Consider the following 67,475-nt stretch of genomic DNA (forward strand, 5'->3'; position numbering starts at 1 on the left):
TCCTTTGACTTCCAGTGCCCTGCATAAGTATGATCCATGCCATTCATGGTTCATCCATCTCCTTATCTTTAACATCGTTCAATTACTTTCGTTTCCTATCATTTTTCATCTGGTGTTCGACATTCGTGATCTTTTTATTACTTCCAGTTGCTGATATTCTTCATTGTATCTCATTCTTTTTTATTCTTTCCCCTGATTTGTTACTTATTTCAAGTGAAACAATAATATCTATATTTCTATTTCCATAACAATGAAATGAACATTCATGAAAGTAGCATGGCATATGTGCATTTGGTGGAATGAAATTATTGTTGTCGACATTGCTACTAATCACAAATTCACAATGGTGATAGAGGCAAAAGGAGGACCATATGTGTATTTTTAATTTCTCTAATACTAATAATCCATTTTTTAATTAATTCTGAATTAAAAGTAAAATCGATCAAACGAATATAGTATATAAAAAGTTTGTGTACTATGAAATATAAAAAATTCAATTTCATTGTCAAACTAAATACACTACCAGGTTCCTACAACAAAACAATTGCTAGAAGGGCCTAAGGCCACATGGGTTGAAGTATGTCCAAATTGGTGGGCCTTGAGCCCGTTATTTTGTTTATGCCTTGCTCAGCCTACCGCGAGTTGTGGTTTTATGATGGGCTCATGGCCCATGGCTTCGCAGGGATCAAGTAAAATAACCACTGTTGGTAGGTTGTGGAGAAAGTGAGAGGAAAAAAAAATGGCAGGAAGATTGAGCAACGTCGCGTCGCGGATCATGGGCGGAAACGGCATCGTTTCGCGCTCCGTCGCCTCCTCTCTTCGCCTCCGTTCTGGCATGGGCCTCCCTGTGGGCAAACACATCGTGCCGGACAAGCCCGTAAGTTCAGTCACTTTATAGTTTTTCGGATTTATTTCTCGATTATCATTGGAACAATTTATCCAAAACCCTAAAAAAGTAACATTTTCACTTCTTTTTGACGCTTCAGCTTCCTGTAAATGACGAGCTAATTTGGGACAATGGAACTTCATTTCCAGAACCTTGTATAGATCGAATCGCCGATACTGTCGGAAAGGTAAGAAATTTATCGAATTTTGAGGTCCGTTATATGATTATCGTTGTGGAATTTTGCTTTATTTGATGAGATTGAGGTTCTTTTGTTTTTCCCTTGTTTATTCTTATGTGTCATTTCATTTTGTTTATTTCGTTTTTTGAGAACAGTATGAGGCATTGGCTTGGATGTGTGGAGGTTTGAGCTTCTTTGCATCGTTGGGATTATTAGCTTGGTGGAATGACAAAGCCTCTAAGATTCCATTCGTGAGTTCAAAATCTCTGACTTGATTATTTGATTTTGCCTTCATTTATGGTTTTCTTTCTAGTTCTTTCATTTCTTTATGTGATATTAATGTATTGCTTTGGTGATGTTTTTGGATATGTTTTGAATTGGAAAAAAGTACCATGGTTGTCTGCTTAGAATTGAATGTCATGCTCAAATGAGTGGTGATCCTGGATAGGGGACCATTTCTGAATTATATTAACTATCCACTTCTGAATGAATGATAATTTCTTAGTAGAGGACACTAGCCTGTTTTCAACAATCTTTAGAGTTGAGAGTAAGAATTTCATACAGGCTCATGTCTTTGGTTTTTCTTTTCTTTCTTCTCTATTTAACCTTGGGAATGTAATCAGAATTTTCATTTTCCTGAACATGATGAATTGTTGTTTTTTTTTTTTCCTTTGGAAGGGAACATGTTGAATTGTTGATATGGGCCCTTGCCCTGGATCTGCTTAATTCTTCTGCATGCTGCAGTTTTATGTTCATCTGTCTTCCCTATAGTCTGTAATAACATGCTTCCTGATTTTTCCTTGCAAAAATTGTTTCTCCTGAGTGTCAATTTTCTTTTAAAATCCTTTGTCTAAGGTAGTCTTGTGCTTCTTTTTACTGAATGTATCTTCTGTGCTCTGGAGGCAGAAGTTTTCTATTGATTGGATTATTCTGTCTCATTTTGACGATTGGTTTTCTTCTACAGTATTATTAATCATATCTCATGTTCAGTTAGCAAAGTTGCAAAAATGTTTTGGGGTTTGCAAGAAGCCCTTGTAGGACAGCTTCCTTTCATCCCTGTACTAGAATGATGAAAAAGCACTGCAACGTCACATGCATAGATACCTAAAGTGGATTCTTCAAAATCTCTATTTGTGGATAGGATAAGGGTTTTTAGCACAATGGGGTAAAACTGTTAAATATGAGCCTTCTGGAGAGGTATTCAGTATTACATTGCTCTCATCCGACTGGCAAGACATGGGAAACCACTGTGTACTTTTTCAATTAGATCTTTTGTTTCCATAATATTCTAAATTATGTTCTTCTTGAGAGATGGTAGTGAGAAATTAAAACAATAATTTTGCTACTAGCAGTCTCATGCCTGCGTGTGGTTTGGTGATCTCTGTTTTGGAAGATTTCTTTTGCTTTTTATATCGTATAGCTTTTAATTTCTTTTTTCACTGATTCATCAATAAACATTTCATATAGTGAGTCATTAGTAGCTAGAGGGAAGTAGATGTGACCTACATTTCATGAATTTGGTGTAAAAATGTTGTTGCTTGCACGATTTTAGTTTGTTATGCCATTAAGGTTATTTTGCTCGCTGGTTAGACTATTTGAACTTTTCATGCTCTGATTGATGTCATTTCTCTTCTGTTAACCAGACACCAAAAGTATATCCATATGACAACTTGCGGGTGGAGCTGGGTGGAGAACCATAGGTAGATCCTTGTACGAGCATAATACAGTTATTGTTGTTTCACATATGTCCTTGTTTGTTCATTTGTGTACTTTTGGAACTCAGAAACAGTTAAATAATGGATTGCGTTGGTTTCTTGCCCAAACGAACATTTTGAACAAATAGCCTAATGTGGTTTGGCGCAGAACTCGTTGAAGATCTTATTATAAGAATGCATTGCCTCCTTTCCTTTTTTCAGTTTGGTGTTGAATTTCGGCAGAATCACAAATTGATGTGTGATTACAGTGTTACATAATATGATATTGAAAATCATCCTTGTTTTTGTTTTAATAAGCTTAAAAATCATCCTGTTATCTATGCTTAAATGGGACAGAAAGTATAGCTTTTTGTACATTTTATGTTACAGAATGAATGGCAAAGAATTACGTGAGAGGAATGGGTAAAAAAGAGAGTAAGCCGAACTTGAAATTTGTTTAGGAGAAGAGCTTTATGCAGCTGATTTGAACTTTAACCTTGATAATTTGTCATTTCAATAACTACGTATTCCAAAGCCGTTTCTGAATAGGTAAAACTGTTGAATGATTGGGGAGCATGGGGCCTGCTCTGTTTCTGAGATATATGCCTCATGCAATTGCTTTTGGTTGGGGTCCCCATCTGGTTGGTTCAGAGAACGTAGCATCGGTAAGACGGTTACCGAGTGGCTGATAGGCGCACTTGCTCCGACACTGTTCTTCTATGGTGAAAAGAAATGTCTCATTTGATAGGGATGGACACAGGTTCACAGCCCAAGTTTATCAACATCGGCATATGTTCACCACTCAAGTTTATCAACATTGACGATTCCCTAGTTTTGCAATCAATGTATGAGTGTAGTTGGCCTGCTGGATCATTCTCGTCCTAATTATTACCCTGTGGAAAGGTCATCTCGAAATCAATTATGCATCAGATTCTTAATCTTACCCTCTTAGTTTCGAGCGTTAGTTTCATAAAGATGGTAAAAGACTATTAGAAAATAGAGTCTGGAACAGATATCCCTGGTTTGATAATGTTTAGAACTATAGTACTGCATCCACTTAAAAATTGGGAGGAAATATCTTGACGTTGCACCGTTAATTATGGGAATTCGAGTTGTTGAGTTATATTTCCAACAATCGTTGCGTTGTGTTCCTTTCAAACCCATGCCTGTCAATTTTTTTCCTGAAACACGGGTCTTGGCACCAACTCATGGCCTTATTTTTTATTCTTAAAGTTGATAAAATTGTGTTGTCATTTTTACGTTAGATGATTGGTGTAGGGTTAGATATTTATAGTTCTTCAAATAACTTAATATAGAATTTGGAGAGTGCGCGCGGTCGTGGTCTGCATCAACGAAGTTCAATGTGAACGGTTCGGGTGTTAGCAAACCAGTTTTGGCAGGAATGGGGTTGGTGCAATGCCAATGGTCTAATCAAAGGTTTGTTCTCGAAGTGCAACTCCGGTTGTTGCAATTCATTTTCGAAGCAATCAATTTCTAAGTCAGCCCGAGGGTGGTCATCAAAAAGATTCCTCTACTGCTATATGGTTTCTTGGGTAAATGACTCCAAGGGAGAATTGTTTTAACATGTTCTTACTCGCTTACTAAAAATGAAAAATCATGTAAAGAAAAAGGGTTTTTTATTCAATTTTTAATATAATTTGTCTATTAATTAGGTTAAGGAATATTGGGAGGGATTGTGGGAGTGGAGTGTGGCCTATTTCTTGAATTATCATATCCATGCTAAACATTGGTGGAAGGAGTAAGGGGTGATTCTTTAATTCTCCCTACAAATACAGCTCAAGTCTTTTTTGGCACTTGACAGCAAACGTGAGAATGAGATCTTTCCACAGATATCACTCCGTATATTCCAAATTTCTCAACGCCAACAGGGTCAATGTTTTTGAAAGAAATCTTCTTTTCTCGTTTCCACTCTCTTTTAAGTCCCCAGTCAGTCTTGTGTTTTACCATTTCTGGATTGGTTTTCTGTACAAAGTCGCTTGTCTGTGGTTTGAAAGCTTTGGCACAACAGGAATTCTGCTTTTATGTTGCCTTGAGGTCTTTGTTAGTTGTTAGTAATGGGACGATTCCTATGCAGTGAGTCGCCTTCCCTACGGCAATTCATTGCTGTTTATAAAACTGAGATTATTAATAAACAAAATCCCCGAAGAGGGAAACAGGACAAAAGGTTCGTACTACTATACATTTTATCCCTTTATCCTGGATTTGAAGGAAATTTCATTTCACGGGCTTCAGTTGGACATTTCCAGAAAAAAAAAAATCCTTGAAGGAAAGTAAAGGAAATTAAAAAAAAAAAAACCCATAGTCATTTCAACCTTCATGAACAGTCGCTATAGAACTAAAGAATCAAGTCATTATTACGCCCCATGTGCTTCCCAGGCCAATTACAAAACAAAGTGCCAAACCTTTTCCCTCCTAAATCTGCAAACATCCACTCCCACCGGTCAACAAAGTGTCAAACCATTTCCCTCCTAAATCTGCAAACATCCACTCCCACCGGTCCAGTTTTCCAGTTCACTTGAAAGCTAGGAGACAGAAGCAGCTCATCAGCGTTCACATGTCTGGCGGTCGATTTGAACCTGTCCTATTCATTCTTGATTGCACAATTATTTCCCTTACCTTTGTTAAACTCTGATGGTAATAATGGGCTAGATATAATTAGCAAAGCTATATACGGTGATGAACATTAAAATCACAATGGCATTGGTGTGTAGCCAGAAATCTCAGTCACGAGATCTTCTCTGCGGTGGTTGTGAGTCAATAGCCGCCAATTATTTGGTGGAAACCGCACGTGATTTCTAGCACTAATACTTACAAGCTCATAGAAGCTTCGAGCTTGTCAACTTAAGTATAATGTTTTTTGTATCTAGATGATTATATATTATGATTATTAAACTCTATACGCCTCTCAATTACTATAATAATCTGCATCTATCACTTCTTCATGTTCATGAACTGACAAAATTGTAACTGAAATCTATGTGTTCTGTAAGAGATCATTTTGACCTTAGTTTTATCTATTATAGGAGTATTACTATGCATTCTGTTTGTTAGTCTTTTGACGCAAGAGAAATTGTTGATAAATCAATCTATTCATCTGTTTCACCCTAAAGAAACAAAGTAAAAATAAGGCATCTACAAAGTACAATCCTTCAGCTCGATCCATCTCAAATCTCTTCCTATTGTTATTGTCCATACCTCTTTTGCACAAATTATGCTCTTAGAACCATATGAAAACAAGAATATTTTGGATTTATAGCAATAAGATATCTTTCTTTCTATCTTTATCATTATTAGTGAAGGAGAATAATTGACAACTTAGATTGCAGACAAATACATATTGCAACAGTTTTTGAGGCTTATCCCTGTATGTTGTGCTCGCTGCCAGGTTGTATCCCCTACATTCCAACCCAACGTGCCCACGTGGGTTTCAACCACAATGTTTGACCGTAAGAAGTACTTCCTTTCAAATTCCCTGGCTACCTTCTCCTATAAAAACGCCAGCCCGCGTAACCTTTTTCATCGCTTACATTCTCTATAAAACAGAGTATAGTCTATACCAAAAACTATACATAATTAGCATTTAAGCACTTAGTGTCTCTTAGATATGGCTTCAAAGACTATAGCATCAACTGCCCTTCTTCTCTCCCTCAACATTCTCTTCTTCACTTTGGTCAGCTCCACCTATGTGCCTTGCCCACCAACACCAAAGAGCCCCGAGCCTCCTCACAAGACCCCACCCTCACCCAAGCCCGCCTCTTGCCCTAAGGATACTCTAAAACTTGGTGTTTGTGCTGACTTGTTGAATTTGATGCACGCTGTTGTTGGTAACCCAGCAAAGACCCCATGCTGCTCTCTCCTTGCGGGTTTGGCTGATGCAGAAGCTACTGTTTGCCTCTGCACTACCATCAAGGCCAGCGTCTTGGGCGCTAACCTTAATATTCCCGTTTCATTGTCCTTGCTGCTCAATTACTGTGGAAAAAACATCCCTGCTGGCTACCAGTGCGCTTAAACTCCTCCTGCTTACTTTTAATCACTCTTTTGTATTAGTAATGTTTGGTCATTTTAATAATCTTTTCATGGTATGTTTGGACTTTTGCTAGTATGTTTATGGGCGTGTACTCATTCACTAAGTGTTACTACCATATTTATTTTAAGGAAGGCAGGCTTCTCACCTTCTAGTCCTTAATATGTACCTTATTGTAGTGAAACAAGAATGTATGTATCATATCATTCTGTCTAATAAAATGAAAAATTTATCCAAAGAAACCGCATTATATATGATCGTATACAAGGCCGGCCCTAAAGTGAAGCCATCCAAGCAAGGGCTTTAGGTCCCCAATTTGAGGAGGCCCCAATTTTAAAAAAAATTTATAATTTTATAATAATTATAATATAATTAATTATATTAAAAAAATATAAAAATAAAAAATAATTCATCAAATTATTTGTTCTTTTATTTTGTTAATTATATGTCTAATAAATCTCAATTTTCTATTACTTCTTTATTTCTAGAATACTATTAATTTTTAACTATATTCTCTTATTTTCAATAAATTAATAGTTACATATATTTAATCATTTTCAACAGCTATTTTTTTTCTCACTTATTTCTCTTATTTTCAATCAACATATTTAATGATTTTCAACAGTCATTTTTTTCTTATATATAAAATTAATTATTTTTTTCAATGTATAATATATACTTTTGAAATCTTCTCATTTGCTCCTTCTTCCTTTAACTTTAATTTTTCTCTCAAAAATACACAAGAAGTCTATTCTTTTATTGTTTTCATAAAGCTGTGAGCCTCATTTGCGATTTGCAATAAGCATTCAACAATTAGGTACTATTGTTTTAATCTTTACAAATTTTTTTATTTTAATTTAGATTTATATTATATTGTTAAATTATTTTTATTTTATGTAATAGTTGATTTATTTGAATTAAAAATTTTGATTGTTGATTTTATATTAGTCATTTAAAAAATATAAGATAATTATAATAATTAAATATTTTTAAAATAATATTAACAATTCCAGTAAGTGTTGCTTTAGAAGAAAAAAGTTTTTAAAAACTAAAATTAATAAAATCTTATTTAAGATCAACAATGTCTCAAGAAATATTAAATTGATTGACTATATTATCAATTGAAAAAAAAAATATTAAAAGAACTTGATTATAAAAATTTAATTAAAAATTTTACATTTTAAAAAGATAAAAGAATACAATTTTAATAATTTTTATTAATTTTAATAAAAAAATCACATTTGAATATTTCACTTAAACCTTTAAAGTAATCGAACCGCACCTCATCGTATAGCTCAGGAATGTTGCTTTCTCTGCTTTCCGTTTTCCTCTAAGATCCCTTTTCCACGACTATTGGAAAAATATGTTTTGTCCACCGCCACCTCTGAACCATTGCCATGACATGTGTTGATTAAGTACGAGAGTTTGGACTGAGAATTTTGGCTCCTAAAGAAAAGTTCGACAAGAAATAAATTAACCTATAGGAACTGAACTCTCTTGTGAGATGAGCTGCTACTTTTACTTTTCACTACATTGCAGCCTTCTAATAGGCAAAAGCTTCTGAAATCATTGTTTGAGTTCACTTAATATTACGGACATAGCGCAAAGTACTAGCAGCATGGCGCCAACAGCTATCACCTTGCAATTCAGAATAGTGACAGCACAAGTAGTAATTATAGTGTCGCTTCGTCTGTTTCATGCCGGGAGTACTTCATAGCCGAGAATATAGAGAGTGGGAGAGATTATATCCCAAAAAAAAAACCCTTGAACTATATAAGAAAAAGTTAATTTTGATTTTTATGTTTTTATTACTTTTAATTAAATTTTTATATTTTTATTTTACATTATATAAAATTTTATTATTCATTATTAATTAATTATTTTTAATTAAAACAACAATTATCAATTTAATAATACGTATGAATGATATGACATATGGAACACATTTCTACCGATATCAACCTTTGTTGGCTATATTATAATTATATTTTCCCAGAAGTTGTATGCCCATTTTTTGTCCGCATCATCCTTCAATTATTGTTCCATTTTTGTCAAGCCTAGTTGAAACGGAGTGGGGGTCCACAGAATCTTGGGTCCAAACCGATATCTATGGGCCGGGTTGTAACACGAAGCCAAGGATAAAGCACGAAACTGCTTCATATTCATAACAAACAGTTGGTCAGAAAATTCAAACCTGAAAGACGTAATTTTGCTTGCGGTGGTGGTGACTGGAAAGAAGGAATTGTCGCTAGTAGAACGCAATGAGAAGAGACAAAAGTGCTCCTGTTTCGAGATGTGGCGTTTTACTTTGCCGACGAGATCCTCAAGCAACTTGTAGAAAGAGAGAAAAATGGGAAAACCGTGTCATATCAACGTCCAAGTTGACTTGGCCCTTGAGCATGGACTAACAAAAAACCATAAAATCGGTGGCGATGCTGCATTCAGAGAATCAATTCCGCGTTCGAGGAAGACAAGTTGCCGCGCATGCGGGGAAGCTTGAACTAATAAAACGGACAATAAGATGAGTTCATGCCCGTTTGGTCCACAAGACACTACTACTCCAACGTTTATACTAACTGGTAAAAACTAACTTGGTAATAATTCGACTTAGAGAGTTGGCTAAAGAGCAAGCACATTCATCTCCGAAAGCTAATTAGGCCAATGATCATTAATTTGTTCTTTTCTTGTCTTCAATTTCGCTATAATTGCGATTGGAAAATCTTTTTCTTACGATCCATTGGCGGCACATGCACCTTCGGCATTCCATAATGAGCCTTTTGAAAAGTCCTGAATCTTAATGCACATCTGGAAGCTAAAATATCAGGCAACATTGTTTCATTATACTTGTGGTTGAAATTCAATCCTATTTCCCCTTTTTGGCGTAACCAACAAAATTAAAAAAGAAATAAAGCTGAAAGTACAGAGGCGTAACTGGAGACTTGTACTGTTTTGGAGTCATATGGTCCGGTCCCAACCTCATTGCCGGGGCCCAAAATCGGGGGGTCAGCTAGCTGTGAGTCACTGAATTCCGAGTGAAGCAAAGAAAGAACTACGCCTCTGGCGCGATATTGGATTTGCAAGATGCTGGTTGAGTTCAAATAGTTTGCCCCTAATTTACTTTTGACACTAAGCCTCACGATTATTGTTTTCTGTAAGTCATATATATTTTTGTCTAGCTCGTCGAGATGTTCATATTTTTGCATAGGCTAGAGCTGAATTTGAATAACTCTAGTCTCCTGGATTTGCCACAATCAGAAAGGTGAAACGAAAGTTAGATAAAAATCATATGTTCAGTACTACATAAATCTGAAATGTCAAATTCAATCTTTGACAAAATAAAGTAAAATTTGTTTCAGATAATTTTAAAGGAAATTGGAAATAAATAAATAAACTCTTTTTAATTAATTTAAACATCGGAAGACTAGCTCAAGATCATTATATTATTAACTCTTCAATTTTTTTAGAAATTCAAAATAGACAAAGGGATTGTGTCTCAATTTATATTTATTGTAGTATTTGTTTTTTTCTATTAAAACTTAATTCTTCCTCTCTTATGAGCACTGTTAAAAAAGAAAATATTACACGAACTATGAACTAATCCCCCATTTTTTTTACATAGGTCAGCATGAAATTTTTACTACTTCCAATTTTAACATTATTTTGGATCTATACACGAGTTTTAATTGTGTAAGCTTATGTTTTAAGCAAATTAATGAGACATATATATATATATATATATATATGTATATATAATCATATTAGAAAGAATATTTGAGGAGCACACTAACCAAGGTCCTCGGAACACGTGTTAAAGTGGTTTCTGGAATAGAAAAATAGAGATATTTGAATTTTATAATCAATTCATTATTTTTCTTCAATTTCTGAGACTAGTGTATTTTTTTAAAATTGAAAAAACCTTTTAAAATTAAATAGAATCTTAACCGGTACCCATATCCATATGTACGTCATTGTTAACAATGTAAATTTCCACTCAACTGGGAAATTATAAATTTCCAAAAACTTTATAAATTTATCCATTTTTTAATCCAATAAATTTCAACTCTAGTTTTATAGATTTAAATTTCAACTCATATGTGCTAATCTTTAAAAAAAATCATATTCTAACATATAACATTTTCAATGCCGTGAGAGAAAATATGCTTTAAATAGTTATCACTAACAGTGCTTTAGGCAAGACCCGGGTAAAGTAATGTTTTAATTGGAGCGCATATCATTGGGTTTTCCTCAGGAAATGATTGCCTTTAAATGTTGCACATTATATTTCTTCTCATAATAACAAATTTGGGAAACGGAAGTAAAGAAACACGAAGAAAACAGTAAGTTCACATGTTCACATGGTGAAAGGAACAGAAAATAATACACGGCCACAGCCCTGCAAACCCTAACGTCTATCTGCTCTGACTCAGGCAACTACCATCTACCACCTTACTCCAAGCCAGCAGAAATAATAGGAGAGCAAGGATGCATAATGAATGAGCCCTCATGCTTCTCTAGCTGTAAAAATTCAGTTGGAAAGATCATGCAGGATCATTATTGATTCATGTTGAGAGAAAATGCATGTATAAAAGTTAATAATCCCAAAATTGCAAAGGCTAGAGCGCAAAGGGGTTTGCAAAAAGAAGAAATAAGACGAAGAAGGTTAGGAAAGTAGTACAGGAAACAAACAAAGAGTACGCCATAGAAATCTGTGAAACAGAGCTTGCTCAGAAATCAAACACTATTCACGGATTGAAACTGAGCGCAACAGTCACGGATAGGACATTGAAGTTTGCAATCAACCTACAACACTCCAAAATCTTCAATTTATTTCACAATTTTAGATCTCTTGGAATCCTCCACCTTTTTATTTTTTCTTTTTCACTTTTTCAGGGGAATAGGTGTTTTGATACCCGTAGGCACAGTCACGGGTTACACATAAATTTCAGCTATATATAATTTCCATGATCAGCCCTATCTAAGCTCAAGGAGAATAATCTTTGGAACCCTAAGCCATGGGTTCACAGTTTACAGCCTTGATTTTCATCTTCCTGATTTTCATGTTAATATCATTGCCACCAATTTATGCTTGTGTTCCTTGTACACAGCCACACCCACCGCCATACCACAGCCCAACCCGCCCAACTCACCCTAAAGTTCCCCGCCCGATTCCGCCAAGCACCAAGCATCCTCCCCACCGTGGAGGCTCCCCAAAAGTAGAGCCACCATCCAAAAAGCCGCCAATGCCACCAGTTATTGTACCACCAATTATCATTACCCCACCAATAACGAACCCTCCCGTGATATCACCTCCCATTACCAACCCTCCTGTTACAATCCCACCACCGTCTTCTCCTTACCCACCTTACAGTGGAGGCCCACCTTCTGGAGGCGGTGGTGGAGGTGGAGGTGGGGGTAGCTCTCCTGCTCCACCAACTACTCAACCAACTTGCCCAGTTAATGCACTTAAGCTAGGGCTCTGCGTGGATGTGCTTGGAGGATTGGTGCATATTGGGTTAGGAAACCCTGTTGAGAATGCTTGTTGCCCAGTGCTAGGAGGTCTACTGGAGCTTGAAGCAGCAGTTTGCCTTTGCACTGCTATAAGGCTTAAGCTTCTAAACCTTACTATATTCATTCCCCTTGCTCTTCAAGCTCTAATAACTTGTGGAAAAAACCCTCCTCCTGGCTTTGTTTGTCCTCCTCTTTAAGTGTACTTTCATTAATAACAAGGCGACCACATTTCCTATATATGGACGTACAAGATAGAGCTCAGCCTATAGGCAGGGTTGCCACCTCGGTCTCCCATGTTAACTGCTGCTTAACTACCTCCCGAAAAAATATAAAAACTGATCCCAATAAGTGTACTTTCCATTTTTAGGTTTCAAGAACTTTGTTTTCTGCTAGGGTTTGACTATTGTTGTATTTTGCATTGATTGGAGACTGTTTTTCTTTCTTTCTTTCGGGTTAGAACTTCCAGTGGATAACGGAATTGTATTTCAAGTGTCACTTAGTCTTTCATTATTGACTGTTAGTGCTTGCTTGAATTTTAATCTTTCTCAGCATGTGCCTACATATTCTATACGTGTGCTTTCACATACACAAAGACTAGTTTATGGAGGTTTTTTAAGATATGAATTATATCCCATAATCATAATAAAACAATTAAAATGAAGTAATAGTACTGTAATGCATTTTGGATATTTAATGAACGCTAAATACAATCAAACTTTTCTAGATTATAGTAATAAATAACGTTAGCACATGATGCTAGATAATTGTAATTGAATAGCCCAAAGTCTCAAACTACTACTACATTCTTCTTCAATTATTTATGGACAGATAAACTCTTTCCGAAAGACTCTCTTCTCATAATTGAAGTTAAAGGCGACAATAAAGCAGATATCGCTTTTATTTCCTTCTTCTTTCCGTTTTCTTTTCCCTTGTCTTTCAAATACTCCAAATGTCATTATTATCATAAGATCAGTAGTTAGCAATCCATTACCTAAAGTAGACCCTTATGGAAACATGACTAAATGTATATTCCTTCCATTGTGCATGTCGTTTTCCTTGGAGAGAAGACGAAATAGCTTGACTTTATCATTAACTAATTAATTAAATTTTTTCATTGCACCAAAGTTCTCCTCTAAACCTTAAATACAAGACAGGTTGAGTTGGAGATGCAGCTTATCAAGACTCAAGATCTATGTCACAGTCAGCCAATATCACATGGCAAAAGGAACCATTCCTGATCAGAAAATTTCATGTTCGCAATTTAATTATAATCGGAATAAGTGTTCATCCCATGTACGAGGGAAACTGTAAAATCGTAATTATTGGGTATGATGGTTTGTGATCTGAGGTTACAGGCGACAAGAATGGTTCACGGGTTTGAATTGGGTGCTTAAGAGGGACCGTCCAATTTCAGCTGGCCTTTCTTTATAAATTCGTGGTTAGGTTACAAAATTAGCTGGTGGAAGAGCTGGATCGAAACTATTAAATCTTTTCCTTAATTAATCTTGTTCTAATTGTGTTAAAGATCTTGGATGGAATCCGGTTTTAATCATCAAAGATTTGATGGTTGTAAAGAAGTGGAGGGCAATTGCCTATGTACCTCCCCCTTGCGTGGGGTGGGAGGGGCTGTTTTTTTTTAGAGGAATCTTTATGTAAGAAATTAAAGGTAGTAATGATAGTGAACACAGCGGTGGTCTTATTCTTGGCAGACAAGAATCATAATTGATTTTCCAAAATTCCTATTGATCTCCAAACTCCAATTGTCGTTCTCGTTCATGCCTTTTAATAAATATCAATTTAATTTAAATAAATTTTTATTTATTTAACATATGTAGCACAAAAAAAAAGAAATAAATAAATAAAAACCCTGGCCCAAAATAACTCACCCCAACCAAAAAACAAAAATAAAAGGAGATTGAACTCCTCCTTCTAGTTTACTTTATCTATTAGGTTTCATGCGGTTAAATTTTCCAAAGGATATAGATGCATTTTATAGGACCATAAATGAAAAGGAAAAAGGAGATTGAATTCTCTAAAGGAGGAATTCAGACCCAAACCAGATATATTTCTTTTCATTTCATATCACAATTCACTTAATCCAAGTGTGCGGTATTAAAGAAGTATCCAACACGTTCAGAGGATATCACCATCATTGATATCTTGAATTCTCTAAAGGAGGAATTCAAACCCAAACCAGATATATTTCTTTTCATATCATAATTCACTTAATCCAAGTGTGCTGCATTAAAGAAGTATTCAACACGTTCAGAGGATCACCATCAATGAGATTTTTGAATTCTCAGGCTGTTGCGGTTAGTGGAAATCGAACAGTAAGGCCAAGGAATCTTTGCCTTTTTCTGCAGTGAGGACAGTGAAGTGAAACGAGCTTGCTTTTCTCTTCCTCTTCCTTTTTTTTTTTTTTTTTTTCATGTGAGAATGCGTACATCTTCCTTCACCAAATTCTTAGTCACGGACTCAAAACTGTGCTTTCAGTGCCGGTAGTTGCTATTGACTTCAAAAACTTGAGCCATGGGGCCACGACTGAACATAGTTAATTAAACCACCGTGTGGTCATCTAAAAAAAGGCTGACTATGATATCTCTACTTTCTCTCTACTGCTCCAAGGGATAAACGACACGAAAAATGTAAGAATGATGGAGACATCTTGTGGTAACCGGACCTTTGTTTCCTCATGATGGGCCCTCTTAGCCCGCCAGCCGGTTGTTGTCAAAAGTTTGGAAAATCAAAATCAGCATTGATACGCGACCACGTTTTCCTTTCTTTTTCTTTACTAGAACTTTCTTTTTTCCATACTGCAGCCATGCTTAATTACAAGATTTTGATATCTCATCTGTGAATGTGTTGGAGTTTTTCATAGTTCTTTTAGTATATGGATTAAATGTGCTACATTCCATTTATCTATTACCCACTTTTTAACTATTTCATTTTAGAAATATACAAAGGGAAAAGAGTTTGTAGCTATTTTTGGAATATAAAATCATAGCCACGAGAAGTCATGAAATCATATTAAGTGCTTGCTTGATTTAATTTTTTTTTAATTTATCTACCTCTTAAAAGTAAAAATTAGATCAAGCATAAATTTTAAAAAACTCTTTAAAAAAAAGTAATTTTTTTTAAAGAATAAATTATTTTTTAAAAAAGACTTCAAAAAAAATTCTTGTGAGGAGTTTTTTTTTTCTCTTTTATTAAAAATACAAAAAAAAATTATTTTTACTTTAAAAATATCCTTATCTGTTAATAATAATTATAATATTACTTTCTAAAAAAAATACCTTCTATGATAATTTTAATTAAAATTATAATTTATAAAAAAAATTTATCAAATAACTTTAATTTAATTTTAAAAATTATTATTTTTATAAGAATTTCATAATAATTTTTAAATTAAAAAAAAAACAGATTGACAAAATTAACAAGCTGGGTTAGCTTACATAGGCCTTACTATTATCGTAGGGCATGCAGTGAGATGTAAGATGTGAAGTGAGGAGAGACCAGACCAGGTGATTTTCCACATGTAGATGTAATTAAGCGCAACAAAATTAACAAGAGAAAGAATGATTTGACAAGTAGAGAGATTTAAGGTCACGGGACTGAAAACTACAGCATGAGAATGAGAAATCTGACATGCTTCCACTGTCAACATATGGAAGCATTTTTGGTTTATTCAGAAAAACAGGCTGAATAATACTAATCTTTCATTTCCCTTAATGATACATAAAGCCAAAGAAAACACCTGAAGAAAAGTATTACACTTATTCAGAATCAATCCACAATCGCAAACAACACTACAACAAAGGGAAACAAGCAGTTACCAATTACAACATGCAAAACACTGATCACATAATGGACATTAGAACTTCAAAACAAATGCAACACCAGAATTGACGAGAAAGAAAAACTAGTAGTGATTATGAGCATTGGAAGCCAGAAGGAACATTCTTTGAGCAGACGTTGAGAAGCAAGCTGAGGGAAACTGGGATGTTAAGGTTGATGCCCAAAATGTTAGCTTTGATAGCTGTGCAAAGGCAAACAGCGGCCTCAAGATCAGCAAGGCCTTGGATTAGGGAGCAGCATGGCTGCACGGGAGGTTTACCGACGGTGACATTGAGCAAACCACCAAGCAGATCAGCACATATACCTAATTTAAGGGCATCCCTGGGGCACTTGCCTCCTCCAGATGGAGTTGGACAGGGAGTGGATGGAGATGAACAGGGAGTGGGCTTTGGTTTTGGTTTTGGTTTGGGGGAAGGGCAGGAACCACAAGCACTGACTAGGGAAAAGAAGAGGATATTAAGTGCAAAAAAGAGAGCAAGTGATGCTGATCTTTTTGAAGCCATCTCTCAAACCCTATTTGCTTCTCTTGCTTAGAGGGAGTAAGTAGAAGTAATAGGAGAGAGCAGTATGTGAGGATGGAGAACTTGGAGTGAAGAAAGGGGGGGTTTTATAGGGTTTCAAGTGGACAAGTCCATTGTTTTTGACGTTAACTTAAAACAATTTTATTAATTAATTTGTACAATAACTCTATTTAATTTTTGCGATTTGAGCTGGCAAAGGCAGAAGATTTTTGCTGAACTTTGGATGTTTGTGATCGTGAGGTGGAGATTAACAAATTGCCATGTTACCACTGCCCCTAACATCCATCTGTGGATCTATCTAGCATAAATTATACGGTGTGCAACAGTTTTTGATCTTAAGTAGCAATCAATAGCATCAGCAAGATTAAGATGTTCGCATTCCATGCATCCTAGCAAATAGCATATTCAATTTCTTGAACAAAACTGATAAAATTGATTCTACAAACACTGGGTTTTTTTCCTCGTCTTCTAAGCAATGATATATAGTTAAATATTTTCTTGGTTTACTTTGATTTTTATACAATATCTTCTCTGTTCCATGCTCTTCCAAACTAGGATAGTTACAACCGCTAACTGCTGAGGTCGACAAAAGGGATGCAGAATTACATCATTTTCTTGAATGCTAGCTTGTCACACCTTCATGTTTTTCTTCGGCCACTTTTGTTTTGTTTTAATTGCGCTATATTCCAATCTTAACTGTACCCTGCCATGGCTTGTTATGCAACAGTCAGAGCTATATCTTTTCTTTTTTTCCTTCCCTTCTAAGGTTTGTTGAAAGTTGATTTACATTACAATTGATTTTCAAGATCCTTATAGAAGTTACAGTAAGAATCCAATCCAACATCAAAGAATGGTATCTAGTTTGGTTAACTAAAGGAACAAAAAGGTTTTTCCTTAAAAAGCAATTTTGATCTTATAGATTCTGTTTGAAAAATCCTACATATATTAACCCATTTAGGATCCTTTCAATATATATACATCTCTGGTATAAATCTTGAAACATCACAACGCAACATTTAATGCAAGCAGCGATGCTTCATTTTGATTCTGTTATAGTCAATCCTTTGTTTTCCTCTATACTACTCTGAGCTTATTGATATTTACACTAAGAAGGTCTTTTGTTCCTATGTTTTCTGGCATGCAGATGCAGAGTCTTCCATCTTGGCATGTTGTCAATGGAAGTTTTCTAGCTGGATTGGAGAGTCACGGGCGAGCCTAGAACCTACCATGGGCTCCACTGGAGATTCATTTGGAACTGTGCCCTCGACTGAAGAAAAGAAAAAATCAATGTAGATGATTGTCAAGACATTTTTTTTCCTTCCATTCACACTTTGTGGTGCTATCTTTTTCTTTCTACTACAGAAACTACTGATATTTAATTAAGTCAACATTACATCTTCCAACTTGAGATATGTTCCAAACAAGGGGCTAATTTATTTTCTAGTGACCTCGTGTTGAGTAATGAACTCAAACTCATTGAAAAACAAAAAAAAAAACAGCTTCCCCTGTTTGCCAGAGGTCGACAACATTGTCACTATCTGTAATGCATTGAAAGTTTTGAAGTTATCTGCATTGACATCTTCCTGGTAAACTTGAGGGACAATCTTCACCTTTATTCCGTTTGACAGATGTGATTCAGTATATGAGAAGATCAAAGCAATCGATTGCAAGACAAAAGGAATAGTGTTTTACTGCAGCTTTGTAACTGTCATGGAGAATATGCTTCGCCAATATTATTAGCTAATTCTGAAACTAAATATTCCTTGGGATCTCTTGTTCAAACAAGTTAATGCAAATATATAAAAACTATTACTGATTGCTGAAATATTCTCCAACTATTAAATGATGAAAACAGATAAGCAACAACAGAGTATAGATGATTGTTATAATTGCCTATGAATCCTGGGCTTAAGCCAAAATGTTGCAAGCAAAGCACTGGAGTTGCACTTGTATAAACAAGTAATGGAAAGGGAACCAAATGGTTGCGAGGACTCTTAAGAAGAGTTGAGGTCTAAATTTCATATCTTTAAACGGAAAACAGGGTAATTGTGGTCAGTAAATTAATTCATATTCATAATTATTAATAAAAAATTTCAATATCTCTCCGTTAACAACTCGGATAGAAATCTTCTACTTCTACTTGATATTTCATTTGATGTCTTTTTTTTCCTAATTTTGCTTCACGTATCCAATTTTATATTATTAACTAAAAATTCTAATTTCTAAATCTTAAATCTTAATATGATAAATTTACCGAACATGTAACACAAAATTATGAAATGAACACTAAATGGAGTATCATATGAGTTAAAAGATTTATATTCTTAAAAACTCCTTATAAATAGAAAGGGATCATATTAAAAAAATAAAATAGGTAAGTTTATTAATAAGTATGGGTTCTGTTTTTTAAAAAATAAATTATAACAAAAAATAATTTAAAAAATTATCACCATACTTAACTAGTATGTATGGGCATTTGTAAATATTTAATTTCCTAAACTAAAGTAAATGGAAAACTCATTCAGTGTAATGAAGCATGATTAAGAGAGCTAACAATTTAGCCGGTTTTAAGCTTAATCAAAAACCACTTGATTTTCCTCTGTTCTTCCGATAATGACTAGCATCCACTAAAAGATTTTGCATTAACTCCCCTGCCCTAAAATGAAAAGAAAACAAAAGGCATTCTGGACCAAATTCTATTTAAAAAAAAAAATAGACTGATATTTCAGTTATTAAAACAAAAAACTTGGACCAAATTCCATGATAACACAAACAAATTTAGGATATTTGGCACCTGGTAAGTATTTTGGGTGACTGCGATACTTATTCATGATCGTGGAAGAGACCTTAATTTGATTCAAGTTAATATATCATCATCTTGTTTCCATTTTCAAACCATGCCTGAGTTTGAAAATAAGAAGGCAAACAATTAATATTATATTAATCAAGTATATAATTAAACTTGTTCCAAATTTACACGCAAAACGCTTAATTAGTGCTAGTAGCAGAGGCAAGCAATATTATATTGCGAAATTAAAATCCAAAGCTTAGGTGGGCTCCCTTAACTTTAGCAAGATTTAAGGCTAATAATCCATTTTACCCTAGCAGGTTTATGGATCAACTGCTGATAACTTCATCCTATAAAAGAAGTCATTGCCAGTAATGTCAAGCCGTTAATAATTTAGCTTCTTACTTTTCAATTCTCTGTTCACATAGCTTTGTGCAAGGATTGGTGTGGCTAACTGCTTATCTAATTAATAAAGTTACTTTGCCAATTAGTTGATCAGAGTGTTGGGTGGGAAAATCATTTCAGGATCCACAGATAAATGAAGGGTAACAAACAAAATTATCAGCTTTAAATGAATGCAAACAAACTGAAGTGTTCCATCAGTCACATCGTGAAGGGCGGTTGATTAGAAAGAAAGCTTCCACCATCAACTTTTACATCTCAGAAAATATTCTAGCTTAAAAAAGTTTTCTTAAAAAAGTTTTGAGTTCTTTACAAAATATGTACAGAATATGCATATGGAAGAAAATGTTCATGCCTACGTAAGAGGCTTGGGAGCCAGGACTTTTTGCGCAAAACCAATGCCTTTGTCCATTGAAAATCACATTCACCTGACCTAGTGTCGTTGGCTTCTCAGATTCACATAGAAAGTATGTATTTGTTGGATTAATTAGCTATATGAAGTTAGAAAGGAGATTGTTTGTGTTGCTTACAAAGTACGCTGTGATCATTAGAGAATTTCATGGGCCGCACCTACGTGGGCCTGATCTATTGAAGTTTAGTTCAGTTCAGGATGTTGCATTCCATTTTTCAACATGATCATCAATTCAGATCCTTTAATTTCCATTTCATCAATGGAAAGCTCATTAAAATCTATAACTACGTTAAATTTGTCACCTCAATATTCATGAATTCACTCAACTACTTGTAATTCATATCACCTTGACGGGATAAATAACTGAAATCTTTATGCTGCCCTTTGAGAGGCAGCATATTAAGGGTTTTGGGTGAGCAGAGGCTTTCCAGGGCCTTGATTTTTGGGTTTCTGGTTTCTTTGATCTGTAGCCTTCGGCTTTTGTTTTAAGTTTGCTAGGACTCTTGTCTCTTGCTTTCAGCTTTTCTGTGTGGGCAGGTTGTGATTCTCCTCCTGCTTGTCTACCGCTTAAAACCCCTTGAGCGGTAGAGCTTTTTTTATCGTTTTTTTGGTAAGCCGGTGTTTCAGCCGATGGGAGTCTCTGACAGCTACAGCTTGAGATTAATATTGACATATCGGTTGTATGGTTAATAAAATTCAGCTTTCAAAAAATAGGTTTTTGCTGTAATGTCTTGTTCTGTTGTTTTGTGCACGAAGGAATCGTTTCGAGGTCTGCGGTGTAAGTGCTGGTTGGGAATGTATCTACTGGGGCTGATAATTTTACCATCGCTGCTTTTTCTGGACTTTCTTCAAAAGCTGAAACCGAAGGGTACTGAATTCAATTTCGGGTTCAATATAATTTTCCCAGATTTCCCAAAATAACCGCTAGGATAAAACAATCGTGATTCATTTCTAAAAATATTTCCGGATATAGGACAACATTATTGCGAAGGACAATACATGCATTAGATGCTAACGCTCCTGAAAAGAGATCCACATTCGTGAAATTAACGTGATATAGCCTGATTGGTTGAGAACATGGTATACCCGTCCCAGATAGATATATAATAGTACCACAAAACAGAATTGCCAGATGGGTATCATTCACGGGTATTGGATTAACAGGCCAAACCAGATTGGTCAATCTTATGATCCAAAGAATCAACAACGGTAAATTGAAATATAATATAGATCCTCATGCATTTTGATTCTGAATCTATAGCATCGCCGATGCCAGCTAAATTCTAGCCAGCCTTGCTAGTTCACATGCCTAGTGTTTTGTCTTTGCCAATTATTCAAGCAACACGCTACACTTGGTACACTATATAAACCCGCATTGCCTATTTCTTCATCACGAGGAAGTTAAACTTAGGATAAGTAGAACTGTTCAGACTTTGAAGAGTTTTTCTTGAGATGGATTCCAAAAGATGTTCATCAACCATTCTCCTTCTCGCTATCAACCTTCTCTTCTTCACCCTTGTAAGTGGGTGCAACACTTGTGTTCAGCCTAGACCGAACCCAAACCCTAGACCAACTCCTTCTCCTCCCACGAAAAGCTGCCCTAGAGATGCTCTGAAGCTAGGGGTTTGTGCCAAGTTGCTGAATGGAACAATCGGTGGAGTGGTTGGAAACCCTCCAGATACTCCCTGCTGCTCTGTGCTATCAGGGCTTGTCGATCTCGAAGCGGCTGTGTGCCTTTGCACAGCCATTAAAGCTAACGTTCTTGGCATTAACATTAACATTCCCATTTCGTTGAGCCTGCTCATCAACACTTGTGGGAAGCAGCTACCATCTGACTTCATTTGTGCTTAAGCATTTTCTACATAATTTGCAGTAACTCTGCTGCAATGTTGTGTTTTTGGCCTTTGGTTTTTCCTTTTGGTCCCAGTAACTTTCTCTTGTTCCTAATTCTATGATTGTTCAAATAACTCTTACTCTGAGATTCTATTTCTCATTGTAATTCAAGGATACTCTTTGAAACTGTCATACAGAGATATCTATGACATTCTAGCAGTCTTAATTTTGCTAGCTATCAATGAATTAATGCTTCTTCCAACTAATAATTTTTTGATTATGAGTTGTAACTATATATATCAGATAATTATAGATGCAAAAGTACCCCCGAAACTCTTTAACAAACATTAAAGATTAACACATATTGCAGTATTTGACACGTTTTATCTTGTGAAGAAACATGGCACAATCATCAACCACTATGATTGTTGAACCGTATGACTTAAAGCATCGGACACTCAGTGTGTTATCCAATATGATTTTAAGCAACCCGTGAAGACAACAAACTAAAAGAATTTTACGCATTAATATGATTTTCTGTTGCATCCGTGACAAGATTCTGTGATTTCTTTCAAAAAAAATGTTGATGTTTAATGCAAGTTGCAGCTTATGAAATCATTATTTCAGAGAGAAGTGGGAGGACAAAGATCTGTTTGCAAATAAAATATAGTTCATCTTTCCCAAATGACTTTTATTAGGGTTAAAAAAGAAACAAACCAAGCGTGAGTGTGAACTCAGACATCAGCTCGTGAGAGTAATCCGGTGCTTCTCACCATGTGCATCAACAGTTTGATATATAGTGCGGAACTAAAAGATTCAAGTTTCTAATCGCATTATGATTCGGATTTCATATTAGGCTAAACCATTCTGGCTGGAAGCAGCAAAATACGTTAGCAAAAATAGCTATCACGGTCACATTTCACAAGTCATCGTTTACTAAATTCCCCCTCCAACTCTTCCAGGCTTGTCAGCTGAACGTTCTTGTTTTGGGCCTTGTATTCAATTTTGTTATGCAACCGCAGGCATAACATAGTCATCTGCCCATTATTACTGAATTAGCTCAAGCCTCCATCAAAGAACTAACAACGTGAACACAACTTATGAAGGGCCATAATTTTCCCATGAAACTGTAGGACCCGTTTCCTAACTTTACGAGGCCCCAATATTATGGGAAGTGTCATTTGCTGTAGGACACTTGGACCCAAATAGAATCATGGACACTACATAAGTCATAAAGATGGGTTATCTTGGCCCATCAGTGCCTTTCCATCTTCTAGTTGGACAAGTTTTTGGCTTTTGCACATGACAAGAACACAAGTCATGGCGTTAGATTACTACAGCTAGCTAGCTAGCTTCTCCTTTTCTTGACATTTTCAATTTCATAAACTCGTCCAAACTAAAAATAAGCTAAAAAAATCCCATTTGTACAAGAAATTCGTTCAACTCTGACGCATAGAAATTCTCAAATGGATAAATTAATTCAAATTCAACCTAAAATAATTTGCAATTCCTTGCCTGTGAAGCGAAAACTCGAATGTTTCACCTCTTTTGATCTTTCATCATCTTTCTTCGATATCCCACGTATACGTGCATGTCAAGTTAAAATAGACAGCCTTTACCAATGTTTGCAATAATTTTTGTTTCTTTTCCTTTCAAATCTCTTCAAAGGCCTCACCTGCAGTATCATATTTGGGAAGCGAAAACTCGAGAGTTTTTTGAGATCTTTCATTTTCCTTTGATCATCACTGTTTTCCAACTTGCAATGTGAAGCGAAGAAGCGAGAGTTTTTTTGAGATCTTTCATTTTCCTTTGATCATCACTGATTCCCAACTTGCAATGTGAAGCGAAAACTCGAGAATTTTTCTCCTTTCATTTCTCATTCACATCCCATCCCAACCCATTCATGCCCGTGAAGCGAAAACTCGAGACTCTTTTTTCTTTTCTTTTTTTTTTGTTCCCTTTAATTAATGTCCACCCATTAATTCATGGCTGTAAAGTGAAAACTGGAGCAAAGGTGAGAAAAATTTAAGTCATCCCTTCAACTCGTATCACGTTTATCACATTTTTTCCAAGCGTTGTCGCTATTGGTTTTTTCCATTTCTTCCATGTTTACCTTTTTTGTTTCTTTGATAAAATAAAAGCCACCTGTTGATGGTGGGGGAAGGTTTGGAAAAGATTTCCTCCAGCTAGGGTCATGCATTCCACTTTCTCTGTTTCCAGTCCAACTTTTATAAGCCACTTAGCCTACTTTTCACACTCTCAACCCTCAATGTATGGGTTTTATTCATTAAAACAAGATTAATTAAGCACGATTTCAACACAATGTGACCAACTTTATCATCTAAGATAATATAATTAAAGAATATAGCGAAGCAAAAATGGATCTGAATATCCCAAAAGGTAAAACCAGTACATTCCCAACACATGGGATCACGCTTAATCATACAGAAACTGTTGTTGTGTTCGACCCTCCAATTATTGTCACTTCCCCCAGTTGTCGACTTCCTCAATTGGAGGCGTTAGCTTGAGCAGTATCTTCTATTGGTATCATTTCTATAATTGAATAATTAAAATATCCCATTCTAGAAGCTGACAAGGTTCCTGGAATTAATCAACATTTGATTTGTTGTTCCTTTTCCTTTTCGTGATACCAAGAGTCCTTTGCAAGTAAACTTTGGGTAGTTTATAAAGACCATCTTCCAAGATACTTACAAGTTACAGATTGTATAAGTAAATGAATATTCATATAATATACTTCATCGCTTTACAACCCTATAGACTCTAGCCTCTCAAAGTCGTAACTCTTACGGCATGGCCCTATTTAAAGAACTTTAAATGAACAGACACATAACACGTTCTAGTTTTGAAAATTTACTTTATATAAGGGCGAAATAAATTATGTCCATTCAATTATAATTAAGAAATTAATACAATTACAAAATAGACATGTAATAATCTTATAAATTCATTTTGAATGCATAAGACAATATAATCTTTCGATTTTTTGCCCCCATTTCGATTTTTTGCCAGCAAGTAATGTACATCAATAAGTCAAAATAGTGTGTGGCAAGATAATTTAGTTGGCATTACATCTTCAAAATGAAAATTAATTCTAGGGTTAAACTCCTAGTGCCAAACGCTTTCTTTTCTTCCCTACATTTGATCATACTGCCACGAAACTTTCAACAAAAGAACAATACGGCAAGATCAAAAAACATCCCGAAAAGCCAAAAAAACAAAACACCAAAGCGCCAAAGTGATGATCATGATACTGATCAAACTTATCTGGTTTGTCCACTATAGCATTAAATTTAATCTCCATCGTCGCATTATATTCAAAAACAATATCATGAAACATTAATAGAGAGATCTAATCTAATAACTTAACTACATAGCAAACTAAAATGTATTTGCCCTTATAATAACCATCTAAATGAGTTAGCATGTTAACTCATGATCAATCAAACAATGTAGAAAGAACGCGATAAGCATGTCGGTTTGATTGCCACATCAGAGATGACATCGTGTTTGTTCCAAAAATTTTGATGCGTGGTTGATGATGAAACCTTGGGTTACCCTAATTATGACCCAATACTTCTTTTAAATGCATTTGTAATGTAACTTCCTCTCCTTAGCATTTCTGTCTCTCAACTTGATGCAGTTAAATTATTTGATAATGTTTGACTTATAAGAGTTTGTGCCGTCCATCCGTGGATTAAGCTATAGGCTATCATTCAAAACCATAGCATGTTTTCAATGGACAGAAACATGGGGCGACCCTTTTTTTTTTTCCTTAACAAAGAAGTGGCCTAGCAACCAACCATCACCTTACACGTGGACTGTTTCACTCTCTCTCATCTATTATAGGACTGTTTTAGTGAGAAAATCAGCGTACCTAAGTGGTTTATTATATTCCGTTTTGAGCTTTTTAAACAGCTATATTTGAGCCACTTGTCACATCTTGTCTAGTGTATTGGCTCTTGGAGAACTTGAAGGAATACATGGAATGAATTCTTTATTCTACTCCGTAGTCATTACAATCCTTAATAATACAAACATTAATACTTTATAGTATGAATGTTATCCATCTCTGACCTTTTCTTACCTTTCTTGGGTTGGGGAGGGGATTCCTTTGCTTGTCGAAATGAAAAGTCCATACAGCAAAAAAACAAGAAAATAGACGTAAGCTTCCCAATTTTTATTCTTTCGATTGCACCCCAAAAGCTTAGATTATATCCTTAATCTTTTTCTTGTAAAATAAAACAAATTAATTAAGTATATAAAATTTTGATAGCATGACACTTAAAATTCAATGGACTTCACATATTTTTCGAAAGGATTGAACAAGAGCTGAATCTTGTCACTTTCATCATCACCGAAACCAAAATGAATTCTTTTTCTTTCTTTATAATTATTGAATGGGTTTGCACTTGCATTTTGTAATTATTGATAGATACTTCCCCTAATTTATGAACTAGAAGATGCATTATTTACCCTATTTCTTAAGTAGGAGACAGTCTGTAGTATTGCATCACTTGGGTGTAGCTAGAGGCACAAAACTATTGATTACAGATCCTTCCAAGCAAATTTCGTAAGAAACCCAAGTGGGCTCATCGCCTTATAATTTGATTCTTTGATTTTAATGGTGTATGAATTTTGTTTGACTTTTCCCTCAAAATATCATTACAAAATAGTATACACCCACTTATATATATCATATCTCAACTAATAGGGCAATAATTTTGATTGAGCAACAAATAGTTATAAACCCTCAATTAGCAAAATTTTCTGGAAAGCCAGCCAGCTTACTGATTCTTTAGAATACTTATTTTATCACGAATCCAATTGCAACAGGAAACCTGGAATGTCCGGCGATTGGGTGTAGGCCACCGTATAACTGACCAATGTGGTCTATTCTTGACTTTTTTAATTTTGTTTGGTTGATGCCCATTCATATTTTTCTTGGTCAACCCCTAGGGTTCAATCAGTGCATTTATTTTAGAAACTTTTAGTGGCGGAAAATCGACCCCAAAGCCCCATGTAGAATCTTGGGAATCAGACGTGTCGCGTGTTGGAATTGTAGGGTAGCTTCTTCCTTTGTCTACCTACAACTTCAAATGCGACCATTCCAAAATGCAAAAACCACTCTAAATAAAAATACATTAGAGGAAAAATTTATACAGAGACAAAAAACTTAGCGTTAGAATGGAAAATGAGAGGTTTGTTTATATTTCACATCGGTCAGTATCATTACTATTTATATATTATATAGGTCTTTCATTTGCAATTTAAAACCCAAATAGGGGGTTCATTTTATCAATTTAGCAAACTATAATCAAATTCCAAGAAGTAGGTAAATGATATTTTATGTATATTATATATAAAATTTGAATAGTATTAAATTGTTTCAACTATATATAGATTTTAGACACACCCATTGCATATTAATTAATATATGGTGATGAGCCATTGCATATTAATTAATATATGGTGATGAGCCATTGCATATTAAAAATTTGATGCATATACATCTGGCAAGACATAAAATTATACAAGTTTTGCTTTGAGATTATAAATTTATATAATATTATTTTTTTTATAATTAAAAAAGAAGGATTCAAATCTTATTTTTTAGAATAAGATGATCATGCACCAATCGATAAATTAAATGTTCGAATGTAAGTTTATATAATAATATTTAAATAAATTAAAAATATATATACATGAAAATGGAGTTAGAGCTAGCACCGTACTTTTCAAACTTTCACGTAGAGATATACAAATATTTCCTTTTCTGTGGAAGTCGTGGGTAAGAAACAAGGTCCATGCAAAAAACAAACCGCTCACGAGGAACCCTGCACAGCTTCACGTGGACGTGCGGGTGCACCATTTCTTTACCTCTCTGATTTCAACCCGTCCTCTAATCACGTCAAAAGAAGTGTTCTTTTTCCATAACAAGGTAAAATCCAACATTATCTGCCTCAGCATGTTGGATACAATAATGTTTCTCTTTTCATGGTCTTCATCATATATATATATATATATATATATATATATATTTTTTTTTTTTATTTTTTTTTGTTAAGCCCAATAATTGCTTTTTCTTACTTGCATGCATGCATCAATACCTGACCAGAGAACATTAATCATTCAATCGGTTGGGCTTGAGTATTAATTTCTTTCAGAGCTACCGTGCCGGTATTTATTGCGAGTTAATGATCAGAGAGAGAGAGAACAGGGCGTGTCGAGAATCCACATTAGGAACTAGTAAGAAACATGACAATCACCAGCGAAGAAAGCTTTTACTAATTAGCTTAGCCGATTTATATTAATTGCACCAACACCGAAACAGAGAAGAAAAGAAAACCATGGGCATATATTTTGTGGTCGATCCACCCCTATACATCTATAAACAATGAGGTTAAACCCTTATCAGAGATTGGAAAGGTCAGTTTTCGTTAGTAATGGCTTGCAGGTGGGCTCTCTGATCAAAGGAAGCTCTCTATCCCTCTCATACATTTAAAACCATGGACACGTATTTAAATCAAAACGCCCTTCTACTTCAGTTGGTCATTGGTGGCTTGACAGGTTTCATTTCAAGGGAAGTATTCAATGACAACACGCCATGTTAAATTTTTGCTATTTCACATCAATATGGGCACATTGTCAGTGCACATCATACAATATTTTCATTATTTTCTTTTTGGAAACAAAAATAAATTTAAGCAATTAGATTTGGAACGTGGGATAGAGAGCTTTATTTTAAATTGTCAGTGCACATCATATAATAATCTTTCATTCTCTGTATTCCATGTAAGTATGAAACGGATTATTTTTATTTGACAATTTAGATTTAACTCAAGTGCTAAAAATGAGATAAGAGTAGAATAAAAATTTTATAATTAAAATAAAACTCTACTTTATGCCTTTTTGAAAAAAAATTACTCTCTAACTTAAAGCTATAAGTGTGTGATGATACTATAAAAACAAATACAGAGAAACAATAGGAAGTAGGAAAGCTGAGTAATAGAATACAAAAGAAAGAAAAGAAAAAAAGCAGTGAAATGTGTAATGACGCATTGGTGACACACTCCAGGGTGTTGGGAGTTCGGAACTCGGGACAGAGATTTCGATCACCACTCTTTTAGGATATGGATACAAAAGCATGGGTCCCCATAATGCGAGATATACAGTAAACCCATGCCAGTAGGCACTAGGTGGCTAGAAAATTACTTTTGACCTTCTATTTAATAAAAGAAAGGAAACTTTTTTACGGTCGGGAAAATTGGGTGGTGTTCATAGCATAAGCAATTTGAACCGTTAACCAAAAAGATTTTCCAAAGGATCTTTTATAACAATTTGTGATGATTAACGTTTGGGAGAGGAGATCGACAAATTAATGTTGCTTTTTGTGTTACTATTAATAATTGTTAATGTGAAATTTGAAAACTTTGTACCCTAAGATTAAAATAAGTTATTTTTTTAGGTATAAAGATTAAATTAAGTAATTATTATGCCTTTCCAAAAAAAATTAAGTAATTATTATAAAGCCATTGAAGACACCCAATCATTTTTGGTGTCCTGACTCCCACATTCTTTGCCGTAAAAACTTAAACAAGAATATAAATTGAAGATTCAAATTAAACGTAATTTAAATGGATTAAGCAGGCTTAGCACAATTAGAATGAATATCGTTTTATGATGAAGAATATAAAATTGATAGATGTAAATTTAGATGTATAATGTCATATTTATAATTTTATTGTGTGAAATTAGTAAGAAATCAAATGGAACTTTATTGTTTGTCACAGTTTCATCATTTTTCAATTCAATTTATTAATTTTCTATCTCAAAAAAGTCGAAATTGTCATACGGCTTTTATTTTTTTAATGCTTTAAATACTTTTATAATACTATTTTCCATGCTACTTTAAAATACCATTAAATAAGAGAAATTGAATTTCCTAGGACGACGTGGACACAAACAATGGAGAGAGACCTCTTGCAAGAAATAGGGAAAAAGGTGAGCTCCCTTACCCTCACCTCTTTTAACTCTTTCTTTTCGCCTCAGCCGACCTTTCTCCGCTTAACCATGGTTCCACATTCCAACGTCCCAATGGAGAGGAAGTATTAATCAATCATTTTAGCTCCGCAATTAAATAATAGCAAAGCCAATCAATCTAGGCTCCAGGTGCCATTTCCTCTCCAAATGGACTTCATCTCACCTGAACACAAACCTCCTTCACTCCTCACTATAAATACCCCACCAGCCTTTGCTCCCTTCCCAGAAGTATCTCTTTCCTTTCTCAGCTCTACTTAATTAGCAAACCCCAAGCATTCTTCAATTAATTCTTTTTCACCTTTATATCAAACAATGTCCCTCCCTGTAACACAAGGGAAAACCCTCCCTGATGCCTGGGACTACAAGGGCAGCCCCGCCGAGAGGTCCAAGTCCGGTGGCTGGACCAGTGCCGCCATGATTCTAGGTGTTGAGGCATGTGAGAGGCTAACAACGTTAGGTATCGCTGTTAATTTGGTAACGTATTTGACGGGCACCATGCATTTGGGCAATGCTACCTCTGCCACCACCGTGACCAACTTCCTTGGCACCTCCTTCATGCTCTGTCTCCTTGGTGGTTTTATCGCAGACACTTTTCTTGGCAGGTTTGGGCCTCCTTCTCCAACTCTAATCAAATACTTTGTACTAGTTTCTCATGCGAACCTCAGTTAAGCTATTACTAACGTTTATCTTCTTTTCAATTCGCTCCTTATTCTATTTACAGATATCTCACGATTGGAATCTTCGCCACCGTTCAGGCAACTGTAAGATTCATTTCCTTTGATTGGACCATCATCTTACTTCACATATATACCCCAATTGAAGAAATTAGTATCTGCTAAAGTGCAACGTTGCCTTTCCTTAACCTTGACTTTTGATGACGCACGTTGACATTAGTTCTCAGGGTTTTTTTTCCCACATTCCTTGTAGAGTATCATAGTTTCCTATCTTAATTGTAAAGCTAAAGTTCAATTGTTTTTCTTTTTTGATTATGTTGGGGAGCAGGGCGTCACCATCTTGACAATCTCAACAGTAATCCCGAGACTGAGGCCCCCTAAGTGCAGCATGGACAACCCCACAACTTGCACCCAAGCAAGCGGCATACAACTCATTATTCTCTACTTAGCCCTGTACCTGACCTCCCTTGGCACCGGCGGTCTCAAATCAAGCGTCTCGGGGTTTGGGTCGGACCAATTCGATGACTCAGACCCTGAAGAGAGATACCAGATGACAAACTTCTTTAACTGGTTCTTCTTCTTCATAAACATAGGGTCACTCGGTTCGGTCACCATTCTGGTGTACATCCAGGACAATTTAGGGCGTGAATGGGGCTACGGTATTTGTGCTTGTGCTATCGTGATAGGGCTGGTCGTGTTTCTATCGGGAACCAGGCGATACCGTTTCAAGAAATTGGTGGGGAGCCCCTTGACTCAAATTGCCGCAGTGTTTGTTGCTGCCTGGAAGAAGAGGCATTTGGAGTTGCCATCTGATCCGTCGTTGCTTTTCAATATTGATGATGCAGCTGAGGGATTGAAGAAGAAGCAAAAGTTGCCCCACAGCAAGCAGTTCCGGTTAGTGTTCTATTTAATACCAATCTCTACCTCAACTACTGGTTCAACTACAATAACTCTTCTTTTCTCAATTTGTTACTGAAGTTTAAGGCGTTGGATTCATGTTTAAAGGACAAACGGAAGAGGAAAAAGATAACAAAAAGTTACAGTTAAAAGAATATGCAAAAGGTTAAGGCATATGGTAACAATTAAACAGTTAGTATGTTCCCTCTTTTCATACAAACGAATAGGTCCTCAACGTAGTACTTGAAATACTAGTAACCCATACACCAGGTAAATCCAAGATTTTAAACCCAGAATTGCAAAGAGTAGTATATACTTCTTTTTACGTAAAATTAGGAAAGCGAAAGTGTCTTTGGGTATATTCGAAGGGACAGATTAGCATAATATAGTAGTAAATCAAGAATCAAGAGGAACGGACCACGTATTTTGATGTTAATTCCCACTATTAATTATTGGAACGGGAGATTCAAACAAGGATAGTTAATTAGGAACACATGCAAATCTTAATGTCTGCAATATAAGGTTAGGTGGCAGGCAGCTCACTTATCTTTTTCGGTGGGGACAGTATGATAGAATATAGTCAACCAGTTCGCTATCAAACAATGCAATCAGAGAGTAAAATTATTGAAAATTGTTTTCCAGGGTTCCTGATAATTTGCCACTCCCAGCCCCCCAGGATATCTCTAGTCCAACACATGAGTCTACAATCCCAATTGGTTTTTGGCCTTGTTCTCTGCCTTTCAGATTAAAACTACAGTTTTATTAGACACAACACACGCGATTGGGAGTAAACATTTCAGTGTGGCATGTTTCTTGTCCTCAATTCTTATCTCGTTTTCCATTTCTTTTTCCAACCCAAAACACAAAATTTTTTAAGGAAAAAAATTCCCCTACTTGATATAGTAAACAAGGAGCAAACTTATACCATATATATGTACATCCCAAACAGATATGTGTTTTTTCCCCCTTTGAAAATAAGAAAATTTTCTACGTTATGAACAAGAGATTTGCTCTCATCTAGACCATAAAATATGTAAAGAACGTGGCGAATGAGACATGGTTTGTGTGAATTAGAGCTAATATTTACGAGAGAGAGGAGTAAAAAAGAGATCACGAGCCACCAAGGTCTGTCTGCCAATCGACCATCAAGAATCTTGTCTTCAAACAACTACTTTACACCTTCCCCAGCTAATGCTCGGACATATTGGCTCTAGTGTCCGAAGCCTGTTCACTTGCCTTCCATCACGCTCTATTAATAGAACCAGATCTTTTAAACTTACTTTTTGATATTTCTTTTGCCTTGATATCCTGCATAAAACAAAAAATACTATAAGATATATAGACTATCATATGGCCCACCCCACAAATTCTTATTTGCTGGCTTCATAATTCCGTAGCCAAACATATCGTTTCCTCTCCATTTTGACGAAGATAATTATAATGCTTCACATCTTCACAAATGACAATGAAACTCAAATGACAAGAAAAATTGACATTTAATGATTCCTTGTGAAGAAAAATAAAAGGGAAAGTAACAATTTTCTAGACGTGTTTGGTTGGAACTTGGAATGTGAAAGACTGATTAACTTCAGCTGGTGCTCATTGAAAAAGTTGAAACCCACCCCCCCCCCCCCCCCCTTTTTTTTTTATTACTTGTTGGCTAATTTTTTTTATGGCTTCAATTGTGTACAGTTTCCTGGACAGGGCAGCAATCCAGGACTCATCAGCTCCTGAGGCAAACAAGTGGAACTTAGCTACCCTAACAGATGTTGAAGAAGTGAAACTGGTGATAAGAATGTTACCCATTTGGGCAACCACCATCATATTTTGGACCGTGTATGCCCAAATGACAACATTTTCAGTGTCTCAGGCAACTACCATGGACCGTCACATTGGCATATTCCAAATACCACCAGCATCACTCACAGTTTTCTTCGTTGCTAGCATTCTCGTGACTGTCCCAATTTACGACAGGCTCATTGCTCCAATTGCAAGAAAAGTTCTCAAAAACCCACAAGGGCTAACCCCTTTGCAAAGGATCGGAGTCGGTTTAGTTTTGTCCATTATCGCAATGATAGCAGCAGCAATGACAGAAATAAAGCGACTGAGAGTCGCAAGATCGCATGGTCTTACAAATGATCGGGCGGTTGAAATCCCATTAAGTGTCTTCTGGCTGGTCCCTCAGTTTTTGTTTGTGGGGGCTGGTGAGGCCTTTACATACATAGGGCAGCTTGACTTTTTCTTAAGGGAGTGTCCGAAAGGGATGAAAACAATGAGTACAGGTTTATTTTTGAGTACCCTTTCGTTAGGATTTTTCGTTAGCTCTTTGTTGGTTACTATAGTTCACAAGGTCACTGGAAACAAGAAGCCATGGCTGCCGGACAACCTGAACCAAGGGAGGCTTTATGATTTCTACTGGCTCTTGGCAATTTTGAGTAGTTTGAACTTGGCAATTTACTTGGTTTTCGCTAAATGGTATGTGTACAAGGACAAGAGGCTTGCTGATGAAGGAATTGAATTAGAAGAAGCAGAACCTACCTTCCATTAAATGAATATGGGAGTTTCTTGGACTGGACAAGTCCCTTTCGTTAAGATTTTGTGTTTGTAACTTTGTATTATAAAGTCCTTGGCTGGACTTTGAATAAGTTTGAAAACCCTTTACATGTACAAAAAGAATGGTAAAGGAGCAAGAAGAATTTCAAGCAAAAATGATGAGTTATTGGTTTTTGTTTTCAGAAAAACAATTCAAAGGATAAGTTCTTTCCCTAGCAGATAAAGTACGGAAACAAAAAGTCATTTCACATTGATGTGGCTGCAATTTTACGATAATATGTCATGTAGCCAAAACCCAATTGGTCGTTCTAGCCAGCTGACAAGTCACACATCAAAATGATTAAATTCAAAAAGGATATTGATATATACTCACTCACACTATCAAATCTCTTAATCCTCCTCATCTTTAACTAGCTGTTGATCACCAAAGCTAAAAAATTTCCAGGAATAAATTAGTATCCGGTTGAAAAGACAAGGATATAAACTGTCAAATTGGCACTTACATCTTCGGAAAAACATTCAAGACTTCTCACCTACCACGCAAAGACTAACAAGCAAATGACAAAACGAACAAAAGGACGAAGAAAATCGGGAAAAGGGGACAAGAACCCTACGAATCCCTATTTCCCAAAGTTACTACCAACTAATCGAGGGGTTGTGTCTACAGTTTATTCCTAGATTGTGCAATTTGAATTTGGCTGGTTTTACATGTGAATTATCAAAAACATTATGCAGAGGGGAGACCTGTCACCGTCTTCTTTGGAAAAGCAAAAACTTTTTGCATGTGTTCGGTTTCTTTGTTGTCTATTGTGTTAATTATTAAACCTCACATCAACAGCAATGAAATTCACGTTTCATCCACCATAATTTCAAGGGATTGTAGGGATAAGGAAAATGAAAATTGAATAGAAGGAGTCAATATATAGTCAAAATATAAGGGACAGATAAGAAAACAATATATATATATATATATATATATGTATGTATATATATATATATATATATATATATATGTATGTATATTCGACACTTCCTATACTTATCCACTAGCTTCGTTTTTAATTGTGAATTTTTTGGCATATAGTAATATCGAAGAAGCTTTGCTTACAACGAGGTTGGAGACATGTTTCTGCACGAGTGATTAGAAGAAAGCAATGACCTTTCGATCATACAAAAAGCGAGAATGCATATTCTTTTGTCAGGGAATCAAGATTCAAACTTTCAATAATTGTTTAGTAATAAAGATTATGGTATTGTCTAACATATCCATGCACCTCGCAGGATTCTCTCAAAGGCAGCACAAAAATCCATGGCGTGGGCTGTTCCTCTTAAATCCGCGTCTAAATTTATTAGAGCCAGCAAATGCATATGATCAAAATATGGCACCATCAATGCTATTTGCATGCAAGCAATCACGTGAAAACCTTTGCTTCGCATTTATAAGTCATTTTTGTTTCGTTTTCCAGTCGGGCAAATGGGATCCTGCCATATTTGCTGCTCCTGTCCCTAGCTTGGGAGGCAATTAACATTTTGATTGATCGAAAGGGTCCCAAATGCTCAAAAATATCATACAGATAGGGCCAAAATCTCTTTCTTTCTTTCTCTGCCTCTCTCTAATAATTTTGTGGAACCAAAATAATTTAAGGGGTGCTGTCGTTGAGGCTGTAAAGCAGTCATGCAATGCAATATTAATCCTGCATTCATGAAATTAAGCCATAGAGGATTGGTGGGATTTGTTTCTGGAGGCAAATTGATTGGTGGGTTTGAATTGATTGACCCGATACCATACTCATCGTTAAAAGGGCAATCCTTTTCATTGTGATGCGAACCCCCCATGTAACAGATAACTATGAAGGATAACATGGATAACTATGAAGGATAACATGATGCCAGGTTCTGGGATAAGATGTCAGTTTCGATTGCCATTCATTAGTCATGAGAAATGGATAAGCTATGGATTCGGATTGTATATGTTTCCCGCAAACCCTTTTTTTTTAACTAATACGTATTTAACAATCATTCACATGAGAGATGTATAAGATGAGATCCACATGAAATTCAAATATAAACTCGAGAATATTTACCAATTATATTAAGGAAACTGGCATGAATAACGATAAAGCAAAATGGGGACCCAAGGAGAAATTCTTTGAGGCCCATAAATGATCACTAGCCAGAACCCTCATGATTCATAAAGCATGCATGGTACAAAACCTTTAGGTAGATCGAGGCCCACTCTACTACTATATATATATTTACCTCGTACAGTAATCATTCACCCTCTGGGGCTCCACCAAATAATGAACGAAAATAGATTTAGATGGTGCGGGTACGTATGAAAAGAAAAAAACTAATATGCATTTAAAAATTTTTGAGAAATTTTGATTAGTAATTAATTTATTAATTTATATATTGTGTGAAATATTTTTTTGAAAAGCATTGTGTGAAAAATTTGATGATCTCTATCTCTATCGTTATTTAGAAGGTAAAATATATCTTGAATTATATTGAGAGTATGAAATGTAAAATTTTAACATTTTTCCTTTAATCATATTATTATAGAAACAAATTGTATAGTAGATGGGTAGACAAAGACGAGAATTGGTCAAGTTATTTTTTGTAACGTCTTTCTTCACTAGCTTTATCATGGCCACTCTTTGATTACAATTTTTACTTGACCCACGTTGTTAAGATGCTTGTGTCTTAAAAGAAGAAAAGTGATAGGTCAAAAGGTCGGTGGGAGAGCTAGTACGAACGAGAATCGGGGACCTTAGCTAATACTAGTAGCTACCACTGGCTGATACAAAGGAGAAATGGGGCGGTGCACAAATTTGTTCTTAACCTTGTAGATACAGCCAGACAGCGCCCAGCAGGAATAATGTGCATTTCCGAGGATTGTCCTTATTCTTCTTCTTCTTCACTTGATCAGTATTCCGTACGCCTGCTCATCCTGTTTCTTTTCTCCTTGACTACTAATCCATCTGTTTTGTAGGGACATCCATAAAAGCTTAATCACAGGTACAGCCACAGGTGTAGACAGTTACGGAATGGATGAGAGATCTTGCCCAAGATCTTCTCTGGATTGGAATCAAGGCTTTCATACTTGGATTGGATACCAGGACCCCATAGAAATGGATGAATAATCCAAACGCCAGCTCATTCTCTGTGACTCAGATCCCGTTTTTTCAGTTACAAAATCATTCATGTTTTTGTACAACCCAAGAACCCTTGTTTTTTTCCAAGCACGTCTTAAATCAGTGACAGATGAGTTCAATTAGAAAGTGTTGTTGCTCATTTTCCATTTTGATTATTGGAACATTGGAGAACTATTACACAACACCAGCAAAACAATCCCATGTTTGGCTGATGGCAAGAATGCGCTTCTTCTTCTTTCTTTTGATTTATTGCTAGGAAGAAAATACAAATAATTATGAAATGAAATTGTCAGCCAGATCGGCTAATTCAGTTGAATGGAGCTAGAATAAATGAACTATGGAGAAATTACATTACACAAACAATTCCCACACTAGAGAATGTTACAGAAAAATTTAGGCTCTGACCTATGCATTATCTACTGACTGAAAGATCAAATTCTTCACATAGATGTCTCTTGGAACGACCATGTGAATATTGGTCTGCGATCTTTGCCAACAGATATAGAATGAATGGCAATCAGAAATCAAAGCTACTTAAAACTCTTCATTTCTCAATTTTGCTCCATGATTGTCTCCAATGTTTGTCCATTCTACATGAACAGCCAATTTACGCATAGTCAGGTCTCAATCACAAACCAAACAATTGCAGCAAAAAATGGTACGTATAATATGAATCATAAAAATACAGTAGACTATGGGTCTCCAAGTGACAATTACCGAGATCAATTTTTTTTTTATCCCTTTTCCTTTTGCCTCCAATTAAAACAAAATTACTAACGGCTTCCACCACACACATATGTAACACAAAAGAAGCATCATAATATCGTGTCAATTCCATCAGTGCAGTTTTCAATTTAATGCAATTACTCACCTAAAATTGAAGTCAGGGTCGTTCAGTGGAATCAACAAGTTCTTCGTTGAATTCACCAAATATATTTGGACATCCATCCCATTTCCCCTGTTCTCTTGCTTCCCAATAACCGCCCACATAGCGGAAGGATCCATTTTCACCTTCTCTCTCAAACCATCTAGGATTCCACCCATTTTCTTGTAGTTTCCTTGACTGGGCAGGACCAGAGGCAGATTGAAGATCAGCAGTACAAGACAATAAACTAAACTAGACCCTACCTAGAAATAGAAATTTTTTGCCAATATGTCTTAATCAAGTATAGGATCTAACAGTTTCCTATACCAGCAATATATTCAAGTCTTTGTAGCTGAATAGTTTATGACAAACTTTGTTTGTATGCAGCATTAAAATAGTTTATGATGAACTTTGTCAGCAAATGAATGCATGAGCATAGATACATAGAAAACATACCATTCTCTGCCTCCTTTCCAACCGCTGTTTCTCTGCATTTGCTCTCTCATATTCCCCATTTTCCAAATGCCGTTGGTCTGGTCTAAGCCTGGAATCCGTAGGTGGGAGCTTCTCCTTAATCCGTGATCAAATACCCGGGATCAGACAAAGCTATAGAAAACAATTAGATATGCATAAGAGGAAATGAAAATGCTTCTGAGAAACTGATGTAATACATCATCTCTACCTGCAGTCCTGGTGTTAGCTCATTTAGTGTGATTGCAAATGACGTTAAGTTGTAGCGAGTCAAATTAGGAGGTGGCTTGTTCCTCTTCCATAGCAAGGACGCATTTGATGAAGGATTGCAGTCCTTTGGCCTGGCACTTCCATCACCACTGACATAATACATGCTGTCATCCCATTTGCCAATTAATGTTGCAACCTTTTTACCGGAAAGGTCTTCAACAAACCCATGGACCTAAGTCAATGTAGGACAAGATCAATAATTACTACCGAAAATAACTCTTTCAAGACATAGAGGGTAGACTAATAAGGGCAAGTAACAATCAAGCCAAGAAATTGCATAGATAATCCAATTTCTAAACTGGGAGAACAATAACTGCATTTGGCTGCTTAAAGAAACTTAAGAGTTTTCAAATAATTACCTGACGAGGGTTCCTGTCAAGAATAGACTGCTCCTTGAATTTGAGCTTGCATGAATATTCACGATTCCCACAAATTTGCATCAATCCATGGTGATCACAATACACTTTACCAAGGATAAGATTATAAATACTTGTTGTCACCTGCAGAGAATGAAGTTGATTCCTATCATGCAAATAGAAATGAAAATAGAATATTTAAAAACACCTAAGCACAACATCCAGTAAATATACAGTCCAGTAGCGCAACCTTGCTCCACTGAAATATTTCACCATCATCAAACTCAAGGGTCAGAACTCCAACAGGGTCAAGCTGAATTGACCGCCCCCAAAACTTTGTGCGGAGGTTGCTGTCACCCCAGAATTTCCATCCTTTACCTTCACAGTGACAGGCAATAAGGGTTGGGTGGTGACTAACCTGTTTCAACATGAAAGATAAGTCATCTATGCTTTGGAACTTCAATACAAATATTTGCACATTCGCATCCACATAAACATAAGCAACTATTTGGGAAGGTAAGTACTCCGAGGTCCTAGAGAACTAGTATAATTCAAGTTTGCTTCTAAGTTCTCAAAAAACAGTTTTGCAAAGTCTCTATTGACTGTTTTTAGAACCTCAAACCAATTATTGTTTTGAACATGAAAGTTTCCTTCCTAAAACTGTCCAGGGAATTCTCATTTTCCAGATCAATGGTTGCAAAGGCATTATTCAAGAACCTTTCAAGGGCAATAATTTCCAAAATCTTGATTATACATAATAAAGAAAATGATGATGACAGTCCTTTCCTCCTCCTTTTTTTTACCAAAAAAAAAAAAAAAGAAAGAAAGATCCTCAGTTTTTTGTTTGAAAATCTATACTACTTCAAGCCAAGTCATTTTCTTCTCAAGGTTGTGCTATTTGATTTGTCAAAGGTTCTGAAAAAGTAAAACGTCAAGTTAACTATCTCCTAACTGCTGAAAAGTCATAAGCACTTGAGCTTATAAAAAAAAAAAAAAGAAGTTTCCTAATTTGTCAACTTAAGTTCAATACAGGGCTGGACATCCCTTTACATGAAATCATCTGTATTGCTAGATCCTGAACACTAACCTTCTCAGAGAAGAAACGAACTCCTTTGTCAGGATAGTCAGCTTCATAAGTTTCTCCTAGTAAGGGATTGAAGGGCTTACAGTGTCGGCCTTCAGAAGAAGCATACCCAGAAACAGCAAATGCAGCAACATTTAGAATCCGCTGGAGACTGTTCCCCTGACAATACGACAGAAAACTTGAATGGAGAATAGAATCAGATAGAACAGATATAAAGCAAGAGAATCTATTGATATTCAAGAAACCTTTAGTAAGCATGACAACAAGTCCAAAAACTTTGGGGACAGGAGATGTTTGAGGGAGTGAGATCTCGAGAATAATCGCAGAAGCACACAAAACAAAGGGGTACACTTAGAAGTTGAACTAACAAAACCAACCTCTGAAAGGGAACAAGGTTACAATATATATAAGTATGTATGAAAGGCATATAACTGCATTCATCTACAAACTAAAAGAACAGCTAGAAATTCAGCCCAACATTAGGAAAGTAACCAAGGGGATAATCAGCCCTTTCACACTGAGTTAACTTAAAAACACCTTTCTGTACTTGATAACTATTTTTTTACACTTGCCCACCCCCCACCCCCCCCAAATCAGAAAGAGCGAGCCACATGAGCTCCATTGTTTAGAGAGTTGCAAGTGGACTTCCTGCAGAGAGAAAATCATCTTGCAGCATCTAAACTAGCATTTTTTGACAGATGGCACAGTGAGTCAGCATCACTCTAGACAATATTAGCTAAAAGTGAACAGCGATTTCTCAAATTCTAAAACTCCCTCAAGCTGCAAACTGTTTAACTTCATTAAAAAATTAACATACCCTGAAACAAATAGTGCAATATATCAAGAGAAGAACAGAATATTAAAGATGATATGTATAAATAACATACTTCTTTTCCATACTTGTATGCTCGGTCCAAAAGATAAGAATACTCTAGGTCCTCAAAACATTTCTGAAGGGATGATATTGGTTCATTAAAGTAAACAGGGAGACAAACTCGAGTGAGATCCTTTCCCACATTGTCTTTGATCATAGACCAAAGGCTAACGCCTTTCTCTTTTTCAATTGGATCAGGAAGCTTTTTCCGTCTTTCAATTTGAGGATATCTGGAATCACAATCTTCTTTATCAGCATGCATCTTTTCCACATTATCAAATTGTTTTTCAGCTTCTTTCTGATTTTCTGCATGATCAGCTGCCCCTCTTACAGATCCACAACTAACAGGGGGTTCAGTAAAATACTCTTTTGTGTCATAAAAGGAGGTTTCATCTTCATCAGACACTTCCTCAAGCTCTTGTTTCTCAATATCATCAGATGATTCAGTCGTGCTGCATTCTGACAACCCAAACAAGATGTCAAGCTATAAGATAATAGGGCAAGAAATTAGTAAACAGAAACAAAGCTAATGCTTAGATAATTACTCATTGCAACATTACTGAACAACATTGCATTTAAGTTAAATAAAATGAGAATGGTGATGATGAAGGATAAAAAGACAGGAAATCACCATTAAAACTTAGGATAATCAGCATATATTTTTTACTCAAGAAAGCACATCTCAAACCCTTTCACATAAGTTTATCCGTGAAGTGCAACAATAGATATAACTATAGGTCTATCCAAAACGATAAATACCATCTTCCCTTGCCAACACAAAATTTAATTACAAGATGCAAACATCTGCATCAGACACTCATGCGTGAAGAAAGGAAGTGCCAAAGTTACAGGTTGGTTATGTACCACTATATTTTCCACGCCCTATACCGGAATATTCATGCTTCGTCAATTGGAAATCGCCATCATGTATTCCAGAGGTTTCAGCTTCAATATTAGCTGCCTGCACATGCAAAAGGAAAACTTCTCAATGTACCATAAACAGTACAGCTTAGAACGATAATGCATAGGATAAATTACAAAGAAAATGATGAGATATTTGTAATTTCATAAATGAATCAATATTTTGAAAGATGAGATAACTAAAACCAATAAAAATGAAGACAACATTTTACAAGATGAGATAATTGAATCCCAGCACTAGGATTGTTGGGGTTTTGTTGATCTGATTGGGATTCCATTTCTAATTAGGATTTAAGCGAAGTTCCTATAATCCTTTTCTTAGAAGGAAGATTAAAGTTGCAATAGAAATAATACTTGTTATTATAAAGTTACAAAATGCAATAAACCAATTATACCAATACAAAGCATTCCTATAACTATTGGTAATGAAGCCAAACATTGCAATGCCACATAATGAACTGGCATTCAAACTAAAGCTCCTTGCAAGAAATGAGGCAGTGTGGAGAACTTCTCAACCTCTAAGTCCCAAGCTCATATAATTTGCACTTTTGGCATTATATGCCAGCAAGTTCTAGCTTTGGCCCATGAGTTGCCCCTCAAACCCATCACAAGTTTACAGCTATGACAACATTGTCTCAGTGTAGCTTGAAAATGTGAGGTTTGAAAGCCCAAAAGGTTTCCTATAGAAGCTGATTGGGTCTTCAAAGCATTTGCTAGAGGCACAATTAACAGCTTTGAAGGTGGATGGGAATCAGATATAGTGTGAATGTGAATACAGCTAGAAGGGCCAGCTATTCATTCCATGCAACCACCAAAACAACTGGATAACTTTGGTGGGATGCTTACTAGACAAAAGAAAATGTATACAATTATGGACTCCCTGTGCTGACTGGAGAACTTAAAAAATGCACTAATGATACTATAGCGATATCTAGTTCTAGGGACCACCATACAGCCTCTGTGTGTAGAAATATGGATCGAGTTAAATTTTCTAGGACGCATCAGTAACAACATAATACAAAATTGATTATAACTTTTAAGCATTTACAAGAGGCATAAAAAACCTTAATCTCAATTATCAGGGGTTGGAGATGTAATGTTGGGACCACAAGAGAAACAATCTTAATATGAAATAAACAGAAACTAAAATCAAAGTTTATAACCATACAAAATGGCATAAAATTACACTCCAAAAGTTCTAATCACATATACAACAATGAGAAACAATTGCAATAGCAGAACCATTTTTAATTCATTATTAAACTAATTACCCTCCATTATCAGTCACTCATATAGCCTGGAGAAAACCCATAAGCAGTAATGCATCAAATAACAGAATACATTTGTCCTAGTATTGACCAAAATCAACGCTATTCATTTCCATTGGCCTTCAACACAATCACATGATTGTTTCCATCTTGTTAGTGACGAAGATTATTGATACTCTTTTTATTCGGCCACCATACTCACATTTGTAAACGATAGCTGTTTTTCCCATAAAATAGATATCAATCACTTTAAATGCAAGGCTTCATCAGTTGGCTTAATCATCAACATGAGCTTGTCTGAGACATGCCACTCTATTAATAGAAAACCAAAAAATAAAAAACAAAACAAAATGCTCTCTTAAAATTTAATTTCATTAGGTTGAACTCGATATTGGCCCAACAAAGGTCTCACTAAATTGATCATAACTCTAATTCAGAAGAAAGAAATCTATTTTAATTCACCAAATTATTTAAGTTCAAAAAATCTATGCAATAAATTTCATTAAAAGAAATTGAATCCCCAAGATCAAGCACTTTCACTCAAAGGCACATATTAATTATTAAAAAGTTGACATTACCTCCAACTGTCTTAACGTGTCAAGCAAATTAGACCTTTCTTCACAAAGAACTTTCAGTTGTCCTTGTATCTCCGAGAACTCTGTGAGCATAATCTGCTCGCAATCCTTCACAAGATTATCACTGATTCCCTCCTCAAGCAACCGTTTCTTGAGCTTATCAGTTGATATAGACAAATCATGGGGTACAAGGGAGAGGTTATCATTTAGTGGTCTCAGCAGAAAGAGGCTCCTGGTTGATACCAAAGCTTGTATCCAAGCAATCCGATCTCTCTTTGAATCAGTTCTCAAATGAAGGGTCTTTGTAGCAGTGAAAATGTAAAACCGTCTGTCATCAGATTTGCTCTCCCGGAATGACGAGATCTGCTAGAAGAATCCAATTAACAACCCCATAAGCTATGCAAGAGTTCCAGTATTTGTGATATGGTCACATTGATCACCAAGAGTTTATATGCTCTCATTTCATGATCACATAAAATAAATTCACAGAATAAATGCATGAGTGAAACATATTTAAAAAGTCCATTTCTAGAAATAAAAAAGAATAAATGCTATCAGTTCAAGATAACGCAAGTTGAAAAGCTCAAAATTTAAGCCTTGCTTCCCTCGCCAAGATAGAAGCATTATTGCTGAAAATTTTCTAAAACCCCAGAAGAAAAACAAATGTCTGTAACTTAGTCCACCGACCTTTAGGCTATCAAGGTGTAACCTCAGCAGGAGCCAAACCCATTTACCATCAGACAACTGGATAGTTACACACAATCACCAGACTTTTTAAGTTTCAAATGAGAGAAAATTTTTTTAGCAACAAATACATAAAAATCCCAGCTGTACAAACCAAAACCCAAAATTCATCACCGAAGCCCCATGAGACCTTTCGAGGATTACAACTGTCTAGGGATAAAACAAAGACGAAGAATCACCATTTGGATCTACTCGTGCATAGGAGAATATACTTAAAACGACTCGAAAGATAAATATTTTTATATCCTTTCGATTTTCCCGTTTCTAAACAGTGTTCAACATAAAATGCTACACATCTGAGCGGGCAAAGCCCCACTACTAGTCTCAAGTCCCCACGCTATCTTTTTACCTTGGTTTATTTCACTAAAAAAATCAAGCCAATGCCAAGAAACTACAAAAGACCATGTAAAAGATTAAAAACGAAACAAGAGATTACCTCTACAACGAGTCAAAGAATACAAAACTCAAAAAAGACGGCAACAAACAAAACCCACTTCGACATTTCAGAGAAATACTCCATCCTCATCACCGTTCGATTACTATATCGTTTAATCATTTCTTTCCTTGAAAAAAAAAACTCTTCGGTCTTCACCTTGAGTGAAAAAACAGTATCTCGAGACACAGAACTAAAGCGGCTTGCAAGCAAAGGAAATAGGCAATAAGTTGACGAGAAAGAAGAGAATCTGATAAAAGTGCGGGAAGTGAGAAAACAAAAAAGACAAAAGATCGAGAGCAAAAGAAGAAAAAGCATCAGATGCAAGTTTTTGAATCGTCGTTGATGGCTTCAAAAACTTCAACCATCTATCGAACACCGATTAAACGATGATGTGACCACAACTTAATACCTAGACCTACAGCTTACCCTATTGCAGCCCTCCAAGCCCACCTGCTGATGTGACCCACTCTACACAAACAACCAGTTAAAACTGTAAAAATTAAAAGATAATATTTTTTTTACTTTTTTAACGTTAAACATGAAAATTGAAACAAAACGGAAATAAAGAGAGAGAGAAAGAAAGTCCACAGAAAAGATTTTTGAGGGGCCTTTTTACAGATCACACAGTAAACGACATGACGAACAATGCAAGAAACCTACGGTTCTTGCTCTTCAATTTTTCCCCTATCCTTTTCCCTTTTTTTTTTTTTTTTCTGTTTTCTTTAGTTCAGATATCAATGCCTCTTTTTTCTGTGACAAATTTTTTTTTTTCAGATGCAAAATTTTAGGGGCACCAAAATTAGTGCTATAAAATGACATAATTGGTAACACTTCAGTCAAATTTTTTGAATCAAGATATTCTATATTCGGAACTCTCTATAAAAAAATTATATTACCGCCAAAACGAATTGGTTTGCTTTTTATTTTGGAATTTTTGAAATTTGATTTTTTTTCTTTTGAAATATACCTTTAAATGAATAATGCCAACGGTTTTCTGGTGTTTCCGTCTACCGCTACAACTGTCCATCCTCGAAAGCCGATTGGTTGAGATATCACCGATCAATCTGACGTCATCAGTAGGAGAGAGGAGGTTTAGAGTCTCCGGACGGCGAATCTTCGAGTAAGATAACACTCCGTTACGAAGCAAAAACCACCTGGATCTCCATCCTTTGCCGTAATTAGTCCATTTGTAGAGAATTCCGGCAACAGTGCCTTCGGATCCTCGCGTCGTCAACCTCGACGCATTGCCTGTTTCAGATCCGGATAAACTCCCGGCTGGCATGCTCCTCGCTCGAGTCAAAGAAACCTCCGGTGACTGGTCGCCGATGCCGGGACTCTCCAAAGATATACAACACAGCGGATGCATTTCCTTCACCCGCATTTTTTTCCTCCGATCTCGATCACAACTAAAATTCCTCAAAAGAATAAATATTCATTCAAGTATTCACTTTCTCCATGGACAAAAAATAGAATCAGCAGCTGCAACAAACCAAAACGGTTATAAAACCAAATCAGAATATATATCATTCTCCTGAAAGCGAAAACAAAAAAAAAATAAAGAAATTGTAATAAAATTTGTTTTAGGGTTCAAAGTAAGGGACATTTTTTTCGGTAGTCGTCGAGGACGCTGTGTTGAGAGGTGAGCTTTGTTTTTGAGCTCTGAAACTGAGAGATTCGTAAAGGAAAGAGAAGGAGGGGATTTCTAAAATAAGGAGCCTATTTATGTAATTTTCTTTAGCTTGAAACGATCGCAAAGTTAGTAAAATAGTTATTAATTATTCATACAAGAAAAGGGTTTTCCTTTTTTTTTTTTAATTTTTGGCTGAGTAAGCAATTAAGGTTTGTGGTAGATTGGTAATTAAGTGGGGAAGGACTTTTTATCGGGACGGGAGATATCGGGTGGGAAATGTAAATCGGTAAAATATCGTTCATTTCTGGTGTTGAAGAGTACGGAAGGATTGTTGAATAAAAAAACTGTGAGTTGATGACGATTGACGAGAAGAAGCTGACTAGCTGAGAGGCATTTCCTGCGTAGACATGAATATTATCCCCTTTTTTTAAAAAAAATATTTTTAATTTTAACCTTTTCTGTTTTAACTTTGGTCGTCACGGTATTTTTGGTTGTGTGAACCCAAGCTTTGAGCTGACAAAAACTAAGCAAAGCAAAAAATCCTGCTTCTTTGACTAAGTGTAACACTAATCAGAAACCCAAAACTACACATTTCCTATTTCGGATTTGGAATTCGAAATTACTTCCAGCTATTTTCCATTGGGTGTAATCAAGTGATGGTTGGACAATTTCAATAGACATAATGAAAATAGCTAGTAAGACTAAGCGGTACAAGATTACAAAAGTGCTTTTTACTATTTTATTTTTTGATCATTTTAAGATTTAGATAGCAAATGTCGCCTGTGTTCTTTCCTTGCTTTGCATTTTACTGCTATTAATAGTTTGTTTGAAAGGTTGGTCGGTCGGCTACATACTTTATTTTTTGAAGTTCCTATGTCAACCTTGAATTGTAGATCAAAAATCTTTCTCCAAACTCAAATCTTGTACAACTTCATAGTGTGACTGTGACCAAACACTTTTTTTTTTCCTCAAAAGTGAATTATACTTCATTCCCAACAATTGACAGGTTTTTCTAACAATAAACAAATTCAGTTTAATTTAATACTGGCCAAAGTGTAATAGTTAAGAAGGAAAAGGTTTCATTTACAAAAGATCCTTATTTATATGCTCCAGATCTTGGATATCCTTTCAGAGGATATTTGCGGCACAAACCTATAAGAACAAAGGGTAAAGAAACTAGTTAGATTGTATTACAACAGTGCCATTCCGTCATCATAAAGCAAGGTGCTGTGTAAGTAGAAATAGGGAAACACGCTGTTAGCCATAGTTGTAGATTTGTAGTTTCCCAAGTAAAAGAATTCAAACTGAAAAAAATACTCTTCGCTTACGAATTATTTCACCTATGAAAATATTGATAAATTATCCATCTACATCTCTTGTCAACATGAACTATTGATGTTAAATAATATAAAAATGAAAATTCTCCTTATTAAAATGATTAAAACCGTATATTGAATTAGAATCCGAAAACCATAGATACTAGTTGTACATGTATTCAAATCAAGAGAATGTCCTCTTCTTTTTTTTTTTTTTTACAATTATTTTTCTCTTAGCTGCATCAACCCGTCTACTTATTGATTGGCCAGTAATGGAAATTATGTTAAGTAGGCAGGAAGTACTCCTAATCTTCGTTATATGAGGTTTCGAGTGTCTAATATATAGAGATTAGGTGCGAACCATAAATAAATACTAGGAATTAAAAGTGCGTTTCGATTTTCAAATTAGCTACATAGCCGATTAGTTCAATTAGCCTTTAGGGTACTTGCCGCCGATCTTGACCATTGAAAGAATGGCATTCGTCCTTCGGGTGGTCGATCCCTTTCTATCTAAGCAGCTCAACATTACCTTATTTTCTTAAAAAATAAGATCCTAACAGAGAGGAAACGTTCGTGCCCAAGTCTCTACATCGTTTATATTGATCTATATTCCTAAGTTCTTATCTGGAACAGGGCCAAATAAAGAAATGGCTAAAGAAACTTGAAAGCAAGTTGTGATGGTTTTCTACCTAAAATCACAGTAATATATTTCGTTTGCATGAGCTATATATTGAGCTGCATGTGGCCTAGTAAAGCACTTGCAAGGGCAGAGGGAGGGGACCTCTGGATTTGCGGTGGTCACGCATTTTTCAGCTCAAATAACTGCGGGGCGCACGACACAGTGCTGCACCTTCTTTACAAATCCAAGTTAAGCTACTTTTCTTTTCTTTCTTTTTTTTGACTTTTCAATGGAGTATGGGGTGATCCAGAAATTGAGGGCGTGGAATTAATTCTTAGAAACTCCTGTATCAAGGCAAAAAAACAATTCATATACCTAGATTTTTCAGTCTCGAAAGTGACAAATCAATGCCAACAATAAATCAATTGTAAAACATTTAAAACTTACCGAGGACCGACCCAAGTCAAAGGTATCTCTTTATATATTTGAATATGAAAAGATATAATATTTAAATAATTTTTTAAATTATTTAAAAATATTTAAATAAATTTTTATTTTTTATTTAATCAAATTTTTATATTTTTATTTTAAATTAAATTAGTTTTTATAACAAATAATTAATTAATTATCATTAATAAAAATATCACTTATTATTTTATATATACACTATATAAATGTAGATAATGAAAAATACCACATAATCATGTTATTATATCAAATTAACATGATATCAATTATCATATATATCAATATACAGCATCATCGTCAATTATAATATTTTAACATGCTGCGTCAACATCACTTGATATAAAATAAAAAATAATATTTTAAATAAATCAATAATTGTTATAAAGATTTAATTATTTTATTATAAATAAAAATATTAAAATTTATTTAATTTAAAATAAAAATATAAGGTATTGATTGAACTTAATAAAAATAAAAAGATTCATTTAAATTTTTTTAAATAATTTAAAGATTTTTTTTGTATATTATATCATATAGAAACTATTAATTTGTCAAATAATGATTTCTACAAACTAATCCTTAACCAAACATATTACTTAAGCAGCAAAATAATGGATTTTATAATGCTTCCATTGTTTATTTTGAAGAACGTGCATTTATGCTCTCCATATCATTTATTTTTTCCAAAAGTCCAAGTGAAATATATGTTTCAAAAAGTAGTTACAAGTGGTCGCCACACCTAATAAAAAAGAATCTCTAAGGATCAATCCATTTTAACGAATGAAATGTTCTATATATAGTTTAAATATATATTTTTTGGGTCCAGATTTAAAGAAAGAAAGGTCAAACTAAATAAAGAACTTGCTACTCTTTTTTCTTGATCACGGGTTGATTTGCATTAAGTAATGAAAGTGATGCAACCAAAATTATTAGCGTTGATGGTGCAAAAGAAAAGAAGAGGGGGAAGTAAGAGCAGTTGCAGAGAGACGCATGGAGCTGTGCAATACGGACCACGGGAAAGAGTGGACCGCCGGGTCAGTTAGTGGGGGCCGGCTCTCGGACCTGGTGGTGGATAGTATCGCCTTCTGACACGTGTCAGTCAGCAACAAGAATAATTGTGCCCGCTCTCTCAGCCTCGTAACTCATGTGCCTCGCTATTCCATTCTCCACGCTTCCCCTACTATGTTTTTTTTTTCTTTTCAAGATCTACCTCTCACTTGGGCGCGTTCAATTCAATAGTTTTGTCATTTTTGAAAGGAAAAGAGACAAAGTAAAAGTTACCACTACTGGTCCTTCCTAAAGATTTCATGGCATGGGAATTCCAATTTTTTCTCTAATTGTTAAAAGAGTAATAAAAAGATATAAAAATCAGTTTAAAAAGCATTGGGGAAATTGAGCCCTAAAATGTTGTGACATTTTTTTGTATATCACTATTTACAGTGGATTAGTGAGTCTATTCTATTTTTTGTTTGTTTAATTTTAACGTAATTTTCTTTCTTAATGTAAAAGTTAGTGCTTTTCACAACCTCAAGGACTTGTACTTAAATATATTTCCTTCGTAAATATTAATTGGATTGTCAAAATTTAAGACTCCAAGAATAACAATTATATATAATATCAAAAGAAAAAAAATTATATATATTATATAAAAGGAACACCTCCTAATAATCTACTTGCTTCCTATCTCAAATCTTAAAAAGGGACTTAGACCACAAGCAATGTCCAATAGGAGGAGGCCACCTCCATTTTTTTGTTACTACTATATGTAAATTTGAATAATAGAAATATGTAAATGAAATAAAGCCAAGTGCTTTCTTCAATAATTGGAAGGCACGACTAAAGATTTGAACGTGGATTTTTTTCTCCACCTCCAACTGGGTCGTTGGTTAATTTGATCATTTAAGACCGTACGAATGAACCATTGGAACCAACCCTTGGTAAAACTTTTGGTTATATAGTTTGATTTGATAGCCACAACTTCAGATGTTTAGTTCCTGTCTGTTACAAATTAACTTCAAAGGCTGAAGTGCTTTAATATTTGAACTTAAGAGTACAATTTAGAAATCTTGGGTTTAAATTCTAAGATTAAGATAATAAGATTTATGAAAAATGAAAAAACAAATAGTATTTCCAATTAAACAGTTCAAAACTCATAATGAATCTACATATGTATATAACAAATGTGCATAATCTTTGTTTATTTAACATGATATGGGCCATATATACATATATATATGTATGTATATATATATATATGTATATATGTATATATATATGTATGTATATATATGCCCGTGTTTATTTTTACTCATAAAAAAAATGATCAAGTAGGGCATTTGCTATTTAATTAAGAAAAGGATTCTTTTGAATCAATGGAAAAGGATGTAACCTCTATATACAAGGGCTGCAGTCTGCAGATGTTGAGCTCATCGATGCTGTGGAACTGTGAGTTTAAAATGAGCAACGAATGGATTAAGTTCTCCAATGAAGTTCTTGTAATACCCTACTGTCTACTACCATCATTAAATATAATAATAAAATAAAGATCAGGAGAAAGAGAAGAGAAGGCAAAAGCATGGCTTGATCTAGGATTATTAATTTCCCCAAGCGTGGCGTGATTAAAGTAATTAGTATCTTTTTAGCCCCCTTTTTTTTGTGGGTCTATAATGATACTGCCCTCGACACTAGTTTGGATATGGATTATTTGTCAGTGCTGACTGATGAGTAAAGGCATACGTTATGACTGAGCCAATTCGAGTCAGGCGGGCCTTACTCACCGTTCGGTTCAGTACTGGTAAATGGTAAATGCTTTTTTTTCCATCATTTTAGCTGCATATTACGTACGTGGCCAATGAATCCCAAACCAACTGGTCTTGAGCCACCTCGTTTGACCTGCTGGTTTTTACCTCTTGGGTTAAAATCAAATAATATCATCTCATCTCAAATTGATTTATAATACTAGTCTTAAAAGGTAAATCATGCAGCACTCTAATTTCAAAGTTCAATTTTGCTTGCACTTCTTTGTTGTTTTATTTATTTGAAATAATATCTTATGATTTTTTTTTCTCAAGTAAGATTCTATAAATATGTATTTTTTCAATTAACATGGTTTGAACAACTTATACTCTCACAGTCGCAGACAATAAACGATTAATTTTATTTAATAAATTTATTAAAATATTTTTAATTTAAAATTAACCCATTTGTTTATATTTAAAAATATTTTAATAATTTTATTTGGTAAAATAAATAATCTAACTCCTCGTGATAATAGAAAAAATCCACACAATACCAATTAAAAAAAATTCACAAGAGTGCTATATGAGAAAAAAAATTAAATTACAAAAGATGTAGGTGATATTTATTCAAAAATTAAAACAATGAGATGAGATATTCATAGGTGAGACAGTGTACTAATGAGCATATCATAAAACATAAATAAATAAATTGGCATATATTTTTGTGACCATCAAACTAGAGTAGAACATATAGACATGTAAAAAGAAAATAGAAATCGAGGAGCATCCATAATAGTAGAAGAGGGTTAAATATGCGGTTAGTAGTGGCCTACTGGTTATCAATCAACATATCTCTAAAGGAAGTCCAATCATAAAAACAGCGCAAGAGAGGGGAAGCCGAGGAGTCCCCACCTCTTACTATTTAAGGTTGAATTAACGAGATCCAACTACAAACCAAGAAACCGAGACAAAGGGAAAATGATGATTCCACACACACACACACATATATAGCTAAGGAGTTTGTGGGTCCAAAAATCCATTTTCACGATGACAAGTCGTTATGTAAAGAGCTACTTGGAGATGTATAATGTAGGAAAAGATCCCAAAGGGTATGAATGATGCTTTCATTGATTGCTCATTAGCAGCAATATTCAAACGTTTTCGCTTTGCTCATCTGCTAAGTGACAATTCCGCAACTGTGCCGGAAGATTCATTTTTTAAAAGGCTAAGGAAGAATCTGTCTCCTAATTTTCCCACTCTCCCTTAATGTTTTGTACAAATTGTTTGTTGGAATGAATATATACAAATGGCCAATATTTTTATCATTTGTGAGATAATTCTATTTTCAAACTCAAAAGCTGAACTTAATCTTTGTAGACGACAAGCTAGTTAATCGTGTAGATAAGAAAATTAGTATACTAGATTTGGCAAGAAGGAAATGAAATAATTGATCCAATAATTAGGTTACGTCACCCTTATTTTTCCATGTTAAATACGACAATTTACGCATCAATATGTTTTTGCTTTTTTTCCTTGTGAAATCAGATAGCCTAGAGGGTACAACAAAACAAAGAGACAGAGAAAATGGATAGACAATACTAGCCTACTAGCGCTAGGTGATTGAGAGTTTTATTTCTTCGTTTAAAATTATTGATGACAAGAAAGAGGATAAGAGGGAGAAAGAAAAAGGAAAATGAACGAAAGATTCAAATACTCCTAATTCATGTGGTGTTTTCTTTTTGGGGGGTACCAATTAGGGTATCTATTCGTTAAGTGTTACTAAAACAATGATTTTACCAGCACACAAAAATTTCAACCCTCAAGAATATTTGTCAAACTTGATGAATTGGGTCATATATATATACACACACAAAAAATCACATTATTCATATTTTAAAAAAATATAATAATAATAATACATATATATATATATATATTATACTTATTAATTAGGATATGAAATAGAGAGACATAGAAGCATAGAATCAGATCCCAGCAGCATAAGTTGAACAAGTAAAATGAAAGATGGGAGAGGGGGCAACAAATCAAATCACAAACACTCAACCCCAAAAATAATGGTGTCAACTCTTTGTGAGACCAAAACCATGTATGTTATCTCCAAGCCATGTGTCTGTACTAAGGTGTGTTAATTCCCCAATGGATGTGGCCCCACCTAAGAGCTTAACATTGTCCCAATCACAAGTCGCTTCTGGGCATGCATCATGTTAAGTAGCCAAAAGAGCTTAACTTTAAGCCTTCCAAAATAAATGTCACATTATTAACAGGGAACACTAAAAAAATCTAATATATATCCCCACTTCACAACTAGTTTGAATAAAGTGCATTGCCTTTTTTTTTATTATCTTATCCTTTTGTTTATATGCTTTGGAAATATGCAATTTAGTTTTAGTTTTTTTTTTTTTCTGCCTTCATTCAGCTTCTGCTTGCACTGATTGAAATGGGCAAAGTGTGTTTGTTCTATGCAAATCTAGGGAGATTCATAAAAGAGTTTTTTAAAATATAATGAGGCTTTGCTTCGGGGAAGGGGACTTGATGGTGGTGGGGATCCACATGCATGAACATGTGTTTGGGGAGAGGACGACGCCTTGACGCTAGGGTTAATTTGTGATGTAATGTCTAACATTTATATCATGATAATAATATATATTCTTTCTCTCTCTCGTGCTAATAGTACAAGAAGAACCCACCCATTTTCATAATTTACTTGTTTTTTCCATTTAGATCAAAGAAAGTGTTGTGCATTAAATAATTCGAACATGAAATGTTTATCTTAAAATTTTGGATTTGAACCTTTGATCTAAAGCTATGATCATGTAACAGTGCCTAGCTAAGAGAAATATTAAGCAACTTGAATAAAAACAAAAATTATGGGAGGCAGGGAATTTAGGTTGGGTTTGTAATTAAAAGGCCTTTTCAGAAAATCTTGATTTCGGGTATATGTGATGGTCCATGTGAGCATCTTGGCATCAACTAATTAGTAAGAATAACCTTTTGTTCCTACATCTTGTGACAAGTAGCGAGGATCATCATTTCCAAGTTATATAGGGTGGTGTACTCTAATAATAACAATTTATTAATTTTTCTGCATAATTGCAAGAAAGCTTTATGCATCATCTGATGTTGCCTGTCTAATGATGCTAGCAGGTGATTCAAAGCTTCTGCAGGAGACAAAAGAAGCTTAAAAAGAAATAGAGAAAAAAAAATATATATATATATAAATTAAGTAGAGTCATGTGATGGAGTTCGGTTTTTGTCTAACTCAACTCTGATTTTTCCAAATATTATTGCATATGATCTTTCCTTTTTTTCACTAAAATATTCCAGCATGTTGACAAGTTGTCAGTCTACAGTTCTTTCCACCGTTGGGTGGTGGCGGAATCAAGGCCTCCCTCACGTTTCAAATAGGAGGTGGGTGATTGTCATAAAGAGCAAAGCTAGAAAAGAGGGGGGGGGGGGGGGGGGGGGGGGGGGGCAATGTTTTATCTGTTAAACCAATAGTCCATGTCACTGTACATAAAGCAATTAAAATGGAATGTGAAATTCCAGTAATATGAAATGTTGATTAACTTTGTATTCTTCTTCTCTTTGGCTTGGGAAAAAAGGGCAACGTCTTACCATTGTAGGGAAGGCAAGAGCTCGAAAATTTGGACTTGAAGCCCTGCAAGTACTGTTGTGCTCAGTAAGGATCAAAAAAAGAAAATGATTTTATCTAGGAAATTAGGCAAAATGTAGGTAAACAGTAGAGAGATATTTAAAGATCAAAGAAAAGCATCGAATTGAGATTTTTCTTTCCCTTGGTGGGACTTCTAAAAGCCTGCAGCTTAGCCCATTTACTACATACATTTTGATGGGAAATTTGAATCATCAACACCGAAAATAATGGCCATATCAAAAGAAGAAAAAACAATGATAATAATGAATTATGGGATTCCATGATGGAAGAGGGGGTGGGTCGAAAATGCAAAGAAAGCAACAACTTTCAATCAAATCCATGTTTCTCAAGTACTAAACATTGAACAATTTTCTTCAATGGAGATAACCAAACCTTCCAGTTGGGAAACAACTCATTGGAGCACTAACAACCGGCCCCCCTCCGCTGCTCATGTCTTGTGTGCATGGACCAATACTTCGATGCTTCCTCTATCATTTCATATTTATATCATTTCAAGCATTAAAATGTGCCTTACCAGCACAACATGTGCCTGCCCATACCATTAGCAATTCGAGGCAAATTTTTTTGAATCCTATTCAGTCTATGGTGTCCCGTAGCTCAACAAAGATCAGATTTCCATGTTTCTGAATGATATGGATTGCAATTAATTCCTTCCACGTTGATGGCTTCTTGACAATAGAGAATCCATCTGGGTTTTGTTTCTATATCTGGAATCCAAATTTGTTTCTTTTAACAGTTTATTATAAGTATTTCCCGATCGAGCTCATGACATTGTACTAGAAACCAATCAATCGTCTAATTGAGCCAATGCCACATATAATACAGCATGCACGAAGTTAAATAATTTCTCTTGATCATCAAGATCAAGAGCATGCCAAAAGCAAGATATAAGGGAACAAAGTGCTACCTTTCTTTTTCGTTTACAAGGTGCATAATTGAATTGTATAATTTGAAGTCTTTTTAATTAAAAAGTTTATTTAATTTTTTTTTTGTAAATGATACAAATATAGATAAAAAGTTTCGTTTCACAATTATTGTATGTTGAATAATTGACTAACGCATGAATTCTATCAATTTATATATAAATTTGATATTTGTATGGTTATATATGATTACAAAATATACGTCAAATCTTTAAAATGTCTTATCTTAAAATTTTTTATTTCTTTCGTATATCTTTTTCTTCTTGTATCATTGATGAAAGAATGACTGATTAGTCAAGTAAGCGAATAAGTCCCTACAAAGTAGAATTATTGCATCATTGATCTGTGTCTGGTTTGAGAAGCATGCAAGGTATAGTGCTATGGTTGCATGGGGGGGGTTTTAGTGATATGCAATTATGCTAGATGTACAACCAACAAGTGAATTGTACCATTTTGGGAGGCATGCAGGTTCTGGACAACACTTGTAGCACGTGGGGTTTTCTTTTCTTTTCTTTCTCTTTCCATGTTTCCCTCTCTCTCTTTCTCTCTTAATTGAGTGGCAAAGCACTCTCCAATTTAGGAGGATCTGATATGTAACGAAACTCATCGTTGAATCACTCTTTATAGGTGGACCCGTAAATTTGTGCAACACGTTTTCGTATACTAAAAGGCCAGGAAGAAACATGGGCGGTTGGATTTTTGTTTTTGTTAGTCGTGTAACAATTGAGATCCATAAATAAATCTATTGCAGGTTTGAGCTTTTTCATAGTTTGTGGAAAAAAGTCTAAAATATCTGCAGTTCCCATGTTTCTGGCTGCACATACTTTTTTTGAAGAATATATTTATAGTCTTTAGATGCAGTCAATTAACCCTGAAAATATGAATAATTTTGCATTAAACACTAAACTGCCAATCTCAAATTTCAACATCACTGCAATCCAACATTAATTGCCATCCAACCGTTAGCCTTCGAGTGCAAAACTAGAATTCAAAGGGTAGGTTAAGTCATCACTCATCAGCTTTTGTTCAGAAGACAGCAGGCGAGGTTGGTTGAAAAGCCAATGGCACCAACTCAACTGTACTAGACTATAACTAAAATAAAATGCCTCCTGGCTAACTCGTCCACAGGATATGGACTGGAAACAAGGCGTTTGCGCCCCCCACCAAAGTTCCTGTGTCTCATAAATTCAAGACTTTTGACCAACCTGTGATGTGGACAAGCTTATAAACATAGTTTCCAATGAACCGCATGGTAAATATCCTTCACAGACAATTTAAATGATGACGACGTTTGTAAATGGTAGAATGGTTTTACTACTACCAATTGCCATGATGTTTTATCAATAAAAATATGGTGAATCGATGAACAGTATTTTCCAAGTAGAGCAACTACCAGATCGAACAAGTACCAGTGTGGTTAATTGTATTTGTTTAGCAAGATCATACTTGGGAGTTGCTTACAGGGGAACAGAAGGAAGAAAAAGCTAGCGAGTTTTTCCTCTGAAAAATGTAAAAGAACAGTTTGTGTCTGTCTGTAGCTTGTTTCTAGAGTTGGAAACGGACAGTAATTTTGCTAAATCAAAATGGTGAGAAAAGTTGCTCCTGGCTGGTTCTCGAAAATTAACTTAGACCCAACTGTATGAATAACGCAAAGGGGCGAAAAGTTAGTGCTAACTTCATGATGACTAGTGGGGTAAGAGGACAGGGCTCCCAAATGATGCACTGCCTTCATCTCTGCAAACTTCTTTCCAATGTTTTTTTTTTCTCCCCAACGGTGTCAGTCTTTTTCTTTTCTTTTCTGGGTGTGTGTTTACCCCTCTGCTTCTGAATCTATCTTCCCAGGTCATCTGTTGGTAGCAGTGATGGTGATGATGAAGAATTGAGTAGCCAGAGTAAAATCCAACAGACATGCAAGTCCACACCTCTCCTCATACTCAGATCTCCAAAATCCAACTTGGCTCAGTGGTCCTAATCCTCGAGAAAAGGGGAAAACAGAAATACCCAAATCTGAGCTCATGGGAGTGTGTCCAAACTCAGATTTTAAAGTGGGTATATGGTCAATGCCATGGCTTCCCAAAGATAATATTTGGGTACAAAACAAGTTAAGCCATCACATGTGTTCCATCCAACCACCTTTTCTAGAGCTGCACTCACAAGCTGCTAGAGAAGGGTATGACGATGAGCTCAGCATCAATCTTCTGAGCTCAGACCTTGTCCAATGTTGGGTCACAATCATCAGGCCTTGACTGGTCTTAACATTTTCAGAACCTCTCAGATTCTGGGCCATCTCCAAATTCAGCAGATGAAACATCAGATGACCGAGACCACTTGCTTCATTTTGGGTACATTTTACAGGATCAGACGTTTGCCTTAAACAAGTGTGGACCATGTGGTTATCTTTCAAGGAAATCTATAGATGGAGGAATTTGTGTTAGCCATTCAACATTTTAAAACCAGAAAAAACAAACAAACGTAGATTATTATTAAAATTAATGCAAGAAGCCCAAAGTAGTTTCAATTTGTCAATATCAATTACGAATGGGATAAGCTCAAGCAGTCGGGGAGTTGAGTGAACTAGACCTAACTCCCCTTTTACAATTTGTTGTCATTCAATATCTATCAACCGCCCAATCCAGCATAGACACATGCTCTACTTACTCGCCTACAAATGATTGAGGTTCTCTGCTTGGTCCAAAAAGGCTTCAGCTAGTTCTCCACAAAAGACGGCTTTTAAAGGAAGAAGCTAAGGGAAAAGCACATATGCAGATGTCCCGCAACTCGACAAGCTCCAATAACGATAGCTTTAAAACAAAGAAAAGCCAGACTATCAACCAACAGCAACCTTCCACCTCCGGTCCACAACACATCTGCAAACCGGCCACCAATTCAAGCCTATAATACAGAGTACAGACAGTTGTAACAACACAGCCCCATGAAATCAACGAGCTTAATTTCCATGGTAGGGCCCCCTGATGAAGCGGATTTGAGGCTATAAAGTAAAATTGCAGCATATTAAGGACAGAGACCATCTAGTATGCTGCATAAAAGAACAATGTGATTGCAATTTCATTGCACAGTAAAGCATATTCCGAACATGCTTAGCTTTTCCAGCTACAACAACTAGAAATGGACACGGAAACAATAATGATAAGAGTCACGTTATGGTATACCAATCCATTGCTTACTTTGAGCCTCAATCAATCATCTGTCTGCCCCACATCAACTATACAAATCAAAAAGAGGCATTAAACCTGTTTCTATCTAGGTCAGTTATAATACATTCATCTAGGTACAACAGCAATGATGCAACTAACAACTTGCACAACCAAAGTCAGCATTAATCCAGGAAGCCTATGATGTTACAATCAGTCAGCCAGTCAACCAACAGCACACCACCCTATAAGATAAGATTATTGACAAGCAAAGCAGATCTTTGATGAATTATTGAGCTAACCACTTTAGAATTCTATTTCTCTTCTCTAAGTTCCCGGGGAGCAACTTTTCAAAATGGAAGCATCAAAGGAGATATGGTAATCGATAAAGCCAGTAGAAAAGCAAGGGAAATCAATGAAGCATGAAGAAACAATAGTAAACTTGTACCATGTGCAACAAACCTATTCCTTGATTGACCAAATCATTCACTACTTTTTCAACTTTCCTATTTTATTCCTCGTTCTATCTTTTTCGGCCAATCAATCATGTGATAAAATTTATCTCCATAACAAATTACAGACCTTGGAAACACAAGTGGAAGAGGCCTTCCGGACATTTCTCAATATCTGCAAGAGACAGTTCTCTACTTCTCTTGGGATCTGTCGAAACATTTCTTCCCAAAATATATACAGCAAATGGAACAAAGTTAAAATGGATGACCAAGCCCATCTACTAAAAAGTGGGCAACCAGCAGGAGATTCATCAAATGTACCACATTATTTTCACATCAACACCATGGCAAAGCAATAAAATGCACCAAACAGCAGAATGAAACATGTACCTGTAAAAACTCTGGTTGGTTCAATCAGAATCCTACATTTGATTGGAATAAGAAGAGGAAGCTTTTTCCATTTGGACTCAAGTATCCTCTATTCAGAAGTAGAATACATGTACTACCATTTGGAAGGTAAACCACAGTCCTAGATAATTTCAACATAAAAATGCATAGTACAAATTAAAACAACCACTCAGTGCCCAAAAGCAGTTAGTCCATCTTATGTTAAGAATATGAAAACAGCAAAAGCTAACATTTAAATATTCAGTTTCTTTGATGATAAGGGCACCAATCACGCCAACATTTTCTAGGCATCACTGTCCAGAGATCATGATGCATGTAAGATGTATCAGATTCTTTTGAGTATGTGAAAACTCAAAACCCCCCCTCAAAAACAAAGAACAAAAAATAAAAATCCAACGGCTCGGAGAGAAGTATCTCTTAGAACTCACACTCCAAAATACCTAACTTTCATCTAAAGTAATTTCTAAAATCGTGACTCATCTTGTGAATTCTAACATTTTTTCAATTAGTAGTGTCTGAGCATCATAATATGAGAGGTTTCTCATGTCTGAAGGAAAAGTTAACTAAAAACAATAGGACAAAAGCTTAGAAAGACAGAGACAGTAAGCCACCATCCTTGCTGTTTATACTAAGCCTGCATATTATAAACATATTTATCAGACACATCATACTATAGAAGAGAGAGCATTATTGAATGATCCAATGATTTATTAACAAAACTTTGTAGTAATTCCTTCAGCTGATCTATAAACAAGAGTTGACAAACAAATGGCATCAGAGAAACCACATCAGAGAAATGTGATTCTGCCTATGCAAATGGAAATGCCACAAAAATTGAACAATACGCAGGCACACTAATTAAAGGAATATGTTGCAAAACAATAGAGTAATCTCCATCACTTTGTCACTTCTGAACCAAAGAACTATGCTGAAGGCATCTGACATCAGGAGATCAAAAGAGGGTTGACTCTCCAATTCTCAAAGTATGGGCTAGCAAGAGCAAAGCCTAGTGCTTGAAAAGATGGGCTGAGCAACAGAGGGATAGAAATATGTGGCTTAATTGAACTTGAGATAGAACCTTTTTTAGTTTGCCCTTAAAATTGACATTGGCCTGCATTTGCATAGGCCCAATTGGTAGCCCTAGATATAAGTGATTCTTTGCAAGGCAGTGACATCACATTCTCTTGAAAAAGAAAACCTTTACCAAGTTTCTCAGGCCCATGAGTAACTTTACTTAGTCTATTTGCATGGATGAGCTGAAATAAGATTATCAGAAAGTAGTTCGAGAAAAACATAAGAAAAATTGTTCTTAATCAACCATGGATGATTGTCATTGCCTGTTAGTCCAGTAAGATCCAAAGGAACAATTCTAGCAAATATTCATCAGCGAAATAACCAGAGCCAATTGTTATATATGTCAAACAAGTCTGGTATCCACCAGTCACCTAGGATCACACAAATGGGATTAAACTTATTGAAAGAAAAGGAAAACTTAAGGATGGCTAGGAAAAATGACTGTTAATTTCATTTGACACTCCTAGCCTCATATATCTATCATTAAACTCTCTGGGGACAAATCTTCTGATGACAATGATTCATAAATGAGAGTTTCCAAATTAAATAGATAAAGAAAAACCTTAAAGTAGGCATCTGTCATGACTTCATTAAATGAAAGAAATGAGGAAAGTCAAATAATCAGTTAATACAATTGTCAACAACTCAAAAATGGAGAGATCTTCCACTTCATTGCTGAAATTATGGTCATCCAGGATTCATATATCCTTTGCAATTATGAAATGATCTTAGAGACAGCTAATCATGTTTAACTAAATCCCAAGTTACCAAGAAAAGTACAAATTACCATATAAGATATATTTTCCATGCTAACCGCAGGTATTGGAGTAAATACTAGTAGTACAAACCAATTTTAATCCTTACAACCAAACCCATCATGTGGCAAATGATATAGACAGCATAAACGTTTACAACTTGAATCTTGATTTCTAAAGGTTCATACAAAAGCTTTTCTATGAAAAGATGGTCAGTAATTTTAAAGGACCATTGAAACTACAATTCTCTAACCTCAATAAAACACAGGATTATGGATAGCTTGATTACTTACAGAATTTGGCAACCAAACTTCATCCAATTAACAACAAGTTTCTGTTCATAAATAGAATTAGCTTCCCCGTCCAATCAATAACTAAAATACCTTAAAAACGTGATATTGGTAAGAAAAGATGCTAACAAGACATGCTAAAACTCATTGATCAAGCTGACCGGCCAATGTAGCCATTCACCCAACCCGATGCTTAATGCCAGCAACACAAAAATTATTGCACAAACATTTTCTCAAGCTTCTAAATTGTACATCAAAACAAAATTTTGAAGGCAACCCACAATTTGATTATGTAAAATACATTGTTTGAAACTGAATTATCTATAAATTTCACATCAAATATTACAAAGCAAAAAAATTCCTCGTATAAGAAATAAGTACAGATTTTGCAACAATGCTCAACTGCTTACCTTTGAGAATGCTTCCTAAAACCAAAAAACCAAGAACGCAACAATCCCTTCAAGCACCCCAATAATCACCCCAGCCAAAACGTCAAAAAGGAAATGCCTTCCAAGCAAAACCCTTGAAGTGGCTGTCATTATAGCCCAAACCCAGACACCTAATAGAACAAAATCGGCTTCCAATTTAGTCCACTGTTTAATGAAATCCGAAACAAATCCGTCGTCGTTTTGGAGAATAAGGTGGAAGAGAGTAGCTGAAAAAAGAACACGTGAAGCGTGGCCACTTGGGAAAGAGAAGTTGTCGGCGTGAACAACGGGGGACATGTTGGGGTTGTAAGGAGGACGGGTACGGCGGAAGATTAGCTTGATGAGGCCGATTACAGCGAGGTCGAGAAGGAGGCCAAGGATGAAAGGGGTTGATCGAGAGGAAAGGGAAGGAGAAGCGAGAAAGAGGGAGAGGGAAACTGGGAAAGAAAAGCGGAAATCGGCGGAGTATTCGAGGAGGAGGAGGAGGAAAGTTGGGAGGATTGGTTTAAAGAGTGTGTGGAGGAAGTGGGAGACGGTGGTGTCTAGTGTTATGAGCGGGCCGAGGAATGGTTGGGGTGGTTGGGTGGTTGTTTTCGGTGAGCCCATTGACGGTGGCGGCGGCGGCGGTGGCGAAGGCGGGTAAGGGGTTTGGTAGCTGGGGTCTTTGGGGTCAACTTACAAACGAGAAACGACAGTTTACAGTTAAAGAGAATGTTTGACATGCTTACTTCTGATTGGATAAGAAAGTTGAGTGAGTAAATCTGAGTACAACGGTACCGCTTAAGTAATGCTGGGCCTTTTTCGTATTTCTTTTTTAGACATGAGGACAAGACCACTAAGGAAACTGAAGTGGGCTACAATGGCCCCACTAGTGTGCTTTTGGTCTTTTGGGCCACTTAAGAGTTTAACTCATCTCCATTGTATGATGGGCCCATTGCCCTTTACCAATTAGATATATAGGATGGATGAGAGGATTTAAACTTTAAACGGACGGCTTTCATTAGCCCATTAGCTAGGACAAAATAATATAGACATCTCTAAAAGAATTACTCAACGATTAAAATTATGTGAAATTTCTTATCGAAAGTTTTAATATAAATCTTCTGGAATGAGATATATGATATAAAAAGGGTTTATATTTGGTACATTGTCAGGACATCAAATGATGTCATCTCATTAAAAAATAAATTTATCATTTTGAGGGATTCAAAAATAAATATTATTAATTTTCCTTAAAATTTCAAAAAAAAAAAAAAAGATAAACAATTTTTTACCTCCCTCCAACTGTCTTTAACTTATCAAATGAATTGGTTGCACAGGTATGATACCTCCAACATTCTTGTACCACAACAATCAATCGTGGCATTACCAAATCCAAATTGGTTAGGATTTGTATGTAGTGACTGATCTATTTCTTTTGGATTCAAATGTAAACACTCATATGAAAATTGTATGGTTTATTGATTTTATATCTTTCTAAAAGATTGTTATAGTTTTTTAGGGTTTTCAGTTGTTTTTATTTTTACCTTTTCCAATTGTCCTCCATATATTTATTTATTTCATTCAACATATATACTTCAAGGCAAGTCAAAGATAAACAAATCAAGATAAAAATATCAAATCCCTTCTCATTTTTTGGAAGTAATTTAAAAAAAAAAGAGTGAAATAAATATTAAGAAGAAGAGTGAAATAAGTATTATTTTCAAGAATCAAAATTAAAAATTCAGGATTTTAGACTTATTATTGTTAAGGTAGGAAGAATAGGAGAAGAAGAGCAAGAGAAGAATAAGAGGAGATTGGGTGACAGGGAGTTGGATATTTTTATTTTTTTAAATAGTAATATTTATTTTTAAATCCCTTAAAAGTATTAAATTTATTTCTTCCTAAGGGGGCACCATATTATACCTTGATAATGCATAGAAATTATACAATGTTAATGTATCAAATATAAATCCATATAAAAAAGAATTCCTATAAAAAAAAAGAGTGGTCAAAGTATTGTATATATGAATTATTTAGTCCCAAAACAATTTATTATGCCTTTGTTAATGCTATTTTAATCCTAATCCTGTTTTTGTAAGCATGACACTTGTATCTGTAAAACTTGACTTCACATTCATTCAAGCATACGACTAAAGCATTATTTACAACATCACTCTTGCCTATACAAAGACACACTTAAAAGATAGGTTTAATATTTGATGCACTGACAATGCATAGTTTTTATACACGGTTAACTTAATGAAATGTAACACTTCATTAATAAGGTAAAATAAAAAATCTTTAAAGATTAAAAATTAAATATTAAAAAGTTTATAATAATTAATTAAATAAAAAAGTATTTTCACTTTTCTATCTCTCTTAGTTGTTCTTTTTCTTGTCCTCATCTTTTATTTCTCTCCAACTCCATCATCTTCTTCTCCTTTTCTTCCATTAAAATTAAGTCTTGCAAAATTTTACAATTTCAAAAGCAATTTTTAGATTCTTTCTTATATTTTTTTAAACCTTAAGAGAGATTGAGAAAACATATTTTTAAAAAATGAGAAAACAAGAATTAAATATATATAAATCTTATAAGCAAAATTTTATGAAGTTAACAATTTTGCTTTTAATTAACAGGATTGAGCCAAAAATTGTTCTTTTTTAGAAGTCATATCCTACCTTCCTTTCTCGTGGTATTGCAAACAGAAATTCACTTTCACTCAAATAACGAGAAAGGCAAATTCACTTTCACTCAAATAGTTAATTTTGAAACCCTTGTGAAATGGTTAGTAACATCCTATCAAATATGACAGATCTTCATTTAAAATGTTGAAAACTTGGGGTTTAGTTAAAAATTAAAATGTCTATATAGCATATCATATGAATAATGATTTTGGTTTAAATACCAGAAAACATGTGATTTAGTTTAACATCTCAAGCTTAAATTTATTAGCATTTTGAGTTTTAGTAAAATGGTAAAGTAACGCCTCAAAAGAATTTTGGTTTTGATAGGAATTTGGAGCTTTATGAGAGCATTCTAAGGAAAAAAAACTTAATGCTTGTGGAAAAAGAACAATTTTGGGTTTAATATGTTATTTAGAAGCAAAATTGTTGACTAAATAAAATTATCTTAATAAGATTTATTTAAATCTTGTTTCTTTAATCTCTAAAGAATAAGAAAAGAATTTAAAAATTGCACTTGAAATTATAGAATTTTACAAAACTTAATTTTAATGGAAGAAGAAGAGAAAAAGAAGATCATGGAGTTAGAGAGAAATAGAAAAATGGAGAACAAGAAAATAACGGCTGAGAGAGATTGAAAAGTGAAAATATTTTATTTTTTATTTAATTAATTATTATAAATTTTTAATATTTAATGTTAAGTTCTTAAAAGTTTTTTATTTTATTACATTAATGAGATAGCACATTTTAATGAGCTGACAGTGTAGCAAATATAAATTCTAATGGGGACATAGTTGTTGTACATATTTACTCCATCTTCACACTGGTAACCTCATTTTCGTGCGGAAAATACTTCGATGAAATTTTATGCTTGTTATTTTTGCTACCTTGACTGGGGGCTCCAAATCCTTAGGATTTTATTTGGTTTTTTTTTCAGTCTTCAAGTCTAGGGATTAGTTGACGCCCAATGCATGTTTCTGACAGACTTAGTTTTGTTGCTGATCAAAATTAGGCTAAAGATGGGGTATCAAGAGTGAGTGACATGCTGATGATAGTTGATCAAAACAGCAGCAGCAGCGAAGAGGTGATGGATTTTGATTCAGTAAAATGTTGTTTACAGGTTCAGTGTTTTGTTTAATAATTCATTGTGTGATGGTCTTTCTGTATATTGTGTGTAGGAGCAGCAGTGTCAGCAAGCATTTGGGGGCTGGTAGGTATTTTTTGTTGCTCACCAGCATATAGGTTCTGGGTTGTTTCACTGTATACTCCCTTATGTCCACTGTGCAGGAAAGTTAATATGTTTTACTGATAGCAAAGGAAAGTTTATATGTTTTACTGATAGCAACTTGTAATATGTGTAGAGTAGTTAAGGTCGTCATGCGGTCATGGGATGTTCCAGAGATATATGTTGCAATAGCAAAGTTTCATCCCAGGTGCAACCTAGTAAAAATATAGCATTCTGTCTAGCTCACTGTTGTGGCCAACAAAAAAAAAAAATCTGACTTTGTCGATGAAATTTAAAAAATTCATTCTTGAAA

At 35.1% G+C, this 67,475-nt stretch overlaps 7 protein-coding genes and 1 pseudogene across 14 annotated transcripts; 5 read left to right on the top strand and 3 right to left on the bottom strand.

Moving 5' to 3' along the window:
* Positions 1 to 705: 705 nt before the first annotated feature.
* LOC18606290 (NADH dehydrogenase ubiquinone 1 beta subcomplex subunit) lies at positions 706 to 2,979 on the top strand. The gene is made up of 4 exons (XM_018118249.2): positions 706 to 877; positions 987 to 1,073; positions 1,220 to 1,315; positions 2,708 to 2,979. Exons 1-4 carry the CDS (start codon positions 740 to 742, stop codon positions 2,762 to 2,764), a joined length of 378 nt encoding a protein of 125 aa, XP_017973738.1. The 5' UTR covers positions 706 to 739; the 3' UTR covers positions 2,765 to 2,979.
* A 3,333-nt stretch (positions 2,980 to 6,312) lies between these two features.
* Positions 6,313 to 7,045, top strand: LOC18606291 (14 kDa proline-rich protein DC2.15 pseudogene; annotated as a pseudogene).
* Positions 7,046 to 11,669: 4,624 nt separating this feature from the next.
* Positions 11,670 to 12,818, top strand: LOC18606292 (Bifunctional inhibitor/lipid-transfer protein/seed storage 2S albumin superfamily protein). Its single transcript, XM_007039823.3, has one exon. It carries the CDS (start codon positions 11,816 to 11,818, stop codon positions 12,506 to 12,508), a length of 693 nt encoding a protein of 230 aa, XP_007039885.3. The 5' UTR covers positions 11,670 to 11,815; the 3' UTR covers positions 12,509 to 12,818.
* A 3,192-nt stretch (positions 12,819 to 16,010) lies between these two features.
* LOC18606293 (pEARLI1-like lipid transfer protein 1) lies at positions 16,011 to 16,752 on the bottom strand. Its single transcript, XM_007039824.3, has one exon. The coding sequence runs from the start codon at positions 16,667 to 16,669 to the stop codon at positions 16,241 to 16,243; it is 429 nt and encodes a 142-aa protein (XP_007039886.2). The 5' UTR covers positions 16,670 to 16,752; the 3' UTR covers positions 16,011 to 16,240.
* Positions 16,753 to 21,672: 4,920 nt separating this feature from the next.
* On the top strand, positions 21,673 to 22,391 carry LOC18606294 (14 kDa proline-rich protein DC2.15-like). The gene has a single exon (XM_007039825.3). The coding sequence runs from the start codon at positions 21,742 to 21,744 to the stop codon at positions 22,138 to 22,140; it is 399 nt and encodes a 132-aa protein (XP_007039887.1). The 5' UTR covers positions 21,673 to 21,741; the 3' UTR covers positions 22,141 to 22,391.
* A 7,861-nt stretch (positions 22,392 to 30,252) lies between these two features.
* NRT1.1 (nitrate transporter 1.1) lies at positions 30,253 to 34,463 on the top strand. The gene is made up of 4 exons (XM_007039826.3): positions 30,253 to 30,785; positions 30,905 to 30,944; positions 31,186 to 31,751; positions 33,447 to 34,463. Exons 1-4 carry the CDS (start codon positions 30,496 to 30,498, stop codon positions 34,300 to 34,302), a joined length of 1,752 nt encoding a protein of 583 aa, XP_007039888.3. The 5' UTR covers positions 30,253 to 30,495; the 3' UTR covers positions 34,303 to 34,463.
* Positions 34,464 to 37,636: 3,173 nt separating this feature from the next.
* On the bottom strand, positions 37,637 to 47,059 carry ORP2A (OSBP(oxysterol binding protein)-related protein 2A). 4 transcript variants are annotated; one of them, XM_088804703.1, is made up of 13 exons: positions 46,928 to 47,059; positions 46,294 to 46,805; positions 45,753 to 45,794; positions 44,150 to 44,509; positions 42,247 to 42,343; positions 41,396 to 41,841; positions 40,512 to 40,667; positions 39,675 to 39,842; positions 39,428 to 39,568; positions 39,010 to 39,240; positions 38,784 to 38,897; positions 38,334 to 38,525; positions 37,637 to 38,052 (listed from the first exon to the last, which is right to left on the bottom strand). In XM_088804703.1, exons 2-12 carry the CDS (start codon positions 46,705 to 46,707, stop codon positions 38,346 to 38,348), a joined length of 2,349 nt encoding a protein of 782 aa, XP_088660829.1. In that variant the 5' UTR covers positions 46,708 to 46,805; positions 46,928 to 47,059; the 3' UTR covers positions 37,637 to 38,052; positions 38,334 to 38,345. The 4 variants fall into 4 exon arrangements, 3 of the variants coding, with proteins under 3 accessions (XP_088660829.1, XP_007039893.1, XP_088660830.1); XM_007039831.3 differs by lacking the exon at positions 45,753 to 45,794; XM_088804704.1 differs by lacking the exon at positions 45,753 to 45,794 and having other exon boundaries at positions 44,150 to 44,512.
* A 12,164-nt stretch (positions 47,060 to 59,223) lies between these two features.
* Positions 59,224 to 64,014, bottom strand: LPPBETA (Phosphatidic acid phosphatase (PAP2) family protein). Of its 5 annotated transcripts, none has more exons than XM_018116694.2 (2): positions 63,256 to 64,014; positions 59,224 to 59,581 (listed from the first exon to the last, which is right to left on the bottom strand). In XM_018116694.2, exon 1 carries the CDS (start codon positions 63,877 to 63,879, stop codon positions 63,271 to 63,273), a length of 609 nt encoding a protein of 202 aa, XP_017972183.2. In that variant the 5' UTR covers positions 63,880 to 64,014; the 3' UTR covers positions 59,224 to 59,581; positions 63,256 to 63,270. The 5 variants fall into 5 exon arrangements, with proteins under 5 accessions (XP_017972183.2, XP_007039899.3, XP_007039898.3 ...); XM_007039837.3 differs by having other exon boundaries at positions 59,224 to 59,606; XM_007039836.3 differs by having other exon boundaries at positions 59,224 to 59,703.
* Positions 64,015 to 67,475: the final 3,461 nt, after the last annotated feature.

The sequence above is a fragment of the Theobroma cacao genome, chromosome 3 (genome assembly GCF_053813885.1).
Source record: "Theobroma cacao isolate CCN51 chromosome 3, ASM5381388v1, whole genome shotgun sequence".
Taxonomy (NCBI): domain Eukaryota; kingdom Viridiplantae; phylum Streptophyta; class Magnoliopsida; order Malvales; family Malvaceae; genus Theobroma; species Theobroma cacao.

What these genes read in the sequence shown, in the direction of transcription:
- LOC18606290 (XM_018118249.2), top strand. Translation starts at nt 740, where the DNA reads ATGGCAGGAAGATTGAGCAACGTCGCGTCGCGGATCATGGGCGGAAAC. An exon ending in TCGCCGATACTGTCGGAAAG is followed by an intron (nt 1,074 to 1,219) that starts GTAAGAAATTTA and finishes TTTTGAGAACAG; the next exon opens with TATGAGGCATTGGCTTGGAT. An exon ending in AAGCCTCTAAGATTCCATTC is followed by an intron (nt 1,316 to 2,707) that starts GTGAGTTCAAAA and finishes TCTGTTAACCAG; the next exon opens with ACACCAAAAGTATATCCATA.
- LOC18606292 (XM_007039823.3), top strand. Translation starts at nt 11,816, where the DNA reads ATGGGTTCACAGTTTACAGCCTTGATTTTCATCTTCCTGATTTTCATG.
- LOC18606293 (XM_007039824.3), bottom strand. Translation starts at nt 16,669, where the DNA reads ATGGCTTCAAAAAGATCAGCATCACTTGCTCTCTTTTTTGCACTTAAT.
- LOC18606294 (XM_007039825.3), top strand. Translation starts at nt 21,742, where the DNA reads ATGGATTCCAAAAGATGTTCATCAACCATTCTCCTTCTCGCTATCAAC.
- NRT1.1 (XM_007039826.3), top strand. Translation starts at nt 30,496, where the DNA reads ATGTCCCTCCCTGTAACACAAGGGAAAACCCTCCCTGATGCCTGGGAC. An exon ending in GCAGACACTTTTCTTGGCAG is followed by an intron (nt 30,786 to 30,904) that starts GTTTGGGCCTCC and finishes TTCTATTTACAG; the next exon opens with ATATCTCACGATTGGAATCT. An exon ending in CCCCACAGCAAGCAGTTCCG is followed by an intron (nt 31,752 to 33,446) that starts GTTAGTGTTCTA and finishes AATTGTGTACAG; the next exon opens with TTTCCTGGACAGGGCAGCAA.
- ORP2A (XM_088804703.1), bottom strand. Translation starts at nt 46,707, where the DNA reads ATGCGGGTGAAGGAAATGCATCCGCTGTGTTGTATATCTTTGGAGAGT. An exon ending in TTGGCATTATTCATTTAAAG is followed by an intron (nt 45,795 to 46,293) that starts GTATATTTCAAA and finishes TTGTTTGTGTAG; the next exon opens with AGTGGGTCACATCAGCAGGT. An exon ending in AGCTAACACCAGGACTGCAG is followed by an intron (nt 38,898 to 39,009) that starts GTAGAGATGATG and finishes TCACGGATTAAG; the next exon opens with GAGAAGCTCCCACCTACGGA.
- LPPBETA (XM_018116694.2), bottom strand. Translation starts at nt 63,879, where the DNA reads ATGGGCTCACCGAAAACAACCACCCAACCACCCCAACCATTCCTCGGC.